Source organism: Eptatretus burgeri, chromosome 7, assembly GCF_056783735.1.
Source record: "Eptatretus burgeri isolate ZD-2024b chromosome 7, Ebu_testis_v1, whole genome shotgun sequence".
NCBI lineage: Eukaryota > Metazoa > Chordata > Myxini > Myxiniformes > Myxinidae > Eptatretus > Eptatretus burgeri.
This window is the reverse complement of record NC_140967.1, coordinates 35,525,680-35,597,768: the sequence shown is the minus strand read 5'-3', so window position 1 is coordinate 35,597,768 and position 72,089 is coordinate 35,525,680. Positions and strand designations below refer to the sequence as shown.

Sequence of the window (72,089 nt, the reverse complement as noted above, 5' to 3'; positions counted from 1 at the left end):
TGGCGAAAAGGAAGTGGGATAGTCAGAGAGATGAAGAAAGTAGGCAGGAGTACAAGGAGTGGCGTCGAAAGGCAAAAAGAGAGGTGGCAAAGGCCAAGGAAAAGGCATATGACGAGCTGTATGAGAAGTTGGATTCAAAAGAAGGGGAAAAGGATTTATACCGATTGGCAAGACAGAGGGACCGAGCTGGGAAGGATGTGCTGCAGGTTCGGGTGATAAAGGACGCAAATGGGAATGCGCTGACGAGCGAGGAGAGTGTGTTGAGAAGGTGGATGGAGTACTTTGAGGAGCTGTTGAATGAAGAAAATGAGAGAGAGAGAGAAGGTTGGAAGAGGTGAAGATAGTGAATCTGGAAGTGGGGTGGATCAGCAAGGATGAAGTGAGGACTGCTATGAAGAAGATGAACAGTGGAAAGGCGGTTGGCCCAGATGGTATACCAGTGGAGGCATGGAAGTGCTTAGGAGAGATGGCAATGGGGTTGTGAACCAGATTGTTTAATAAAGTCTTGGAAAGTGAGAGGATGCCGGAGGAGTGGAGATTAAGTGTACTGGTTCCGATTTTCAAGAATAAGGGTGATGTGCAGAGCTGTGGAAATTACAGAGGGATAAAGTTGTTAAGCCACACCATGAAGGTGTGGGAAAGAGTAGTGGAAGCTCGGTTGAGAGGAGAGGTGACGATCTGTGAGCAGCAATATGGGTTTATGCCAGGAAAGAGCACCACTGATGCAATGTTTGCTTTGAGAATGTTGATGGAGAAGTATAGGGAAGGCCAGAAAGAGTTACATTGTGTGTTTGTGGATTTAGAGAAAGCTTATGATAGGGTGCCAAGAGAGGAGTTGTGGCATTGTATGAGGAAGTCGGGAGTGGTGGAGAAGTATGTGAGGATTGCGCAGGATATGTATGAGGACAGTGTGACAGCGGTGAGGTGTGCGGTAGGAATGACGGACCGGTTTAAGGTTAAAGTGGGATTGCACCAAGGATCGACTCTGAGCCCTTTCCTGTTTGCAATGGTGATGAACAGGTTGACGGACGAGATCAGACTGGAGTCTCCATGGACGATGATGTTCGCGGATGACATCATGATCTGTAGGGAGAGTAGGGAGCAGGCTGAGGCGAGTCTCGAGAGGTGGAGGTACGCACTGGAGAGAAGGGGAATGATAGTCAGTCGGAGTAAGACGGAGTACATGTGCGTAAATGAGAGGGAGGGTGGTGGTATGGTGCAGTTACAAGGAGTTGAGGTGGGGAATGGTGGATGGGTTTAAATACTTGGGATCAACTGTCCAAAGTAATGGAGAGTGTGGGAGAGAAGTGAAAAAGAGAGTGCAGGCAGGATGGAGTGGTTGGAGAAGAGTTGCAGGAGTGATTTGTGACAGAAGGGTAGCTGCAAGAGTGAAGGGGAAAGTATACAAGACAGTAGTGAGACCAGCTATGTTGTATGGTTTGGAGGCGGTGGCACTAACAAAAAGACAGGAAGCGGAGCTGGAGGTGGCAGAGTTAAAGATGCTGCGATTCTCGTTGGGAGTGACGAGGATGGACAGGATAAAGGAATGAGTATATTAGAGGGACTGCGCAGGTAGGACGGTTTGGAGACAAAGTGAGAAAGGCGAGATTGAGATGGTTTGGACATGTGCACAGAAGGGAAGCGGAGTATATCGGGAGAAGGATGTTGATGATGGAGCCGCCAGGCAGGAGGAGAAGAGGAAGGCCAAAGAAGAGGTTCATGGATACGGTGAGGGCGGACATGCGGGTGGTTGGAGTGTCAATGGAAGATGTGGAGGATAGAGCGAAATGGAGACGGTTGATCCGCTGTGGCGTCCCCTTACAGGAGCCAGCCGAAAGAAGAAGAAGACGGACAGGATAGAGGATAAGATAGGGTAATAAAGGATAGAGTAGATAGGAAATGTGGCCCCCTTCGCTCTCCGTAGGCCGCTGGACCCACCTTGGTAGATTGCTGAAATCTGTGGGAGGCCATTCTGAGGCTTTGTTGGGCCTCGAGACAGGACGCTAGCCTCTTCCTTATTCCCCTTCAGAAAGGATTTTTGGGGTTGGGAGTAGGTTAAGTTGACAGGATAGGTTAGCCGGACAAAGACAGAAAGGGGGTTAGGGAGATGAAATTATAAGGAAAAAATATATCTATCTATAATTCCAGCTGTGTGTGTGTGTGTGTGTGTGTGTGTGTGTGTGTGTGTGTGTGTGTGTGTGTGTGTGTGTGTGTGTGTGTGTGTGTGTGTGTGTGTGTGTGTGACCGCTGTTTCTCGACAAACACTGGTCCGATCTAATTGAAACTTGACAGCTATATTGCTGGGGACCTGAGGATGTGCCTTTCAAGGTTTGATATTAATCGGACAAGTGCTTCCAAAGTTATGGCCATTTATTTACCAATCCAATGACAAGACACGGTGCTATGACGTCACAATTGACGTGACAATTCTTCTTCTTTTTTTTGCACGCACGGCCACGCACGTACAGGCACGCGAGAGCGAAGGAACGGCCTGTGTAGTTGTTTGAAAGTTTTTTTTTCGGTGGGGGGGGGGGGGGTTGCACGTTTTTTTTTTCTTCTTCTCTTCTCTTTGTGTTTTTCCTTGTGAAAAGGCAAAATACGTTTGCGCTAATTGAATAATTGGCCATTAAAACTAAATTGCGAATAATTGTAACTGCGATATGCAAACTTCCGAGCCATGCACGTTCGAGCACGCGAGAGCGAAGCAACGGCCTGAGTGGTTGTTTCTGGCTCGTGGTTTGAAAGTTTTTTTTTTTTTTTTGTTTTATGTACAGCCACGCAAATACAGGCACGTACTAGTCTATCTATAATTCCAGCAGTGTGTGTGTCTGTGACCGCTGTTTCTCGACAACCACTGGTCCGATCTAATTGAAACTTGCCAGCTATATTGCTGGGGCCCTGTGGATGTGCCTTTTCAAGGTTTGATATTAATCGGACAAGTGCTTCCCAAGTTATGGCCATTTATTTACCAACCAATGACAGGACACGTTGATGCATGGGGATGGCCGTTGGGGAAGAGAACCTCAGCGCGTTCCCCATTACGGGTTACAACGTACGGACTTCCGGATAGTGATGACAGTGTATTCTAATAATTTCTCGATTTCTTATGCGCATTTAAAGATAAACATAATGCCCCAATCCAGTCGTCGTTTACGAGAGCGAAGGAACGGCCTGTGTGGTTGTTGTTTCTGGCTCGGTTTGAAAAAAAATTTGTTTGTTTTTTTTGCTGCACGTACGGCCACGCACGTACAGGCACGTACTAGTACATATAATTCCAGCAATTTTCTGTGCGTCTGTCTGTGACCGCTGTTTCTCGACAACCACTGGTCTGATCAAATTGAAACTTGCCAGGTATATTGCTGGGGACCTGTGGATGTGCCTTTTCAAGGTTTGATGTTAATCGGACAAGTGCTTCCCAAGTTCTGGCCATTTATTTAGCAAACCAATGACAGGACACGGTGCTATGACATCACGATTGACGTCACAATTCTTTTTTTTCCCTTTTTTTGCACGTAGGGGCCCGCACTCGTCTATAATTCCAGCTGTGTGTGTGTGTGTGTGTGTGTGTGTGTGTGTGTGTGTGTGTGTGTGTGTGTGTGTGTGTGTGTGTGTGTGTGTGTGTGTGTGTGTGTGACCGCTGTTTCTCGACAACCACTGGTCTGATCTAAATGAAACTTGCCAGGTATATTGCTGGGGCCCTGTGGATTTGTCTTTTCAAGGTTTGATATGAATCGGACAAGTGTTTCCCAAGTTATGGCCATTTATTTACCAAACCAATGACAGTACACGGTGCTATGACGTCACAATTCTTTTTTTCTTTGTTTTGCATGTACGGGCACGCACGGACGGGCCCGCACTAGTATTTATGAACTCGGCTCGTGGCTGGGAGAAAGCTCGCGAGTATAACCCACTTATTAGTGATAAGAATCAGGAATATAGTTTGTATTCACCGTGTCGATTCAACAACAAATCAAGACATGATTAATTTACCGTTTGAGGGTTTTACCTCACCATTAGATCATCGGATGCGATGGAATCACGGATCATCTCCTCCATTTCCATCACACGAACTTTTACGTCAAAACAGCTTTCAAAAAATTCCTTCCTCACGCATTCGATCCTGAAAATGTTTTTTTCCACACGTCATTCCTATTGCGTTTTTTTTCACTAAAACAATCAGCATTCAGTGTGAAAACAAACAAAGAATCAATCAATACGTCTTACTTCCTCCATCATCTGAAAAACTCAACGAATGCAAAAAAATATTTTAAAAATTGGAACGTTACTAATACACCGCCTAATTATTTTTCTCTGCTGCACCGCTCTTATTATTTCGACGAAATCACAACAGGATATTTGGGGAAAATACAAAAACGTAAGATGTTGGAGTAATGATAAAACCGACTAGCGAATTGTTGTTAATTTTAAATGCCCTGAAGTAAATCGATGAGCGAGGGTTTCGAAGAACCACGAGGCTTGTGTCACACAACCAATCAGATTGGAAGTGCCTCGTCAGGATTCAACTTGAAGCGAGCACTCCAATGAAACAGTTGATAAGGAACGACTGGCTTGTCAAGTGATAGTAAGCTGATTGGTCACGGAACACGCCCCAAGAAGCGCGCAGAACGCCAACCTTGACAGCCCTGGATTTCCCTCACCGAGCTCGATTCCCCCGCCCTCATTCGTCATTGAATTCAAATCGAAATGTTGATTTAACGGTTCGCAGATGGGTGTTTCCGAAAACCGTTCATTTCAAACGGCACACGTGAGTCCTGCCATCCACATCGTCAATTCCGCGTTCAACAGAATGATTAAAAATATAATTAAAAAAAACATTCAAACAATGACTTTCACAACTCAAGAGTTTGAAAACGAAAAAGCACGCCGACTGCCGAGTCATGGAGTCCGCAATGCCGTGACTCGGATTCGAACCGAGGTTGCTGCGGCCACAACGCAGAGTACTAACCACTATACGATCACGGCGAGCTACGTGGCAATGCTGTGGTCAGATCCGCTTTTTAAGCCTCTTATTAGTAATTTCCGTTATATTAATTCCTTTTGATGGAGCAATTGATGCGAACAAATTTTAAAATACCAGTGCGTGCCCGTTCGTGCAAAAAAAAAAAGAATTGTGACGTCATAGCACTATGTCCTGTCATTGGTTTGGTAAATAAATGGCCATAACTTGGGAACCACTTGTCCGATTCATATCAAACCTTGAAAAGGCACATACTCAGGTCCCCAGCAATATACCTGGCAAGTTTCAATTAGATCGGACAAGTGTTTGTCGAGAAACAGCGGTCTCAGACAGACACACAGAGATTTCTCTAATTATAGATTGATAGATAATATACTGCATATGTAAGTCTGCCTTGATAACTGCCACGCTTATTCCTTTATGACGTCATGTCGGCTTTCATGTCAGGTTGAATTTTGATCCAATTTCCTCTTCAAAATGCAGGGATGTGGCCGGCGGGTTCTTGGAGGGGTGAGGGTGGCTGGGTCGTCCCAGGTTGTGTGAAGTTCATTTGTGAACACTCTTTGTACTTGGCCCACTTGGCGTGGACTTCCGGTTGGAGTCCCTGCATCGGAGGAATCCTGAGGTGGCGTCTTCCAGAAATTTTTGGTCACGTGAGTCATGGGCACCATTTTGTATCCACTGATGGCTTGTCTTTCTTTTTCAAATGACAGTGATTCAAATTCAAAAATAATTAATTCAAAAATAATTATCTATCTATAATTCCAGCAGTGTGTGTGTGTGTGTGTGTGTGTGTGTGTGTGTGTGTGTGTGTGTGTGTGTGTGTGTGTGTGTGTGTGTGTGTGTGTGTGTGTGTGTGTGTGTGTGTGTGTGTGTGTGTGTGTGTGTGTGTGTGTGTGTGTCTGTTTGTCTATTTGTCTGCGACCGCCATTTATCGACGACCGCCAGTCCGATCTGATTGAAACTTGCCAGGAATATTGCTGGGGACCCGCGGATGTGCCTTTTCGAGGTTTGATGTCAATCGGACGAGCGGTTCCCAAGTTACGGCCATTTATCTGTCGACCAATGACAAGGCACGGCGCTATGACATCACAAATGACGTCACAATTAATGCTTATTTATTTTAATTTTTTTTGCACGATTGACGGTCCGATCTGATTGAAACTTGCCAGGAATATTTCCGGGGACCCGCGGATGTGCCTTTTCAAAGTTTGATATTAATCGGACGAGCGGTTCCCAAGTTACGGCCATTTATCTGTCGACCAATGACAGGACACGGTGCTATGACGTCACTAATGACGTCACAATTGATATTAATTTTTTTATATTGTTTTTTTGCACGATTGACGTCACAATTCTTCTTCTTCTTCGTTTGGTATGACATCACAATCGACGCTGGGGACCTGAGTATGTGCCTTTTCAAGGTTTGATATCGTTCTTCATCCGTTTCAGCTGTTTCCCAAGGTTTGAAAGCTGTTTTTTCCCAAGGTTCGAATTAATTGTTCAAATTATTAATCAATCCAAAGGTTTGAATTTTCCCAAGGGAAACAGCTGTTTCCCAAGGGTTTGAAAGCTGTTTTTTTCCAAAGGTTTGAATTAATTGTTGTGCTTTGTAGACATTTGTGAATACATTTACAGAGAGAGGGGAGAGAGGGGGCGAGAGAGGGGGCGAGAGAGGGACTGAGAGAGAGAGCGGGCGTCACAATGCAAGAGAGGGGAGAGAGGGGAACGGGAGAGGGGGGATGAGAGTGGGGGCGAGAGAGAGAGAGGGGCGAGAGGGGAAGGGTGAGACTAGCGGGGAGAGAGGAGGCGAGAGAGGGGGACGAGAGAGGGGAGGGAGAGAGGGGGTTAGAGAGAGGGAGTGTCACAATGCAAGAGAGGGGGAGAGAGGGGAACGGGAGAGGGGGATGAGAGTGGGGGCGAGAGAGAGAGAGAGAGAGAGAGGGGCGAGAGGGGAAGGGTGAGACTAGCGGGGAGAGAGGGGGCGAGAGAGGGGGACGAGAGAGGGGAGGGAGAGAGGGGGTTAGAGAGAGGGGGTGTCACAATGCAAGAGAGGGGAGAGAGGGGAACGGGAGAGGGGGGATGAGAGTGGGGCGAGAGAGAGAGAGGGGCGAGAGAGAGGGAGCGAGAGAGGAGGTGGAAAGAGAGGAAGGGTGAGACTAGGAGGGAGAGAGAGGGAGCGAAAGAGAGGAGGCGTCACAATGCAAGAGAGGGGAGAGAGGAGGAGGAGAGGGAGGGGACGGGAGAGGGGGGATGAGAGAGAGGGGTGAGAGAGGAGGGGGGAGAGAGGAAGGGTGAGACTCGGGGGAGAGAGAGGGGCGAGAGAGGGATGCACATACTAGCACGCACCTACGGGCCCGTACTCGTAATAATAATTTATCTATAATTCCAGCAATGTGTGTGCATGCGTGCGTCCGTGCGTGTGTGTCTGTGACCGCTGTTTCTCGACAACCACTGGTCCGATCTAATTGAAACTTGCCAGCTATATTTCTGGGGACCTGAGTATGTGCCTTTTCAAGGTTTGATATTAATCGGACAAGTGCTTCCCAAGTTATGGCCATTTATTTACCAACCAATGACATGACACGTTGCTGCGTAGGCGTGGCCGTTGGGGAAGAGATCCTCAGCCGCGTTCCCCATTATGGGTTACAGCGTACGGACTTCCGGATAGTGATGACTTACTGTATTCTAATAATTTCTCGATTTCTTATGCGTATTTATAGATAAATACAATGCCCCAATTTAGTCGTCGTTTACGAGAGCGAAGGAACAGCCTGTGTAGTTGTTGTTTCTGGCATGCGGGTTGAAATTTTTTTTTTGCATGTACGGCCACGCACGTACGGCCACACACGTACGGGCACGCACGTACGGGCATGCACTAGTAATAATAATAATAATAATATTAATAATAATAATAATAATAATAAAGTGGAGGAATCAGAAGAGGGAGAGAAAAAAGGAGAAAACGAGAAGAGTGTGATCAAAATAAAGACCAATTACTGCACTGTTGTCCCAAGAAGAAAGCCAGATCTAACATCACGTACACACACACACACACACACACACACACACACACACACACACACACACGTTTTCAGCTCCTGGCCACCCACAGCACCTCAACAGCTTCCGGACTCCCCTGCCTATTGAAATAGTGTTCTTGCCACCCAATACAACTTCTCTTCTCCAACCCGTGGGCCAGGGAGGGAGACAATCACCAACTTCAAGACTTATTACCTTAGTCGCACATTCATACAGCTGTTACACGTAACTGATGGTCCGAATCAAGAGTCCAACAAGCAGTACTGGAGGAATTTCAACAGGAATGCAATTGAAGACATCGTCGGAGCTTGAGACGACGTCGCCAACATCTCCATGAACAGCACGTGGTGGACGGTATGCCCGGATGCTTGTCATGATTTCATGGGATTTGAGGTGAAGGAGTCCATCAATAGGGGGATTGCCCAGTTTGCCAACCAATCTGGGCTGAATGAAGTGGATGTCGAAGATGTGGAAGAGCTACTGGCCTCACACCGGAACTGCTTAACCAACGAGGGGATGCAGGAGCTGGATGAGCACTGCAAGAGGCAAGAGGACACTGCTATTGAGGAGACTGAACTTGAGAAATTCCTGAGCACCAAAACATTAACTGATGTCTTCCTAAAGTTGTCTGAAGTGCTTGACATCATCTCTGATAATGACTCAGACATAGAGCGCAAACAGGGAAAAATGTTTTTAATCCTCAATACCTTTTTATTTATTTTTTTAGGGCCACCGGAAGGGACCAAGTACAAAACAACTTAGATGATTCAGTATCCGAGCTTAGCAATCTTTACCAGGACCTAATGTCATGCTAATGAGGTAATTGGGCAACAAAACTATGTTGAAAAATGGTACTGAGGATTAAAAATGGATCCGGATGAAGATCTTCAAGAAAATTGAATCAATTACTCTTCGTCAGACATCCAACGTGACCACTAAGTTTCGGCCAAATCGGTCCATAACTTTTTGAGATATCCTCTACAATTTTTTTGGCTCTCGATGGTGAAGAATCACTTAAAATATTCCAGAATCTGGATCCTCACCAAGATTCATTCGTAGCTTGATGGAGTCCTGCTCTCTCCTTTTGGATGGCACTCCTGCCTCACACCTTCCCTTATTGATGCGATGGAAAGCAAGGTCCTCATTTCATTGGGATCTTCTGCAATGAAGCTGAGCGTCTAGACCTGTTACCTCTCTGTATTGTATCACCTCCTTTTTGGTCTTGCACCCTCGATCCTCTTGCGGCTCTGTCCATCCCAGGTTTCTGCAGAGTGTACATGGTCTGCCAGTAACCCTCTTCTTGTTAAACTCCCAAAATCCAGGCCCACTGGTCACCCTCCACTCATTTGTTCATCTTTTCTCTTGCCTGTGAAATCAACTTCCCTCGTTTGTTCAGTCCCATTCTTCCCTCCAGGACTTCAAAACAGTTGTTTACCACGACCTTAGGTCATCCACCATCGATACTCATGATATCTTCTACCCCAAATGACCCCTATTGTGATCCCCCCTCTTCTTCACCTCTTTTTGTTTGTTAGTTGTCGGTTGGTTTGCTCCTTTTTTGTTTCTCCCCACCTTCCCCTTCATCTTCTTGCTGTGATTCATTCAGCTTGTTCGCCCTCTATGTCCTTCTTTCCCCTTTTCCATTTTGTTTCAGCTCATGCACAAGCCTCGACCATGTAATACCAAAATTATTAGTAGTAGTTGTAGTTGTGGTAGGGCATAATTGCATCATATTGTTACGGCTGTGGAAATTCGCAAACCACCATTCAGGCCCCGTAGGTGAGGTATCTCTTAAGTACATGTGTAGTTAGCCCCAAACCTGTTGTTTAGAGGGAATAAATGTGATTCATTCAGGCTGCGACGCTTTGAGTCAGTCGTTTTTATTTTTCTATCTTTTATTTCAAACAAAAAACCAACAAGGGGCTCGGTGGGCTTTTCCCGCCTGGTTTTCGTGCCATTCTTCTCCGCGCTTGGTGTGAGGGTGGAGAAGCGAGGGGAGGGCAGCTGGTGCCCGATTGGTGGATGCGCGGTGTGACGCGGCCAGGGAGGAGGAACGCCCCTCTTCGAGACCTTTCTCAAAGCGCCTCGAAGGGGGGTGGAGCAAAGAACGGGGCGGAGCAACGGGGCGGAGCAACGGGGCGGAGCCCCGCAATATAAAAAGGGATGGTTCCGCGAAGAGGGGGGTTGTTGTTGTTCCTGCCGGCCTGTTGATCCCTGCGGAGCCCTTGCTCCTGATGAGCCTTGGACCTTTTGGCCAAACGACGGTGTGAAGAGAGAGAAAGAGAGAAAGCACCTGTTCGAGGGTTCTTGTCCGAGGGTTCGCCGGAGTCGGTGTGGTCCCGAGACCCCGCTGGTGGGACGGTCCGTCCGCCATTTCCTCTCCCTCTCGACCCCGAGTGTCGACGATTTCTCCCCCCCCCCCCAACGTCTGCACCGAGAGAGTGCTGAAAACCCCGTTGATTCCCCAAAACCCCGGTCTGTGGTGTCGAACGGCGACACGTGCCGGCGCGAAGCACGAGCTCGCCGACAACGCCGGAGGAGCGGGAGCTGAGGGCGCGGAGAAGGACTCGGTGCGCGCACAGGGAAGTGACCACTTCTATTTCTTTTCGGGGTTTTTTTGTATGGATCTTGTGGCGCCGTGTCTTGTGAAGTAGAACTGTATAAGTGTTGCCGTGTGTCGGTCTTAGTCGGTTGTAGCTCTGCGTCGTCGTTGCTTTTATTGTTTTCTTCTTGCATTTGCTTTATGTGCATTCTGATTCTGTTTGGCTGTATATGTGTGCTTTGTGTCTGTGTCTGTGTGAATAAAGTGCTTGTGTGAACTTGTTCCCCGTTTTGCTGCGTCCTTCCCTTTGTTGACTCCATCCTGCTTCACGTAAAGGGTTCGTAGTGGGCTCAATACGCCGGATAATTAATCTGAACCGTCGAGGCCGACGATAACACCACTCGGTTATCCCGATAGCACGGAACGGGCCGCCCAAGCGGCTCGTGTCCGGAGTCGACCTGCGGCGAGGTGCGATCACCTGGTTTACCATCCGCGTGGGTACTTAGGTAGGTCGAGTTTGGCGAACAACCCTATCCCACGCGGGTGGCCGATTGGCACGATCGTGGTGAGGCCGAAAGGCCCACCCGTGACTAGCTCCCGGCGTTAGTCCGAGAGGGTCACGACAGAATTGTCCGTCCGGTGGGCGACATGCCGCAATTTGAGTCACGTGGCTGTTCGCACGCCGGCGGGCGCGAATTCGCAACAATATCAACCTAGGGCCTAGGTTGTTGAGCAAAGACTTCTTCTTTCATATGCAGTACATGGCTTGAAGGTAGTACCATTTGCTAGGGGTGCAGCTGTGTTGGTGAAGCAGTGTCCCCTGTAAGTCAGAACAGGAATTTGGAAATTGGCCTGCACAGTGCCGTTGATCTCACCAACTCTATGCAAAGGACACCGCCAACTTTGCTTCTCTATTGGGGGGGGGGGGGAGTGTGATTATGCTCACATTATCCATGTTGGGCTGGCTGTTTCCATCATGCAGTCTTCATGCCCCGTTAGTGTGCTGAGCAACAGTGTACAATGTTGTAGCAAACTTTGCTTCTCCATAGGGAGGGTATCTCACCTGATCTCCTTCTTCACCAGCAAATTTAATGTCCACCAACTAATGCTAGCTGACGGGACACCCGATGTAACATACATCTGAGGGATGGCACAAACATCGATGCCTTGTCCTACCTGTGAAACACCCGGATGGTAGTTTCGAGTTGAGCCAAGATTCAAACGCAGTCAAGACAGCTCAGAGGTGAGTGTGCATTCCTCTAAGCTATCCTACCAACCTAGTTACATGCTGTCATTACATCATCAAAAGCCTGGATTTAAAAGTTATGGTTATGCTTTGTCTCCATGAGCACGTTTGTGCAGCTTCAAGCTGCCCTTGCAATATCTCGGATTTTGCTCCATGAACTTGTCCATAATGCAAAAATGCAGTGAAAAAAGTGGCATCAGCTGATATTCACAGCCCGTGCTATGTCAATACTGATGTGAGTACTATAAAACCAATGCCGTTAAAGAGCTATCGCCATCAGGTCGTCAGCTCATGGGTATACCTTTCCTCCTTTCTTTTTGGAATACAGAATCTCAGCTCATGGAAGAGTGAGGTGACAAACGGTAAAATGGCGATGTACTGACAATGAAAGTGACAGTCGGACAAAACGAGGAAGAGAATGACCAAACAGGAAAACACGATAGAGATTAGGGGGAGAAAGCACATGAACTTGCAATGTGGGTTATGTCGGTTTAATGGGAGTAAAAAAGACCATGGGTAGGGATGGGCGATGACATGAGATGGTGGCGACCATTTAAAGTCATGGAACGAAGAATGTGATTCAACAGCCTCTGGATGGCGGGGTTCCACAAACGAGGGAAAAGAGGAACAAATAAATGAATGTTGGTGGAAAGCCTGGATTTTTGGAGCGTACCAAAGAGGGGGTTACTGGATGATCGCGTTCATCCCGGTGAAGCTGGAGAGGGTTGGGGGGTTGAGAGGGCATAAGGAGTTATGTCAGAGAACTGGCTGTAATAAAAACAAGGGCAACCAACTTGTCTGCGAAGTGAGAGGAACAGACCTAGTGTTTTGGCCTCATTGTGGCGATGACAATAATGTTGAGAGTTTTATATTGCACACAATCCAGGAGAGACAGATGTGATGCTTGGGTGCTAGGCTGCCAGCCCATGTATATCGGAGAGCACTACTCCATTGAACTACAGACAAAAGCCTTGTCAGCTGTGAATCGTTCTGATTTTTTTTTTGAGGTTCCCATGAACAAGCAACTTAATTTGTCCTTTTTTGCCTCTGCCCTCGTCTTCCCTTGTGTTTTTATTTCCAATTTGGGTGAGAAAATATCTTGGCAGCCCAGTGAGGTGGAGTAGCCGTTTGCCATTTGGCCCAATATCACTATTCACTGCAAGCTGAAAGGCACACTGTCACCACAACTAAAGGGTGAAACAGCGATCAGGCTTGCCCTTATGACTAAGATTGCGAAATGTACTCCACCCATCATCAATCTCACATTAAAGACGTGTACAGAATATAGAACGGAGCTGGATAGTATGAAAAAATATATATACTTATTTATTCAACTAAAAACATACTTGTAAGATATATTCTCATTTAATGTCATTCAATTCATACATTACTCAAGGACTCATTCCAACTGATGTTAGTCATACCTTGGCTCTTGCAATCACATGTTATAATCCTTTTACTCTCATTTAGCTGATAATAATCAGAATGAGAAATGAATTCTTAGGCTTTGCACAAAGATGTAGAAACACTATTCTCAAAGTGCAGCATGTGTTTCACCACTCGAACATCAATGCATAACATGTATGCTAAACTTTGAGTCAGAACAAAAAACTGCGACTCATTGGGACTGACTCAATTGATCAACTTCCCGACCCGGATCTCAACCAATGGTACTCCATCTCTTCTGGATCTGATTTTGACAAATTTCCCTGACAATATCTGCTGCTCTTCCTTCGCTCCAATTGGTTCTTCTGACCACGTCCTTGTCAAAGTGGACATCTCTATGGCTGTTATCAGAGAACCACCTCACCGCCGTCGAGTCTGGCATTTCACTCAAGCCGACTGGCAGGGTCTCCGAGCAGCCATCAAACTTACAGACTGGTCTCCTATCACTACTTTCTCAAACATCAACTCATCCTGGGAATTCTTTCAAAGAAACTTGCTCTCCCTCATGCACAGATTTATCCCATCTCGTGTTCAGTTGTCTTACCCTTCCTCCCGCCCTTGGTTTACTGAAGCTTGTGGCGAGGCAGTTGTCCTGAAACAACTTGCCTTTGTCTCATGGAAAGCAAACCCAACTGAGGGCAATCTCAGTTATTTCCACAAAGCTCGGAACAAGTGTGTATCTACCCTCAGGAGAGCCAGAAAACAACATCTTTCTCATCTCAAGTCTGAACTCTCAAACCTCTCTCCCTCCTCAAAATCCTGGTGGCGTTCAATCAAATCTGTTTCTGGTGTATGTTCCCCCTCCATCCCCTCCCTTACCTCAAATGGCCGCACTGCTGATACCGCACGTGATAAAGCTGAATGTCTAAATTCGGTGTTTGCAGCTAAATCTTGTGTCCAAAACCCATCACTATCTCTACCCACTTTACCCAGTCGCACCCAACTGTCCCTGGACTCTGTATCCTTTTCTCCTGACAAGGTGGAGAGCTTGCTTTCAAACCTCGAGTCAGATTCTGCAACCGGTCCAGACGGCATCAGCCCACGTGTCCTCAAAGCCTGCACTTCTGCTCTTGCTCACCCTCTCTGTTCTATTCACCCTCTCATTTGCCCAAGGTCATCTGCCATCTGCTTGGAAATCTGCTAACATCACTGCCCTGCATAAAAAAGGTGCAAAAACAGATCCATGTAACTACAGACCAATCAGCCTTCTCCCAATCATCAGCAAGGTTATGGAATCCATCATCGCTTCAGACATGAAATCCTTCCTCTTCTCCAATGGCTTGATTTCCAATCATCACTTTGGTTTCAGACCAGGTCACTCTACCCTGGATATGCTGCTTCTGCTCTCCCATCAATGGATGGAGGTCCTCAATGCCAGACAGGAAATCCGAGCCGTATCCCTGGACATATCACGTGCTTTTGACACAGTCTGGCACCTTGCACTACTCACCAAACTCTCTTCCCATGGTATTCAAGGCCATCTCCACTCATGGCTCGCAGACTTCCTCTCCTGTCGCAGTCAACGTGTGGCCCTAAATGGAGTTCTTTCATCCCCTCTTCCTGTGCAGGCTGGAGTTCCTCAAGGTAGTGTTCTGGGCCCTGTTCTTTTTCTGGTTTTCATCAATGATCTCTCGGACTTTCTGGAAAATCCTCGATTTCTCTTTGCCGACGACTCCACCCTCTGCCGTACCATCTGTCATCCCTCAGACCGGCAAGCAGCAGCTTCTTCGCTCAGTGCAGATCTGGATAAAATCACAAACTGGTCCAACACGTGGAACATGTCTTTCAATCCGGACAAATCTCACACTCTCACGATGTCTCTTCGAAAGGACCGTTTACAAAACCCCCCCATCCACTTTCTCAACAATCCTCTGGAAGAAGTCTTTTCTTTCAAGCTTCTGGGTCTCACTATCTGCCATGACCTTTCCTGGGCAAGTCACATTTCCAACCTCGCCTCAAAAGCCAGTCGCCGACTGGGAATCCTCCGTCGTGCAAAGTCCTTCCTCGGCCCTCTTGAGCTCCTGACCACTTTCAAAGCTTTTGTCCGTAGCCTGATGGAGTACTGCTCTCCCCTCTGGGCTGGTGCTCCTGCCTCCCACCTTTCTCAGCTTCACGCTGTCGAAACCAGGGCATTTAAGATCATCGGCATCTCCCGCAATGAAGCTGAGTCTTTGGGCCTCTCACTCATTCACCGCAGGTTGGTCGGTGGTCTTTCTGTCTTCTACCGACTCCTCTCCAGCCTTGCCCCCCCTGCTCTCTCCGCGATTTGTCCCCACCACATTTCCACAGGGCGCTCAAGGTCCGCCAACAACCCCCTTCTGGTAAAACTACCAAAATCACGAATCACTGCTCATCTTCACTCTTTCATTCCTCTTTTTTCCCGCCTTTGGAATAAACTCCCTCACTCTATTCTTTCCCATTCTTCCCTCCAGGCTTTCAAAACAGCTGTTCACCACCACCTCTTATCTTCCCCCATCCAAATCCTCGATCTTTTCTACCCCCGATAATCCACCCAAGCCCACTTCCTTCAATTCCCCTGCTTTCCTTCCTGAAAGTCCCTGTAATGTCCATCTTCTCTTCGCCGTGTTCCCCGTCCCATCCCCATCCCTCTCCCTTCCACTGTTCACCTAATGTGTCTGTTCCCCACGGTTTTGTCCCTTCCACTCCGGCCCCTCTTGTCTCATGCCTCCTTGCTGGGAGTTGTGTGTTAGCTCTCATACGAGCCTCGACCAAGGTATACAAAAAAAAAATAAAACAAGTGCTACACTTTGAGATGTAATGCATGCTCTATTTACCTCTGCCACCGAAGGTGGTCACTTCCGATCACTTCCGGTTCTGGGTTTGGAGCATTGGCAGGTCTCCTTGGGGGCTCCCTGCTGACGATCTCAAAGTTAAGTTTCCGGTCGTTATCTGTCCCGTTTTAACTGTATATTTTCTCACCTACATGTTACTATGTGTTCCCAGTTCGGTTTTGTTTCAAAAATCGTGCTATTTTGTGAGATTTCGTCGAACTTGTATTGTGAGTGCTTGAGGCCTATCCTTGAGGCTTGAGGCCTACCCTTTGTTCCCCTCGGTGTACGATCGTGTTTATTTGTTTTTTTTCTCCCCATTGTCTTCAATTTCTATCTGTCCCACTTTCTTAGCATCCCCCATCCCAACAAATCACTCTATTTCTTATCTTAAAAAAAAAAACTGCTACCTTTCCACGATTCTTCTTCTTCTTCTTCTTCTTCTTCTTCTTCTTCTTCTTCTTCTTCATCTCCTCTTCTTATTCCTCTTCTTCTTCCTCTTTTTTTTCTGCAACACTTCCATGACCTAATCTGTTGAAAACTCAAACATTAATAATAATAACAAAAACAATCTCTTATAATGCTTCATCTTCCTCTTTCACACTGGTGGTACTCTTTACTGTATCATAATGCACAACTCTTCTGCTATTTAAACAAACTGCTCTCATTTCGACCTTTCCTTCATACCTTGCCGAAAAAAATGCAACTGTTGCAGCGTTTCTTCTCTCCATTCTCTGAATTCGCCTTTATTGCATCCATCAAGAAATGTGTTTAATCGCATAACTGACCTAAAACTTTTTAAAACCCCAGTTTGCTTTGAATATTTGCTTTCCATCAACCATTCTTTTTTTCCAACTTCAGTGCTAACTCACTCCTCTCACCCCTCAATCTCACTCTCAAAGCAACCATCCCACTCTTCTCCCTCCAAGCCTCCCTCTCACCTCTCTCAAAAACTCCCCCTCACCTTTCTCCCACCATTCATCCCCCTCACTCATCCTTCCCAAAGTTTCCCCCCCTCCCATCCACAAAGCTGCCTCCTTCCACTGCCCTCTATCCTCCATCTCTTCACTCCACCTCCTCAAATGCTCAGCTGCCTTCTTCCCCCTCTCTTGTCCCCCCTCTCCCCCAGCACCACAGAGCCTTTTCTCCTCCTCATTCGGCCCCTCCCCTAGCTATTCTGCAATCCCCCACACTCTTTCAACAACACTCCTTACCTCCACCCCCTCGTCCCTTGTCCTACCCTCCCCCTCTCCCCCACCCCCTGCACCCAAAGCCTCCTCCCCTACCTCTTCAGTAAAAGTATGGACCTCAAATATCCGGGGCCTTCGCTCAAACCTTTCAGATCTTTCCATACAGGTTGCCACTGACAAACCAGACATAATCTGCCCAACAGAAACTTTCCTCCCCCAAGACATGTCTGACTCCCAAGTATCTCTCCCTGGTTACTCCCTCCTCCGGTATGACAGACCTGAGCCACACCCTGGTGGAGGAGTTGCTCTATTCCTCACTCTCCATGCACTGCTCTCACTCCCCCAAACCCCCAGGAATACCTCTGGCTACGGCTTCCCCTCCACTCCCACCTCATGTTTATATGTGTACTGTACCGTCCACCTAACAGTGATGACTCCATCTACACCTCACTATCTGAAAACATGGACCAACTTCTATCTTCTCATCCAAACTCTCTCTTCCTCATATGTGGCGACTTCAATTGTCATCATGCCAGTTGGCTCGGTGTGGGTACCTCTCTCACCTGTCATGGCACCTCAGCAAAAGGTTTCTGTGACTCATTGGGACTGACTCAATTGGTGAACTTCCCTACCCGGATCTCAACTAATAGTTCTCCATCTCTTCTGGATCTGATTTTGACAAATTTCCCTGACAATATCTGCTGCTCTTTTTTCCGCTCCAATCGGTTCTTCTGACCACGTCCTTGTCAAAGTGGACATCTCTCTGGCTATTATCAGAGAACCACCTCACCGCCATCGAGTCTGGCATTTCACTCAAGCCGACTGGCAGGGTCTCCAAGCAGCCATCAAACTTATAGACTGGTGTCCCATCGCTACTTTCTCCAACATTAACTCATCCTGGGAATTCTTTCAAAGAAACTTGCTCTCCCTCATGCACAGATTTATCCCCTCTCATCTTCAGTTGTCCTACCCTTCCTCCCACCATTGGTTTACTGAAGCTTGTGGTCAGGCAGTTGTCCTGAAACAACTTGCCTTTGCCTCATGGAAAGCAAACCCAACTGAGAGCAATCTCAGTTCCTTCCATAAAGCTCAGAACAAGTGTGTATCTACCCTCAAGAGAGCCAGAAAAGAACATCTTTCTCATCTCAAGTCTGAACTCTCAAACCTCTTTTCCTCCTCAAAATTCTGGTGGCATCTAATCAAATCTGTTTCTGGTGTATGTTCCCCCTCCATCCCTCCATTACCTCAAATTGCAGCACTGCTGATACCGCATGTGAAAAAGCTGAATGCCGAAACTCGGTGTTTGATGCTCAATCTTGTGTCCAAAACCCATCACTTTCTCTACCCACCTTACCCAGTCGCACCCAAATGTCCCTGGACTCTGTGTCCTTTTCTCCTGACAAGGTGGAGAGCATGCTTTCAAACCTCGACTCAGATTCTGCAACCCGTCCAGACGGCATCAGCCCACGTGTCCTCAACGCCTGCACTTCTGCTCTTGCTCACCCTCTCTCTGTTCTAGTCACCCTCTCATTTGCTCAAGGCCATCTGCCATCTGCTTGGAAATCAGCAAACATCACTGCCCTGCACAAAAAAGGTGCAAAAACAGATCCCTGCAACTACAGACCAATCAGCCTTCTCCCAATCATCAGCAAGGTTATGGAATCCATCATCGCTTCAGACATCAAATCCTTCCTCTTCTCCAATGGCTTGATTTCTGATCATCAATTTGGTTTCAGACCAAGTCACTCTACCATGGATATGCTGCTTCTGCTCTCCCAACAATGGATGGAGGTCCTCAATGCCAGACAGGAAATCCGAGCCGGATCCCTGGATATATCACGTGCTTTTGACACAGTCTGGTACCCTGCCCTACTCACCAAACTCTCTTCCTATGGTATCCAAGGCCATCTCCACTCATGGCTCGCAGACTTCCTCTCCTGTCGCAGTCAACGTGTGACCCTAAATGGACTTCTTTCATCCCCCCTTCCTGTCTAGGCTGGAGTTCCTCAAGGTGGCATTCTGGGCCCCGTTCTTTTTCTGGTTTTCATTAATGATCTCTCCGACTCGCTGGAAAATCCTCTATATCTCTTTGCTGATGATTCCACCCTCTGCTGTACCATCGGTCATCCCTCAGACCGGCAAGCAGCAGCTTCTTCGCTCACTGCAGATCTGGATAAAATCACAAACTGGTCCAACACATTGAACATGTCTTTCAATCCGGACAAATCTCACACTCCTGCTATGTCTCTTCGAAAGGACCGTTTAGAACCCCCCCCCCCCCCATTCACTTTCTCAACAATCCTCTGGAAGAAGTCCTTTCTTTCAAGCTTCTGGGTCTCACTATCTGCCATGACCTTTCATGGGAAAGTCACATTTCAAACCTCGCCTCCAAAGCCAGTCGCCGACTGGGAATCCTCCATCGTGCAAGGTCCTTCCTCGGCCCACCTGAGCTCCTGACCACTTACAAAGCTTTTGTCCACATCCTGATGGAGTACTGCTCTCCCCTCTGGGCTGGTGCTCCTGCCTCCCACCTTTCTCGGCTTCACCCTGTAGAAACCAACGCATTTTGGATCATTGGCATCTCCCGCAATGAGGCTGAGTCTTTGGGCCTCTCACTCAATTACCGCAGGTTGGTCGGTGGTCTTTCTGTCTTCTACCGTCTCCTCTCCAGCCTTGCCCCCCCTGCTCTCTCTGCGATTTGTCCCCACCACATTTCGGCAGGGCGCTCAAGGTCCGCCAACAACCCCCTTCTGGTAAAACTACCACAATTACGAATCACTGCTCACCTTCACTCTTTCATTCCTCTTTTTTCCCGCCTTTGGAATAAACTCCCTCACTCTATTCTTTCCCATTCTTCCCCCCTGGCTTTCAAAACAGCTGTTCACCACCACCTCTTATCATCCCCCATCCAAATCCTCGATCTTTTCTACCCCCGATAAGCCACCCAAGCCCACCTCCTTCAAATTCCCTGCTTTCCTTCCTGAAAGTCCCTGTAATGTCCATCTTCTATTCCCCCATGTTCCCTGTCCCATCCCTCTCCCTTCCATAGATCTCCAAATGTCTCTGTTCCCCAGTATTTTGTCCTTCCCACTCCCTCCCCTCCTGTCTCATGCCCCCCCCCCTTTGATGTGCGTTCTGTGTTAGCTCTCATACGAGCCTCGACAAGGACATGTTGGCTGTGTGGCAAGGACGAATTGATACGATTTTGGTGAAGATCCGAATCCGGATCTGGATAGGAGAATTATTTAATGTCCAGTGATTCTTCATCACTGAGAGATTGGGCTATAAACGACATCCAGGATGTGATCCAGGATGTGATATGTTCTTTACTCCGTAACATGTCATTGTTGGGGTGGGTGAGGGGAAGGGCCTGAGAAAAGGTGTTATCTTGGTTCATACTAGTGATACCGAGAGCTTTTTATTCCACTGCATTTAAGAAAAGTGATGGAGACTATTCCATGAAGCATCTCATGCCATTTGCAGTTATGGAGAAAGTTGGGCAACCATGGTTGAAGGGGCCCGTAGTGCCCGTCAGCAGAGAGTCTATATAATAATACGCTAAGGTCGGGGGAGGGGAGGGTCCATCCTTCTGAAGCTAAAGGCTTTTTTCCCCAACAGCTCCCCATCCCCTGCTGACGCGGGATGTCGTCAAATGGTGCAAACCACTCATCCATTTTCCCGTCGCCCTCAGTGTCCACGTCGCTAGGATCGCCAACTTTGCTTCTCTGGGGGGGGGGGGGGGGAAGGAGTGTGATTATGCTCACAGTACCCGTGCTGGGCCTGTTTCCATCATGTAGTCTTCATGCCCCGTTAGTGTGCTGAGCAACAGTGTACAATGTCATCGCAAACTTTGCTTCTCCATGGGGAGGGTATATCATCTGATCTGATCTTCTCCTCTTCTCTTCTCCTTCTTTCTGTGTAATAATACACTAACACTTTTCTGTCATGGTATTTTTACAGGTAAAATCACTGCACTGTCAAATGATCCAAATGTGGGAAAGTATGGCAGTTGATGATGTTCTGGAACGCTTCTGCTTGTTTTTCATGATGTTCAATGCTGGACAACATCAAAGGCCCATAATATGTTCAGTCAGACTCACCTGACTTCTTGCTTTAGATACTGCACATCCTCCATTGCTTAAGAGAATAGGAGCTTGTCCAAAATGGATTAGGTATGACAGAAACCGAATTGGTTCTGCAAACAAGGAGTTTGAGATTAGGTTCTGAGCTCTTTGAATATGATACTTTCCATCATCTTACTTACATTGTGCTTACCGGTCTATCATTTAGGGGATCTGTTTTCCCTTTTTGTGAATTGAAGTGATAATGGGAAACTTCATAGAGGTACTGAATCTAGAAATTCCTCAGGACAGAAATACATTTGTTCTGGCCTCTCTGGAAGGCTTGTAGATTGTCAGCTGTGGAGTCAGCCTTCCATGAGGATTGAGCAGGTTAGCTATTTAGTGCTATCGGTCTTCTCAAATGCCTTCTTCTTCTTTTGTATGCATCATTGGATGAGGGAGCAGCTGTGCTGCTGATGCAATGCCCTCTATAGGTTAGAGTAGGAATTTGGAATTTGTTCAGGGTGCTGACAATAGCTTGTCTCCTCTTCGCGAAGGACACCATGGGATCTTTAATGTCCAACAACTACACACGCCTTCCCCAGACGTGCCTCAAAGAGTCGGAATGGTGAACTATCTGAGGAAAGAGAACAGATGCTTGTCGAATCGGTTCCAAAATCTGTTATATTTGACGAGTCAGTTGTGATGAGAGAGGACTGCAAACCAGTCCAGTTAGCACACTTTTACTGCTACACATTTTGGCCTCTTGCCTCTTTTATGAAGGTGCTAAGCATATTTGAGGCTTTAATCACTGCACCGTCAGTTGATGCAAATTGGATATGTTGTTAGTTCGTACTTTGCCAGTTTCCCACCAGCTGGCATGTTGGCAATTGAAACCATCACAACATGTAGGAAGGGATAGTGGGAATTGGAGATTATGAATGAATCCATATCTGTGGAAAGAGTCATTATGGGGTTATCATTGGCGGGACAGTTGCCGACCAAATGGAGGAAGCATATGTTGTCACAGAGAGGGACATAAAGTCAGATGTACAAACATTGGTCCAGGTGGATTTAAAAGGGGATGTGAATTGTTTGGGACAGAGCTGTTGACAAACATAGCCACACCACCACCAACTGTTGATAGAAGGTCTGTCAGTCCAGAGGAGTTTGAGGCCAGAAAGCAAGACTGTGGAGTTGGGGACCAAAGGGGAGACAAGAAACCCCTTAATAGGAAACAACGGTGAGGTAATTGAGCAAACGCCTTTAATATTTGTGAGCCACACAATAAGGAATGGTGAAGTCGTGTGTTTATGAGCAAGAAGAAAAGGCACTTCCTGATACTCAATAAGATTATTCCACAAGCGTTTTGTCTCATCAGGGTAGAGGTCACACGAATTTCGTTTTTTCACAGGAAGATAGCTTTACGAAACATAATTTTGGTGTAATATTGAATAAAAATAGCACATGTAAATTGAAATAAACTTTTATCATTGGGCAAGACCGTTCATTTCATTTTTAAAAGTCACTGCAGACATAATTGTGCATGCTCTACCCAAGCTCAACAAGCTCAGATGAAAAATTTAGAAAATATACGATTGAGTTTATTCCCAAGCACTTGCTGCTGAGAACGTTCCATGTCACACATTGACTATACTCCGTGGATAATGCATTTTCTCTGCTAGTTACTCTATTCACACGACCTTCAATGGTGGATCCAAATATATCTGTGAACCAGTAGTTTCCAATGGATGCCCGTTCCCTCGTCCTTTATCAAGTTCTCTGTGATATTGATTTTTATTTATTCATTGAATCACTCAGAACTGCCCCCATTTATCCACCTCTGACTGCTCTAGATGGTGTTGACATAACTTTTACCAGTTCATGTGGATTTGTAGTGTAGAAGCTAAGGTAATGGTAAGTAGAGATCGTTTACGTCATTCCTCTAATGGTAATATTAATAGCCGGTTTGTCGTTAATGTTAGTGTGACTTTAACTATAATTTCTCTTTCTCTCACTTATATTCTGTTCGCTCTCCTCGTCCAGGATGACACAGGACTCCTTGTTTTCCAGCTCATTTCCTTCATACGTGTTATTCTCTCTTCCCTCCGTACCATGCAGGACTCCCTTACAGCAACGGATAGCGCAAGTGAGAGGTCCCTGGTTCAATTCTTGGAAAAGGTGAAATCCAAAGCAAGTTACCTTACTTCAAAAATTCCTCTTTTTACTGAACAGTACTTAAGAATTTGATTGTTCCTCAATTGACGGGTCCATTTCTGGGGTCACGATTCAACCTGTGTGAGTTGGAAGTTGTCCGGTCTTCCCGGATATTCTTTCCACCCGGTTACACTGTTTTCTATCTCATGGTGTGATTGATGTTTTGGCAGCAGATCCGACACTATAAACAAATTCACCCATCCAGGTATTTGCATATCACAGGTGAACGGCTATCCTCATCTCCATGGGCAACATTCTTTGCTCCCTTCTGCAGAAATTTATCATCAGCTGTCTATTAAATCTCATAATAGATCGTACATTTATTTGAGGACTATGCTATACTAGAGTACTTTCTTCTTTGAATATGATACTGCACCACATTTTACTCTCAATTCGATATTATCCAAAAGTACAACAAATAGCAGTGGTAAATAATAATATGCTATAGTCATGTATAAAGCACAATGTGGCAGTAAATTCCATCAGACAGACTATATAAGAAGTGAGTTGAAGGTGTGTGTGCACATTTAAATGTTTTAATGAACACGGGGGAGATTTGTGCCTCTCGAAACGAACACCCGTTCAATAAGCGGACTGGCAAGCGCTTTGTGACGGACAAACGCGCACAGACCCGTAAGGTCGTTAAAGCGACAATTAAATGCTCCATTGTGAACGTGACGCATTTGAAAACGCGAGGGAGAGATGAAAAAAGCAAGAGTGGGCGTTTCACGGGTCACTTCCCACGAACCGGGTCGCCTTTTATAAGGTTTTGCACCGTAGAGGCGTTTACTTCACGCAATCAACGGTGCGACGGAGGGCCCATTGTACAGAGCAGAGGCGAGGAAATTAACATGATAATTCCAAATGCTTCGTTAACATTTCTGACAGCGATCCACTTCCCAATGCTGCCATCCAAATCTAGGGCATTGCAGTGTGCGTGTGTTCTGCAAAGACCGTTCGCAGCATTCATACATCTACCTTCACACTATCTCGCGCAATATGTGATGTTGATCGCTTTGAACGAGATAAGACCAAAATAATGCAGAAATTTTTGCTTTGTGCGTCTTCCTATAACTGATTGATACCTCCTTCATTCCACATTGAGTCACTCCGACTCACCCGGATGAAGTCGAGACGGTTATGGTATTTATAAGAAATTTCCTCTGAAACCATTTTAACACTTGCAAAACGTTATAATATCCGTACTAGACAATCTGCGTTAATGCACAATTATTTTGAGTTGAAAGAAATGTAATAATTTCTGTTTAAGAGGAAATAGTCAATTGTTTTCATTCCAAAAATTAAACGGCAGGAAATAACGTATTCACAATCCTGAAACATAATACTTTCGTTTCATACTATCTAGTCTATATCTACACACGAGGAAGTACAACGCAGACTAGTTAGTACGATGTGGACCATGCTTCCATGCATACTAGTTTGCAATACTTTTTTTGGGGGGGAGGAGGGGGATTTGATGTACCATTCTTCTGACGGAGCATTTCCCAACGTTGTTTGTCTGTGCTCTATCCTTTTAAATGCTGAGTATCAAGTAACAAATCAGCACGTACCATTTTTAAAGTCTCCAGTCTGACTTGGCCAGGTTTTGAACCACCAAGATATGAAGTGGCTTGTGAAAGAGCTATATATATATATATATATATATATATATATATATATATATATATATATATATATATATATATATATATATATATATATATATATATATGAAGTGCATTGTGCTTGTATTATGCAAGCAGCTTAATAAATTAAATAAATCAAGAATGAGTGATCAGAATGAGCTCTTTAGTTAACAGTTTCAAAGGTACATAATTTTTATGTAAAAAAAGAAAAAAATTCAAATATTAAAGAACAAAACAATTGTTCACATTTTATTGGGTTGCTAGGCAATGCTCAAGACAGAGTTTGTGATTCTAAGTTAAAGACAAACGTTAAGGCATGGAACTGGAACTTATAAACAAAAGTTGAAAAAAAACCGCAATTGTGATATTCTTGTCACTTTTCCCACATCGCATGTTGTTGGCAACAGAGCCAATGCGAGTTATCATCATGTTAAGTTAACATCCTTCCATTTCGATAAACTGATTGGTTTTAGATTAGTAACAATTGTTTTAATAGACTGCTGGAGATAGTGATTCTTTGTCTGATCTGGGTTCAATAGGTGACTTTCGAAAAGACATAATTTGCCCCCATCATGCTGGGTGCACATGCGTAGAAACATGTAGCAATGAAGTCCATTGGGCGGCCAAACTTTTCTCTTGCATGCCAGATAAGGACTGCAACATTAAAATGGCTCACAAAGCTGTGGAAAGAAGCCGAAAATACTTGGAAACGTACCTGCAAGAAAGGGGTGTGCTTCTGCACAATAAAAGATGTGGAGATCTTTCTGATAAACTCGCCTTAAAGGCTGATATTTTGCAGCCCGTACTGAAAAATGTCTGGACGATATGGGTCCATGCAAGGCCTATGGACTGCGGCATTCTACCCAACTTCCCTGATCATCCCTGTCAGTGAGTGCAGTTTGAAGCTTGTGAGATTACCTTGGGTGAATTACCTTGGGTGCCGATGCCATGATTACCAACATTCAGGGAGACTTCCCAGAGGAAGACACCGTGTATGGTTGAGTTGCTTCTTAATACTGATGTGAAGGTCATATCTCAGGCTGGTCTATGCACAGGGTAAGTTCATAAATGATATTTACTATTAATCATGTTTGGTGGGAGTGGGAGGTCAATGTGAATGTGCTACAAGTGCCATTATAAATACTAGTACGTGCCCGTAAAAAAATAAAAAGGATAAATAAATATTCCAACCGCGAGCAAGAAACAACAACCACACAAGTCGTTTCTTCGCTCTCGCATGCCCGTACGTGCGTGGCCCGGAAGTTCGCATATCACAGTTACGATTATTCGCAATTTAGGTTTTAATGGCCAATTAGTCAATTAGCGCCAACGTATTTTACCTTTTCGCAATGTCGTGGCAAGGAAAAACAAAAAGAGAAGAGAAAAAAATTTTGCTTCCTGGTTTGGAGCATATCAGCACTCTGTTACCGAAATTTATGCACTGTCTAATATGAAAACGATCATAACTTGGGGCATTGTGTTTATCTATAAATGCGCATATGAAATCGAGAAATTATTAGACTATACGAAGTCATCACTCTCCGGAAGTCCGTACGTTGTAACCCGTAATGGGGAATACGGCTGAGCTTCCCTTCCCCCATCGGCCACGCCCATGCAATAACGTGTCTTGTCATTGGTTTGGTAAATAAATGGCCATAACTTCGGAAGCACTTGTCCGATTAATATTAAACCTTGAAAAGGCACATCTTCAGGTCTCCAGCAATATATCTGGCAAGTTTCAATTAGATCGGACCAGTGGTTGTCGAGAAACAGCGGTCACAGACACACACACACACACACACACACACACACACACACACAGACACACACACACACACAGACACACACACACAGACAGACACACACACACAGACAGACAGACACACACACACACACACACAGACACACACACACACAGACAGACAGACATTGCTGGAATTATAGATAGATATATTTTTGTTTGATTCTGGGGCCGCAAGAGAAATCATCCGAGATCATTTTTGTATCGATTGGTAAAAGGAGCATCTTTCCGTCCATTGTATGTACTGTACGTGTGTTATATCCATTGCCTCTACTCGTTTGTATTTACAGGAAATGGTAACAATTTGGCACCTCTCATTCACTGCTGCTATTTTTTTTGGATACCTTGCAGGGGTGCAAATTAACGGCCGCCCCGTCGCCAATGGCGCCTAACTTTTGTGCTGGGCGGGTACACAATACTGCCTGACCTGCTCGGCTGGCGAATCACCGGTGATTCCTGTTATTTTGTACAATTTGTACTAGCTTCTCTACTAGTTTTCTCAACTAGAACTACTGTTTTTGTCCGCAGAAATCACCGGTAATTCTGCGGCGGTCATTTTGTCTGTTTTCATCTCGTTCCAAATCACGTGAGATTTGCCGGTTTGGCGCGGTTCGGACGCATTTTCTCATTCCCAGGTTGCAGTGTTGGGCACAAAAGCGATAATCCGATAACAGATAATTATCGAAGTTAACTTTTTTAAATCGGACTATTATCGGAAGTTAACTTCCATTTATCGTTATCGGACCAGTTAACTTCCGATAACTCGATTTTTTTTTCCGTCCGATAATGTCCGTTAATTTTTTGTCCGATAACATTTTAATCGTTTCTGGGTCGTATTTCGCCCAACTAATTATCAAGGAGAAAAATGTCCATGATTTTTGATTACTTGTTTAACAAGACTAGTACGGGCCCGTAGGGGCCAGTAGGGCCAGGTGAGTGCCAGTATGTGCAGCCCTCTCTCGCCCCCTCTCTCGCCCCCCCCTCTCGCCCCCCCTCTCGCCCCCCTCTCTCGCCCCCCTCTCTCGCTCCCCTCTCTCTCGCCCCCTCTCTCTCGCCCCCTCTCTCTCGCCCCCTCTCTCTCGGCCCCCTCTCTCTCGGCCCCCTCTCTCTCGGCCCCCTCTCTCTCGCCCCCTCTCTCTCGCCCCCCTCTCTCTCGCCCCCTCTCTCTCGCCCCCTCTCTCTCGCCCCCTCTCTCTCGCCCCCTCTCTCTCGCCCCCCTCTCTCTCGCCCCCTCTCTCTCTCTCGCCCTCCTCTCTCTCTCGCCCTCCTCTCTCTCTCGCCCCTCTCTCGCCCTCTCTCTCGCCCCCTCTCTCTCTCGCCCCCTCTCTCTCGCCCCCTCTCTCTCGCCTCTCTCTCTCTCTCTCTCGCCCCTCTCTCTCTTGCCCCCTCTCTCTCTCTCGCCCCTCTCTCTCTCTCGCCCCCTCTCTCTCTCTCGCCCCCTCTCTCTCTCGCCCCCTCTCTCTTGCCCCCCTCTCTCTCGCCCCCTCTCTCGCCCCCTCTCTTGCCCGCTCTATCCCCCTCCCTCTCTCGCCCCCTCTCTCTCGCCCCCTCTCTCTCGCCCTCTCTCTCGCCCCTCTCTCTCGCCCCTCTCTTTTTCCCCCTCTCTCTCGCCCCCTCTCTCTCGCCCCCTCTCTCTCGCCCCCTCTCTCTCGCCCCTCTCTCTCTCGCCCCCTCTCTCTCTCACCAACCTCTCTCGCCCCCTCTCTCTCGCCCCTCTCTCTCTCTCCCCCTCTCTCTCACCCCTCTCTCTCTCCTCCTCTCTTGCCCCCTCTATCCCCCCTCCTCTCTCGCCCTCACTCTCATCCCGTCCCCCTCTCTCGCAGATATTGGTTGACAGATAAATGGCCGTAACTTGAGAACTGCTCGTCCGATTAATATCAAACCTCGAAAAGGCACATCTGCGGGTCCCCAGCAATATTCCTGGCAAGTTTCAATCAGATCGGACCGTCAATCGTGCAAAAAAAAACAAAAAAAACCCTTAAGTGTGACGTCATTCGTGATGTCATAGCACCGTGTCTTGTCATTAGTTGATAGATAAATGGCGTAACTTGGGAACCGCTTGTCCGATTAATATCAAACCTTGAAAAGGCACATCAGCAGGTCCTCAGAATTATTCCTGGCAAGTTTCAATCAGATTGGACCGTCAATCGTGCAAATAAAAATAATAATTAAAAATAAATAAATAAACCTTAATTGTGACGTCATTCGTGATGTCATAGCACTGTGTCTTGTCATTGGTCGATAGATCAATGGCCGTAACTTGGGAACCGCTTCTCCGATTAATATCAAACCTTGAAAAGGCACATCAGCGGGTCCCCAGAATTATTCCTGGCAAGTTTCAATCAGATCGGACCGTCATTCGTGCAAAAAAAAAACAAACAAAAAAAATTGTGACGTCATAGATCCGTGTCCTGTCATTGGTCGACAGATAAATGGCTGTAACTTGGGAACCGCTCGTCCGATCGATATCAAACCTCGAAAAGGCACATCCGCGGGTCCCCGGAAATATTCCTGGCAAGTTTCAATCAGATCGGACCGGCGGTCGTCGAGAAACGGCGGTCGCAGACAAACACACAGAGATTGCTGGAATTATAGATAGATAATGCTGAATCAGGCCGCTGCGTGAAGAAAAATGGAAGAAGAAGACGAAGAAGAAGAGGAGGAGGAAGAAGTAGAAGAAGAAGCCTTGCAATGGCAACTTCCTCAGCCATGCGGCTCCCAGGCTCTGCAGGTACTGGGCTCGGTCAAGGTTGGGAAACGTTCAGATCGGTTAATTCAAACACATGGACGGTCTAACCTTTGGCAGAGCGACGGACAATCGGACATGAGTGTTGAGGCGTGGAGATACCGTCGCGCCATGTTTGTAGCTGTTCTCGGTGTGTTTGTGAGGTCGGGCCTCTCATGTTTGAATTAACGGAGCCTTCCTGTTTGTGTGCGCAGCGTTCCCCGGACCTGTTCCCGTTGCTCTTTCGGTAAGAAATGGACATTAATTTGTTTGTTCGATTCACATTGTGTCCTTGACCCATCCCGTTAACCTCCCAATGCATGTTGGACTCCGTCCGGTTAAACGTGCTGTGTGCGTGCGTGTGCGTGTGCGTGTGCGTGTGCGTGTGTGCGTGCGCGTGTGCGTGTGTGCGTGTGCGTGTGTGTGTGTGCGTGTGCGTGTGTGTGTGTGCGTGTGCGTGTGCGTGTGCGTGTGCGTGTGTGACGACTCGTAGACTCTAAGAAGACGCAAAATGCTTATTTTATTCTTGGGTTTAGCATCAATAAGCCTTTTCTATGGGTTTTGAAGCTTTTTCCTTGTTTTTTTGAATTTTTGTTAAAAAGTAGTTATCGTTATCGGATTATCGTTATCGAAGTTAACTTGTTGGTTATCTGTGCCCAACACTGCCAGGTTGGTTGAATGAGTGAATTTGGGTGAACGAGTGAGTTTGATGGGTGAGGTTAGGTGAATGAGTGAGTTTGGGTGAGGTTAGGTGAATGAGTGAGTTTGGGTGAGGTTAGGTGAATGAGTGAGTTTGGGTGAGGTTAGGTGAATGAGTGAGTTTGGGTGAGGTTAGGTGAATGAGTGAGTTTGATGGGTGAGGTTAGGTGAATGAGTGAGTGATTGCTGAGGTTAGGTGAATGAGTGAGTTTGATGGGTGAGGTTAGATGGATGAGTGAGTTTGATGGGTGAGGTTCGGTGAATGAGTGAGTTTCATGGGTGAGGTTAGGTGAATGAGTGAGTTTGATGGGTGAGGTTAGGTGAATGAGTGAGTTTGGGTGAGGTCCGGTAGATGAGTGAGTTTATATGTGATGTTGGGTGGATGAGTAGTACCCCCACCATTGTCCATCACCCACAAAAATGCCCCCCCCAGCACTACTCACAACCCCCCTGCCCTCCCCCCATCACCCACACAAAAGGTCCCCCCCCGCATCACCCACAACCTCCTTCTCCGTGCATCATCCCTCCACCCCACCCCACTCATCAAACTCACTCATCCATCCTTCCAACTCACTCATCCACCCAACCTCCTCCATCAAACTCACTCATTCTGCATACCTCCTCCATCCAACTCACTCATCCAACCAACCTCCTCCATTAAACTCACTCATCCAACCAACCTCACTCATCAAACTCACTCATCCAACCAACCTCACTCATCAAACTCACTCATCCAACCAACCTCACTCATCAAATTCACTCATCCAATCAAACTCACTCATCCAACCAACCTCACTCATCAAACTCACTCATACAACCAACCTCACTCATCAAACTCACTCATTCAACCAACCTCACTCATCAAACTCACTCATCAAACTCACTCATCAAACTCACTCATCAAACTCACTCATCCAACCAACCTCACTCATCAAACTCACTCATCCAACCAACCTCACTCATCAAACTCACTCATCCAACCAAATTCACTCATCCAACCAAATTCACTCATCCAACCAACCTCACTCATCAAACTCACTCATCCAACCAACCTCACTCATCCAACCAAACTCACTCATCCAACCAACCTCACTCATCAAACTCACTCATCCAACCAACCTCACTCATGTGAGTATATTAAAAGTGTTTGATATCAATTTTGTGACTTTTGTCTTTATTTTATCGGGCCGGTAGAAATTCTGCTGAGCCGGTAACTTTTTCTAGTCACCGGCCCTGCTGGCCGGTGGATAAAAATGTTAATTTGCACCCATAGCCTTGTCGAGGCTCATATGAGAGCGAACACACAACACTCAGCAAGGGGGGGCATGAGACAAGAGGGGCGGGAGGGGGAGGACAAAACGATGGGGAACAGAAACATTAGGAGATCTGTGGAAGGGAGAGGAATGGAGCGGGGAACACAGAGTACAAGATGGACATTGCAGGGACTTTCATGAAGGAAAGCAGGGAAATTGAAGGAGGTGCGTTTGGGTGGATTAACGGGGGTAGAAAAGATCGAGGTTTTGGATGAGGGATGATAGGTGGTGGTGAACAGCTGTTTTGAAGGCCTGGAGGGAAGAATGATATTCAACAGAGTCAGGGAGTTTATTCCAAAGGTGGGAAAAAGAGGAATAAAAGAGTGAAGGTGAGCAGTGATTTGTGATTTTGGTAGTTTTACCCAAAAGGGGCTGTTGAGGGACCTTCAGCGCTCTGCGGAAATATGGTGGGGACAAATCGCAGACACAGCAGGAGGGGCGAGACCGCAGAGGAAATGGTAGAAGACAGAAAGACCTCCGACCTGCCTGTGGTGAGAGAGTGAGAGACCCAAGGACTCAGCCTCATCACCGGAGATGCCAATGATACCAAATGCCTTTGTTTCCACAGCGTGAAGCCCGAAAAGGTTGGAGGCAGGAGCACCAGCCCAGAGGGGAGAGCAGTACTCCATCGGGCTGTGGAGAAAAGCTTTGTATGTGGTCAGGAGCTCAGGTGGGCCGAGGAAGGACTTTGCATGATGGAGGATTCCCAGTCGGCGACTGGCTTTGGAGGCCAGTTTGGAAATGTGGCTTTCCCAGGAAAGATCATGGCAGATAGTGAGACCCAGAAGCTAAAATGAAGGGATTTCTTCCAGAGGATTGTTGAGAAAGTAGATGGGGGGTGGGGGGGGGTTCCAAACAGTCCTTTCGGAGAGACTTAGTGAGAGTGTGAGATTTGTCAGGATTGAAAGACATGTTCCACGTGTTGGCCCAGTTTGTGATTTTACTCAGATCTGCAGTGAGCGAAGAAGCTGCTTCTTGCCAGTCTGAATGATGACAGATGGTACGGCAGAGGGTGGAGTCATCAGCAAACAAAGAGGATTTTCCAGAGAGTCAGCGAGATCATTGATGAAAACCAGAAAAAGAACAGGGCCAAGAACGCTGCCTTGAGAAACTCCAGCCTGGACAGGAAGGGGGGATGAAAGAACTCCATTTCGGGCCACACGTTGACTGCGACAGGAGAGGAAGTCTGCGAGCCATAAGTGGAAATGGCTTTGGATACCATAGGAAGAGCATTTGGTGTGTAGGGCAGGGTACCAGACTGAGTCAAAAGCATGCGATATGTCTAGGGATATGGCTCTGATTTCATGTCTGGCATTGAGGACCTCCATCCATTGTTGGGAGAGCAAAAGCAGCATATCCAGGGTAAAGTGACCTGGTCTGAAACCAAATTGATGATCGGAAATCAAGCCATTGGAGAAGAGCGAGGATTTAATGTATGAAGTGATGATGGATTCCATAACCTTGCTGATGATTGGGAGAAGGCTGATTGGTCTGTAGTTTCAGGGATCTGTTTTTGCACCTTTTTATGCAGGGAGGAAATGTTTGCTGATTTCCAAGCAGATGGAAGATGACTGAGCAAATGAGAGGGTGACCAGAACAGAGAGAAGGTGAGCAAGAGCAGAGGAGCAGGTTTTTAGGACATGTGGGCTGATGCCATCTGGACCTGTTGCAGAATCTGAGGTGAGGTTTGACAGCAAGCTCTCCACTTTGTCAGGAGAAATGGACACAGAGTCCAGGGACAGTTGGGTCTGACTAGGTAAGATGGGTCAGAAAGCGATGGGTTTCGGACAAGATTTCGATGCAAACACCGAGTTTAGGCATTCAGCCTTTTTATGTGCGGCAATTTTAGGTAAGGGAGGGGATGGAGGGGGAACATCCACCAGAAACAGACTTGATTAGATGCCACCAGGATTTGGAGGAGAGAGAGAAGATTGAGAGTTCAGACTTGAGATTAGAAAGATGTTGTTTTCTGGCTCTTCTGAGGGTAGATACACACTTGTTCTGAGCCTTATGGAAGGAATTGAGATTATCCTCAGTTGGGTTTGCTTTCCATGAGGCAAAGGCAAGTTGTTTCAGGACAACTGCCTCACCACAAGCTTCAATGATACATGAGCGGGAAGAAGGGTAGGACAACTGAAGACGAGAGGGAATAAATCTGTGCATGAGGGAGAGCATGTTTCTGTGAAAGAATTCCCAGGATGAGTTGATGTTGGAGAAAGTAGCGATAGGAGACCAGTCTAGAAGTTTGATGGCTGCTTGAAGACCCTGCCAGTCAGCCTGAGTGAAATGCCAGACTTGACGGTGCTGAGGTGGTTCTCTGATAACCGCCAGAGAGATGTCCACTTTGACAAGCACGTGGTCAGAAGAACTGATTGGATCGGAGGAAGAACAGCAGATGTTTTCAGGGAAATTTGTCAAAATCAGATCCAGAAGAGATGGAGTGCCATTGGTTGAGATCTGCGTCAGGAATTTGACCGATTGAGTCGCAGAAGTCTTTTGCTGAGGTGCCATCACAGGTGAGAGAGGTACTCACACCGAGCCAACTGGCATGATTACAATTGAAGTCACTCCATTTGAGAAAGAAAGAGTTGGGATTAGTGTATAGAAGTTGGTCCATGTTTTTGAAAAGTGAGGTGTAAATGGAGTCATCACTGTTTGGTGGACGGTACAGTACACATATAAACATGAGGTGGGAGTGGAGGGGAAGCCGTGGCTGGAGGTATTCCTGGGGGTGTGGGGGAGTGAGGGCAGTGCATGGAGCGTGAGGAATAGTCTTTGATGAAGAGAGCAACTCCTCCACCAGGACGAGGCTCAGATCTGTCATACCGGAGGAGGGAGTAACTCGGAAATCAGAGACTTCTTGAGGGAGGAAAGTTTCTGTTGGACAGATTATGTTTGGTTTGTCAGTGGCAACCTGTATGGAAAGATCTGTAAGGTTTGAGCGAAGGCCCTGGATATTTGAGGTCCACACTGTTCATGAAGAGGTAGGGGAGGAGGCTTTTGGTGCAGGGAATGGGAGGGGAAGGGGAGGGTAGGACAAGGGAGGAGGGGCTGAGGTAAGGAGAGTTGTTGAAACGGTATGGGGGATTGCAGAAGAGCTCGGGGGGGGGGCAGATGAGGAGGAGAAAAGGCTCTGTGGTGCTGGATTGAGGTGCAGTGGGGAGTAATCAGAGAGGGGGCAGAAGGCAGTTGAGGATTTGAGGAGGTGGAGTGATGAGATGGAGGTGAGAGGGCAGGGGAAGGAGGCAGCTTTGTGGATGTGAGGGGGGGGGGAACTTTGAGTTGGGTGAGTGAGGCGGTGAATGTTGGGAGAAGGGTGAGTGGGGAGAGTTGAGAGAGAAAGGTGAGGGAGGAGTTTTTGAGAAAGGTGAGAGGGAAGCTTGGAGGGGAAAGAGTGTGACGGTTACTTTGAGAGGGAGGGGTGAGAGGGGTGAATTGGCACTGAAGTTGGAAAAAAAAAATGACGATTGAAGGAGGTTGAACATGTATAGCAAACTGGGGTTTTAAATTTTTTTTAGGTCAGAAATGCGATTAAAGGCATTTCTTGAGGGATGCAATGAAGGCGAATTAAGAGAATAGAGAGAAGAAATGCTGTAACAGTGGGATATTTTAGACAAGGTATGAAGGAAAGGTCGAATTGAGAGCAATCTTTTGAAGTAGAAAAACAGGAGTGAATTATGATACAGTTATGAGAACCACATGTGTGAAAGAGAAAGATGAAGCATTATAAGAGATCGTTTTTATTGCTATTATTATCATTACTATTATTATTTAATTTTTTTTGAGAGAGATTTTTCATCAGATTAGGTAAAGGAAAGGTTGAAGAAAAGATAACAGCGTCTCTGAGCAGTGTATTTTACCACCAGGGTGATGCAAAAATGCAAGGAATGTTAAAATGATTGTTTTTGGATAATTAATTTTGGCAATCTCATATGTACTGTATTTAGATGATATTTGAACATAGGGCCTTGTGTTTGTTTTCAGATTTTAGGGGCAAAGCCATCTTTATATTCAGGTATTCCATCAATGTGGATCTTGATAACAGGTTAAATCAGTGAGTCAGTGGTTAGAAAGAACTTTATATATTAGATAGAGGACTTCTCTTATAAACAACTTCAATCTCGGAGGAGGCCATTCAGCCCATGAAATGGTTGCCAACTTCTAGTTGTTTGTCAATGCTCTATCTTTTCTAATCCTGAGCAGCATGTTCCATTTTTAAAGTTTTTGGTATGACTCAACCAGGGTTCGAACTACCAACCTCCCAGGTTTCGTGTAGATACTAACCATTATGCCACTGAGTCTGGTATACAGTACTAGCTATTCCATATCGTACATATTCGTCTATCATATTTACTAGTCCATATCATACTAACATGTCGGTATCGTACAACTGAGTCCGTATCGTATTAACTAGTCCACATCAACTCTCTATCGTTGAAGGAATGCGATTGCCATTTGTCACATAAACACACAAGATTGGTGGTTGGTGCCTGTTGTGCCTCTCACAATGTGTGTCAACAACAAGGGGACTTTTGTCAAACGATTGGTTTAAATGTCTGAATAGATAGACATTGGCCATGCCAATCATCCCACACGCACTCCGTGCCATGCATTTAACGCAATCTTTTTCCAACACGATTTGAATTTCAAAATAAATCTTCATCATTTTGCTTGTCTTCGATTTTTCTTTGTAAATCTGGAAAATTCGTTAATGTGGATATGAGTTGCCATTTTTCCCCCCGTCATTTTATTTTTCTGTTTTTTTTTTTCCCAATGAATTGACATTTGGTAATGTCTATTCTGCCCTTTCTTCCACTGAAAGACATTTAAATAAAAGACAAACAAATAATCTTTCTCTTTGGACATCAAATATTGTACAGATCCTTTCCAATTCCATATGCAGGAAATGTATGATGTCAAGGAGGTTATGTTTTCACCCCTTTCAATCTGTCTGTTTGTTTGTCTGTCTGTCTGTGTTTGTCTGTCTCAATAAGTTGTGGACGGATCCGAATGAAATTTGGTGGACAGGTTGGGTGTGTGACCACGACGAATTGATTTGATTCTGGTGAAGATCCGGAACTGGATCCAGATCCTGATACAATAATTATTTAATTTCCAATGTGATTCTTCACCATTGAGAGATAGGGCCAAAAACGATACAGTACTGCATAACATGATGTTTCAAAAATGTAATGGGTCCGATATGTTCTTGTGGATCAGGCATGACGTGGCAGAGACATACGCTCCACCGAGTACCCTTCTAGTTTATTTATTTGGCATGGGGGCGGTGTACTTTGAATGTACCTCAACTTGTCAAGAAACTGTATCTGCATGTTGATATTGCAGATTCAAAAAAAAAAAAATGCATCCCAGGATTTGTGGAGAAAGGAGACGCAAATGGATTTGCTTTGAAAAAACAATAAATTTCCAATAACCATTTATAAACAAGTTGTAAAAGTCTTGGTGTGTGATCAACTATTCTTTCGCTGGGTTGACGTGTTCTTCCTTTCCCTTTAATATCGAAGGTTCTTTCAGGACAAAATGCACAGCAATCACAGCCATATTGATCTCTCCCCTCTCCCCTTCACTCTGCTCTCCCATTCCCTCTTCTCTTCTCACCTTCCTTCCTTCTCCTATCCCTTCCTCTCCTCCCTCTCTTCTCCTATCCTCACCTCTCATTGCCTCCCCTCCCTTCCTTCCTCCCCCCTATCCTCCTGTCTTTTCCCCTTCCACCTCTCCTCTCCCTCCTCCCAATTAATTGTCACCTTTTTAAGTTGTGCAGCCATCAATATGATATCCTCACATTGCGACGTACCTTTCTGGCTTCGGGATTCCAACCTTATTCACGACTTGTCGGCTAAAATCAGTTGATTGTTCTAACAAGTTTGACTTTCCAATGGAAGGGTAACTGCAGCGTTCACTCACAAGGTCCAATGTGTGTATTTAACGTGATCGTTTGCACCTCCAACACTCGGGTCAATTACGCAGGTGCAGAGTGTGAACACTCGCGTTCTCATAATTCGACACCAAGTTCAGAGCGGACTGAAAATTATTACAACAGCGAAGCTTTGAACTCGACGAGTGACGCAACGGCGCTGAGTGTTTGAAATGAGCGAGCAAAGGGCATAAAAGCGGTAATTAGTGTGTTGAGAGCTGCTCGGCACAAAGCGTAACGTTTCATAACCCAAGGTGAGCTTCATTCCGCTATCTTTGTGATGTTTTCAATCAATCTGTACAATGACTGGGTCGTTCAGGAAGTTCGAGGGTCGAGATCTTAAAGACTTGGCTAAAATATTATTTTTCAATATACACACACATATATATATATATATATATATATATATATATATATATATATATATATATATATATATATATATATATATATATATATATTTTTTTTTTGCACAGGGAATATAATTCTTTGTTAAAGTCCTGACGGTTCAGAAGAGTAACTATCTTCTGCCCTCAGAGGTAACGAGGCACCAGGTATACGGTCTATTTTTAGTCATTTACCTTTATACATATGAGGCCTGGCGAGGAGGAGTGATGTAAGCGACATTTTTTTTAATGAAATGATGATGATAGGCTCGGATGACAGGGCAAGGGTTAAAATAGTGCTCTATGGCATTAACTCCAAAATGGCCGATGTATCCCTTACATCACTCCTCCTCACGGCCCCTCGTTTTTTTTTGTTTTTTTTTGAAAGCAAGTACTTTTTTTCTTTTTTTTGTATACCTTGTCGAGGCTCGTGTGAGAGCTAACGCACAACACACATCATGGGGGGACATGAGACAAGAGGGGCGAGAGTCGGAAGGACAAAACAGTGGGGAACATAGACATTAGGAGATCTGTGGAACCGAGAGGGATGGGATGGGGAACATGGAGAATAGAAGATGGACATTACAGGAACTTTGAGGAAGGAAAGCAGGGAATTTGAAGGATGTGGGCTTGGGTGGATTATCGGGGGTAGAAAAGATCGAGGATTTGGATGGGGGGATGATAAGAGGTGGTGGTGAACAGCTGTTTTGAATGCCTGGAGGGAAGAATGGGAATGAATAGAGTGATGGAGTTTATTCCAAAGGCGAGAAAAAAGAGGAATGAGAGAGTGAAAGTGAGCAGGGGAATCCTCCGTCGTGCAAAGTCCTTCCTCGGCCGTCCTGAGTTCCTAACCACATACAAAGCTGTTGTCCGCAGCCTGATGGGGTACTGCTCTCCCCTCTGGGCTGGTGCTCCTTCCTCTCACCTTTCTCGGCTTCACGCTCTGGAAACCAAGGCATTTCGGATCATTGGCATCTCCCGTGTTGAGGCTGAGTCTTTGGGCCTCTCACTCTCTCACCGTAGGCTGGTCAGTGGTCTTTCTGTCTTCTACCATCTCCTCTCTGGTCTTGCCCCCCCCCTGCTCTGTCTGCGATTTGTCCTCACCATATTTCCGCAGGGTGCTCAAGGTCTGCCAACAAACCCCTTCTGGTAAAACTACCAAAATCAGGAATCACTGCTCACCTTCACTCTTTCATTCCTCTTTTTTCCCCCTCTTTGGAATAAACTCCCTCACTCTGTTCAATCCCATTCTTCCCTCCAGGCCTTCAAAACAGCTGCTCACCACCACCTCTTATCGTCCCCTATCCAAATCCTCGATCCTTTCTACCCCCATTAATCCATCCCAAACCCACCTCCTTCAAATTCCCTGCTTTCCTTCCTGAAAGTCCCTGTATATCCATCTTGTATACCCCATGTTCCCTGCCCCATCCCTCTCCCTTCCATCGATCTCCTAATGTTGCTGTTCCCGAATGTTTTGTCCTTTCCTCTCCCACCCTTCTTATCTCATACCCCCCTTGATGTGCGCTGTGTGTTAGCTCTCATACGAGCCTCGACAAGGTATACAAAAAATAAAAGCCATTGCCAGTCACTCAGCCCGAGCCGAGTGAGGAGTCACATGACCGAGCCGAGCGAGCAGTCACCGAGTCATTGACGGGTCATCACTGGGTCATCGGCGCTCAGCTTCTGCTGCGTTCCACAGCCAAGCCTCATTACCATTCACATTTACATATTTTCTCACACGTCACATTATGCTGTCCTCTCACATGTTCTGTCTGTAGATGAAAATTACTAAAAGAGCAATTGCAGACATGTACTACTTCACTCTTCCACTTCTGCATCACATTTACACCTCATTTGCCCCTCACTTGCACCTCCCACTCACACACCACAGACACCCCCAGTTTTTTTTCACTCCCCCTTCCTAAGCGACTGGGAAGCGTAGGTCCGTCCGCCATGCCAGGTATTGAAAGAGGTCAAAAACACCTCAACTGCCTCTCATCTTTCTTGCCCTAATTTCCTCGGGTGTGGGTCTGATGGTGTCTGTGTTGTTTGCATAAGTGAAGATCATGGAAGTTTTATATCGGTTTAGTTATGCCCTGTGTTTTCTCTGTTGTAAATAACTGCATTTATTTTTCCACACCTCATGAATCCTTGCTTTCTGTAGCTTGTACATGTTGCTGTGTTTGAGCCTGGGGAGTAACTGCTGAAATCTATATCTCCGGGTTCTTCCTGATATCTTTGTTCTTTGTTCCTTGCACACATTTTTCAATTTCTTTTTTCATAAATCTCTCTATTCAATCGAATTCTTGCTTTTTCTTCTCTTTCATCTCTTTTACTCTCTATTCCTCTCTTTCGTTATCTATCTCTCGAAGGAGAAGTGAATTATTGCAGAAATTTTTCTCAGGCTCACTTGGCTGTGCCGGGATGGGTTTGAGGATCGAGGAGTAGCAGTTGAAACGCGAATCGTATCCAGGTTCCTCCTGATGACGCCATTATTGCTCTTTACTTCTTCGGGTTCCTTGATGTTCCATTTCAGTACATATTGCTGAATAAAACCTTTTATTATTGGACCACATACTTTTCCATGCCCTTGCTTTAGAAATAATTTGCCCTCATTGTAAATGTACCCAGTTCGTTCTGTCTTTTCCTCCTTTGGTCCAGCGTAGTCCACACATTAGGTTAGCTGGGAAATTATACCCCATTAATTGGCTATTATCAGCCGGTGTCTACTTGGCAGCTCTGCTCAGCTGCACCTGATATGGTAAGTTCCACGTAAGTACGCATCGATCAAGGGCACGTGATCCTCCCCCCCCCCCCACTTGGTAACGCCGTCCACAGGTAAGGTATCACATGGAGTAGTGTAACCCTGCCAGGATTGGCAATGCCAATTGGCGTTCATGGACGCAAGTGCTCCCCCTCATGGCAAGCCTCAAGCCGCGGGTCTGCAACTATGTATGTATATATATTAATGAAAGACCCACCCACATATCTCACCTGTAAAATGGAGGGAATAGGCAATCAGCTCTCACCTAATCAAGTAAACCCAGGTGGCTCGGATTATATAAACAATTGACACCTCACACTCTCCTCGACCTGAAGAAGCTGCATAAAGCAACCCAAGAAGGCCGACACAAGGTAAGTGCTTTGCTGTTTCAAACCCCTCCCAGGAGTTCCTCCACAGCTAAAAAGATGTTCACACATAGTACACACATGAGAATCCAAACGCTATTCGCCCCCTCAGCTACCGGACTGGTTTCATCACTTATTGGTGAATCATCAGCGATAGCGCAGACAGCAATGCAGAGCAATGAGGCTCTCAAGCATGTACCACGGACAAACGTCAAAAGCAGTCAATATTGACCTTCAAACACCGTGGCCTACGAACATCATGCCCAATTGTTATGCGTATATTTAAAACCATCTCATTGGCAAAAGGGTTTCATTGGTATTACTAAAACAGCACTCAGTAGAGCGCATACCTCCACCAGGCTGAACAGTTTACTTTTTGTATCCCACGAATATGCCGGATCTGCATCGGACCTGACTAAAAATCTAATCGGCTTGTTCTTATCATCTACCCAATTCATCCACTTAGTTTTGTCCGAATCCATCGACAACCTTTTGAAATATCATGTTGTATGTTGTTTTTGGCCCAAACTCTCAATGGTGAAAAATCACTTTAAAGGTTAAAAAAATTCTCGTATCTGGATCCGAATCTTCACCAAAATAGAATCAATTCATCCTCGTCACAGACACCTAACCTGTCCATCAAGTTTTGTCCATGTCCGTCCATAACTTTTTGAGATATCGTGCTCACAGACAAACAAACAAACGGTGGAGAATCCATAACCTGGCCACCTTCGGTGATGGAGATGATTTTACATCGGATTCTACTGTATTCCATGAAATCGTGCAGAAGAATGAGAACCTGATCATTGTATCACGCTATACGGTATAATGTTGCTGGGTATAATGACTTCATTCTTGATAAATCGTTTTCGTCGGAACTAAGGCTGATACATCCCACGCTATTGTGTACACCTTTACAGGCAATGTGTCCATAATTCTGCAATGCAGAATGGCACATGCATGGCCTGACGTTCCGATGTGGTTTGCAACCAATTTTGCCGCATCCCTTCGCAAAAAGTCCCACCAAGTGGTGTCAGACGAGAAAACAATATAGCCTCCAACGTGTTGCGATCTTTTGATCGATTGCACAGGCCGAAAATGAAAGACCCTGGCTCGCAGAGAAAAGACATGCGTCATGTGGCCTACAACGCAGACTCCCCACCATCCTCCTCCTGCACCCTCCGCAACTCCACTCCTGCCCTGAAACGAGCAAGCGCTGCGGCCTGTGTTCCCCTAGATAATTATTCGTCTCCGGCGCTCGCTTCGCCTTTTTCATGGAAATATGCGACACGGCACTGTTAATAGTGCCCAGCGCGAGCGGCCAAGGCCGGGCGGGCGTGCGCCGAGCAGATACGGAGGAGCCTTTCACGGCGCGCTCCGTGCGCGCTCCGTGCGCGCTCCTGATAGCGCGAACACGCAGCTGCCCCAAACGGACTGGCGCCCAAAAACGCGTTTACTTTCGCATTTTCTGTCCAACAAAAGAAAGCCTTCTGCTTTCTCCCTCTGGACCTATTTATTTCTCTGCCATTTTTCATGCTGACGGTCTGTCGTGCCGAGCGTCCAACTCCCGTTCGTAGAGGTACGACAGCCAAATGGCAAGAATACACCTGACTCGTTGGTCCTTTTGCGCGTTTATATTTGCTCATTTGGTTCCATTTGTTTCGTCCAAGAAAATCGCAGCTAGTGCAATGGAGAGAACACTTGTTGCCCTTTCTGGAGAAATTGTGCAAGCAGAGAAGTGGCGCACACGCATTGTCTGGCAACCCATGGGTCACCTACATTGTACTCTGTGGGTTTGTCTCTTTCTGTCTTTCTAACCGCACATTTCTTCTTTCTTCCCCCTTCTTCCTACCCCTCTCGAGGCTCACTCAGTTAACCCTCGCAGTTGTTCTCTTCCTGGGGCCGTGATGGGACAATGACATTGCAAGACCTGCCCGACACATCCTCACCCACATGCATCAGCTGCCGGGATGCCGAGCGAAAGGCTTGGCTCCCATGGGCTTCCGCGGGCTTCCTCCCAGCACTCCCACTACAATTTCCCTCACATTTCCATGGTAATGAGAAGGTCTGATGAAAACATCTAGGACAACCCACACAGGTCCAGTCCGCTCGTTTCCTTTTTTTCTGAGCCGATGCAAAACATGCACAAGTACAATATAATTGTATTGAAATAACAAAAAATATACACAGAAACACTTCGATCACTCAAGCACAATGTGGCTCACAAATTTTGATATAACGGTGATTTCTAACAGGTTCTTAATTTATTCTTGTACGCTGAAACTATTACATGATACCGTAATTCAAAATAAAGGTGAAAATGTTGCGTACAATGTTCCGTTATGTCGTATCGAAGAGCCTTCCATTTGTTATAATCATTTCACCCTATTTTCATCCTGACATCATGAATGTGGTTTCCTAATGTTGTTTCGCACATGTCCGTACATAACTTCTCACAGACTCTCTATTTTACCTTTTACTCTATATTTAGAAATATCTTCTTCTGGAAAATTTGTCTTCCACCTGTTCTTGGAGACAATGGCTGAATCGATCAGTATACGTATCATCATGGTGGAAACGCCTCCCAACTTGTATGATCCATCTGCAGTATGCAGGCAGTTATAAGAAAACTTGAAATGCATTTCCTTAAAGGAAATATTTCTTTCGCCACCCCCAGGTGCTGCCATCACCAAGATGAGAAATGATGTCTCACACTCATCGACTAATCCGAATTGTTCTACATACCGTTACATTTGATCGCGTGATGGTTTCTCCTTTGTGGGCTAATCAACTTTTGAATCGGTAAAACATCTCGGAAGAGGTTCTTAATTGTTGAACGAACACCTCAACTTCATGCACGGTGGCCAAGGCAGCTCTTTAGCCAAGCATGCAGTGCTTCCCTTGGGTAGTTAAAATCTCAGCAAGAATATTTACCTTCCACAGCGACCCGAGGAAGACGAATGACTTGTTCAAACGGATCTTGTTTTTGACGTTTGTCAGCTTGTATGACTAGAGTTGACCTATCCTGGTACTGCATCTTAGAAAGCTTGTCTACAAGGCATCTGAGAAAACTTCTGGAAACAAGGTGTCTGCGAAAGCTTGTTCACACGGCGTGGAAGCGATATGGTGTCATACCCAGAATTTTGTTTGACTTTGAATAATATTTTACATGCGGAGTTCCATAAATACTGGAAACGCGATACGCACAACAGCACAAGAAACTCCAACTTTTTGTTTTAAACTATATGTATATAGGATTAATAAGAAAGTTGTTACCTCTGCCACCAAGGGTGAAGGAGATGATGCTTTCACCCCTCTCTTTCTGTTTGCTTGTTACTTGCAAAATCGAAGATTTTTCAAGTACACTGGTTAGTCGATTTTGTTATTGGGTAGTCGATCTTGTCGAAAAAAAAAATCTCAAAAAAAATATTTTTGTGATTTTTTTTTCTACCATTATTATCAGTATTTAAAATGGCGATTTCAGTTAATACAATGGCGATTTCGATGAAACTTGTTGGTAGGTTCATACCATGACCTAGTTGTGTGCAAATGAGAACCGTTGCTATGGACCCATGCGTTGCCTAGCAACGGGACTTTGAAATTTTTGAAAAATCATAAATTTATTTTTTCGAAAATCAAAAATCGGGCCACGAGCCACTGTGGGCAGTACATTCAGCCATATTGTCAAAAATTTCCAGCCAGATCCTATGAAAACTGTCAGAGAAGATAGACTTTGAATGAACCCTGGTCGAAAACGATAAAAAAACGAAGTTCATTATATCTCAGAGACTATGAATCAGATATACATGAAATTGGAATGGTAGGTTCATGGTATGTCCTAGTTTTGTGTGAGAAAGAACCGTTGCTATGGACCCCTCCGTTGCCTAGCAATGGCCGAAAAACCTCTAAATGTGGGGGTATTTTAACGAAAAAACAAATTGCAGCATTAACCCTTGAAGCTCGAATCATGAATTTTCTGGTGCTTAATCCTCAGGTCATTCCCCATCGAACGGACCCATCACGTCAGGTTCTATTGGGTAGTCGACTACCCATGTCCGCCTACCGGCTTGTTCTGTCTGTTTGTCTGTCTGTCGCCTACAGATCACAATTTCAAACCGATCTTCACGAAACTTCACCACATGGTTGAGTTTGTCATAAGGAAGAAGCCTATTGTTTTTGAGGTCAAAAAATCATAAGGTCAACAACTTTGGTGATATTTCTAAAATCCTCAATTTTCATCCAATTGACTTGAAATTTGAAGAGGATATATATTTCAGGTCACTGAATTCAACCACCAATTATTTTGGAGGTCAACGTCGGCCAAAAGGTCAACATAGGCCAGGTTTCTAAAATTGTCAATTTTCATCCGATTCACTTTAAATTTGAAGAGGATTTGCATATTGAATTAAACCAGCAATGATTTTTGAGGTCAAATTTGTTTTATGGATTTTGCAAGTATTGTGCTCTGCATGACGTCTTCTTCTTGTTTGTCTGTTTGTCTGTCTGTGTGCAGGATATCTCAAAAAGTTGTGGACAGATCCAGATGAAATTTGGTGGGCAGGTTGGGTGTGTGACAAGGACGAACTGATGAGATTTTGTTGAAGATCCGGATCTAACTACTAGAATTATTTTGAACGAATTCTTCACCATTGAGATATAGGGCTAAACTAATTCATAGTACGATATCTCAAAAACGTTGTGGACGGATTCGGATGAAACTGGGTGGACAAGTTCGGTGTGTGACCACGACAAATTGATTCGATTTTGGTGAAGATTCAAATCCTGATCTGGATACGAGAATTATTTAATTTTTAAAGTGATTCTTCACCATTGAGAGTTGGGGCCAAAATGATATTGTACTGTATAGCATGATATTTCAAAAATGTATTGGGCCCGATATGTTCTCGTGGATCAGGCATTACGTGGTGGAGGTATGTGCTCTATCTCGTGCCCTTCTAGTTTAATTATGTTTCAATATACTTAGGTGTTTAAAAAAAAAATTGGCATTTCCTTCTCCGAGATGTGAATAGGTACTTTATTGCTATGTCATTGTACATTCACCGATACACCAATGGACTTCAAGCACCCTGTTGTGTCGATGTGTGTCATCTTCATTATCATACATATGAAGCTCTTTCTTACCACTCTCACTCACTCACATAAATGTTTATATTTGGTACTCCATTGGGGGGGTGGGGGGGCTAGAAAGCTGAAAGTTTGCATACAGATGTAACTCGAGGCCATTATTCCAGGAAAAAAAAAACACAAAACTGTCCATAAATGTCTACATGAAAATACCTGGAAATAAAAGTCATCTGATGCAGCTTCACTCCTGCTCATGGAGGGTCACACGACCGACCACAGTGGCATGCCACGTGATCTTGCCCTGGAACGATTGCTCCCCAAGGGAGCTGGTGTTTCTCCGTTTTATGGCAGTATGATTAGATAGGTGTCTATGGGTTTTATCGTTTACGGATTATTTGCAGTGGTAGGAAACATTTACGTAACCATTTATCATTTAGAGGTGGTGTACATCAGCAGGTTTTACTGTGCATATTTGAAGTACAGTATTGCATGGTTACATATACAGACTAACCTCTGTATCATGTACCCAGCTGGTTATAACAAACATTCTGAACATATTTCATGTTTTAACCAATGCATATTCTCCCTGTATTAATGATTGACACTGCTAGAAAATGTAGAGCAAAAAAGATCGCTTTGTCCTGGCAATATGAACACAGACGCAAGTTCCTATGTTCCAAAATCATTGATATGTGGAAGGGGTTGCCAAAATTGATTATCAAAAACATCAAAATAAACAATCATTTTATTATTCCCTGCATTTTTGCACCACTCCGGTGGTGAAATACATCACCCAGGGACTCTGAGTAGGACGAGGCTTACATGGAAGAGTCAGGGGAAGAAGCTCGGAGAGACGGAATTTAGGTTTTTTGGAAACAACATTTATGCTTCCCAGTAGCATTTTGTCTACCCAGTGAGGTATGCCTTATTAATCATCAATTAAAAACATGCAATATGACTGTTACACTGTACTGTGTTTATCGTCGGGTTGGGAATTGAACCCAGATCAGACATAAAATCGCTCGCTATCTCTCTTGCAACCTTTTACATTGGCTGATAGGATGACTGAGAGGTACGCACACTCACCTCTCGGCTGTCGAGCCTGGGTTTGAATCCCGGCTCAACTATAAACTGTCATCCAGTGTTTCACAGGCAGGGTGATTCATAAATGTGCATGCCGTCCCTTGGATGGAGGATAAACGGATGTCCCGTTTGCCGCCATTCGTTGGTAGACGTGAAAGATCCCACTGTGTCCTTCGAGAAGTGTCAGCGAGCTGTCGCCGGCATCATGGCCAAATTACTCATTCCTGCCATAGCCAGCAGAGGGCATCAGCGGCACAGCTGCACCCTCAGCCAATGATGCTACCCTGTAACCCCGTGCTGGTTCCGGAATAAAAAAGAAGTCCATGACGTTAATTGTTAGTGATTTAAATTCAACAATCAACGTATGAAAAGGGAAAGATGCCAGCTCAACACAATAACTCAAATTGCCTCTGTTGTTAATGATGTCCAATGCAGGAGCAGCTACAATATCTGACAATTATTGTTTGTTTTCCACTTCGGTGTATAAGTACCAGATCCACCCGGTAAGATTTGGTTTTTTTTAATTTAGAGTCATGAACTCTTGCCTTTTATCATTGCCTAACAACCAATTAGAACGTAAAGAATAGTTTTATGTTATAATTTTTGAGGTACTTACATCAAAATATTTTGACTTGTCAACTATTGTGAATGCAAGCACAATCCACCGCATCAAATAGATTATGTTCTTTCACAACACACTTCATCAAATATACAAAGCTTGTATTTATTATGTCTGCACGGAGGATGCGCCCCAGCTTATTCCTGCAGTCTGCAAGCATTATCGGCATGATAATGAAGCTAAGTGTTTGTTATCTCCTCCTAGACGAAGCATCAACGGTCCACAAAACTCTGCTATATTGTACTTGGTATAGATGACGATGGATCACTATCACGAGCGAATGAGAAAAAGTTAGGGGGGGTTAAAAAGTGAACCCGAGGCCACCGAGTACGAGCAATGCAGCCCGAGGTACATCACCAAACATGGTTTGACGGCAAAAACCAATGACGGCAGGTTTACTATATCTATCAATCACATACACTTGCTCCATTGTTTATATTGATAATATATGAGAGACATGGCAGAAGTAAATAGACACCATGATTTTTAAAATAATTTATTTATTGAACATTTGAAGTATATTTGATCCATTTTAATACATACACTAGTATTTTGTAGACTTGCCACTTGCTGATTTCATTGCTTTTACTCTTTCAGACATAGAACTAACGAGTTCTGAAATTTTCTCTTGTGGGATTTCTGCCCAGGCTTCACGCAAAGGGGTTAGCAATTCTGCCCCTGATGTTGGTTTCCTGAACTTTTTCCGCACAGCTCGATCCAATATGGACCAGAGGTGTTCAATGTGATTCATGTCAGGAGACTGACTTGACCGTGGAAGTCGCTTGATCCCATTTCTGTCCCGCCATTCTTTGGTCTTTTTTGCAGTGTGGTATGGAGCTCCTTCTTTCATGAACAAAGTGTTGTTTTTAACAATCTGACCAGTGGAGAAGACAGGGAGACGTCCATCCTCAATGATAGAAATGTGTATCGTAGAGTTGATGTTGCCAACACACTCCACAAGCTCTGACCGACCAGTGCTCCAGACTGCTCCCCACACCATCACTGAAAAACCACCTTGTTTGAAAGTAGGCTGCAATCGGTTCAAAGAAAACTCTTGATTGGGAAGTCTCCAGACCCATACATGTCTACTTTCAGAAAATTGAGCAAATTGGGACTCATCTGAAAAAAAATCACAGTTTGCCAAAACTTCAAGGGTCTGTTGGTCATCTTGTCAGCCCACTTCTTTCTCCTTTGAATGTTGGCTGGTCTAAGAAGAGGTTTTATCCAAGCTGCTCTCCCATATTAGCCCGGTTGATGAAAGTACCACACGGCAGTTCTTGAGCTAACTTGGACCTCCTCTGCAACGTCTGCTGCCTTGCAACGGGGAGTTTTCTCAATGGACCGCTTGACAGCTCGAAGACACCTTTCTGAGGGCCCAGGTCGACCAGAATGGGAAGCTGTGGATTCATTGCCTTTGCTGGTGAATTGCACAATCACCCGATTGACCGTATACAGCAGAATGCCAAGGTTCTGAGCTATCTGATGCTGGCTGACTCCACCTTCTGAATGGCCAACAATTTGTCCTCTTTGAAAATAGGAAAAAAATACCCCAAAAATACAAAAGACCCTAAAGACCCCGGGAAACCAAAACACCCAAAAGACCCCAAGTACCAAAAAGACCCTGAAGACCCAGAGGACGCAAAAGACCTCGAGGTCTCAAAAGACCCAGGGGATCCAAATGACCGAGACACAAAAGACCCAACGGGACTATCTGGGACCCATGGAAATGAATCACCCTTTCTTCAAATATTCAAATCCCCTCCAAACTTTCGGTTTCACGCTGTGGAAACCAAGGCATTTAGGACCATTGGCATCTCCCCTGGTGAGGCTGAGTCTTTGGGTCTCTCACTCTCTCACCGCAGGCAGGTCGGTGGTCTTTCTGTCTTCTACCGTCTCCTCTGGTCTCACTCCTACCCCCCTTTGCTCTCTCTGCAATATGGGGGGCTCTTCCCCCCCCTCATATTACCGCAGGGTGCTCAAGTTCCGCCAGCAGCCCCCTTCTGGTAAAACTACCAAAATCAAGAACTACTGCTCACCTTCACTCTTTCATTCCTGTTGTTTCCCACCTTTGGAACAAACTCCCACACTCTCTTCAATCCCAATGTTCCCTCCAGGTCTTCAAAACAGCTGTTCACCACCACCTCTTACCACCCCCCCCCCCCAATCCAAATCCTCGATCTTTTCTATCCCCGCTAATGCACCTCAAACTCACCTCCTTCAAATTCCCTGCTTTGCTTCCTCAAAGTCCCTGTAGTGTCCACCTTGTTTACCCTGTGTACCCTACCCCATCCCTCTCCCTTCCACAGATCTCTCATACGAGCGTCACCAGGCACCCTGTTTATAACAAACATTCAGAACATGTTTTCGCCAATGCATATTTACACTGCATTCAGGATCTGTTTAGCTGGAAAACCAGGGTGTAAAGAAAATTTGCTTTGTCCCTGGAAAATGAATGCAGACACAAGGCCGTACATTGGAAGATGAGACAGTTGGAAGATGGAAGTTCCGTACATGGAACAGATGAGATTGCCAAAATAATTATCCAAAACATCAAAATAAACCATCGTTTTATTATTCCCTGCACTTTTGCATCGCTCTGGTGACGAAATACACCACCAATTGCAAATGCATCTGTGCAGTTGAGGAAAAGTCACCTTCGCAACCCATTTGAGTGTAAATTATAGTTTCATTGCAACGTTTGACCTTTTCACATAAAAAAAAATTATGAGACCTGTAAAACTAGAACGGTACTGAGTAGACTGCGTACCTCCACGAGACTAAACATTTCACGTTTTGTATCCTACTGATAGGCTGGATCATATGTTCACCAAAATCGAATCAATTCGGCCTTGTCACACAACAAACATGTCCACCGCGCTAAGTACGAATCAGTCCACAGCTTTTTGAAAATGCACTCACCTTGCTGGATCACCTGTTCTGCATCCAATGCATCACTCACCTCACTTCACCGTTTGCCCCGTGGCCTGTGTTCCACCCCACCTGTTCTGTTGACTGCCACTCGCTGCAGCCTCTTACCAGGTGACACCGTTCCAATTATCATGGTGGTTTTCTTTTCTTTTCTTTTGTTTGAACTGCAGCAGCATGTGACCACACTTATGGACTGCCCCTTTGTTGCAGCCTCATACCAGCTTCATACCAGCCACATACCAGTCTCATGTCAGTTTGCTTCACTTCTTTTGCCACAAATTACCATGACCATGAACTGCACAAACGCAGCTCAGTGGAGGAAGTGGCTTGGTTCTTGTTGCTGCTTCCTTTGATCATTTTTATTTAGAAGGCCACAACATTTATAGCCTGGATGCCGATCACTGGCCTGCCCGTTTGTTTTATTAGGTGGGTGGTTGGTGAAGAGCATGAAGGTGGCAAGAAGTCAACAGGTGCCCCCCCTCCACAATTTTCCATTTGAATTTCTGTAGGTCCTGGGTCAGAAATTGTATATAGTTTTATAGTTGTGTCGATTATTAAACCCCACCAGTTATAAGTTCTCGTTTCAAAAATTCCGGCAATTTTGGTGGAGCATAAGGTTGTTTGTGTGAGTCAGTTAGGTAGTTCCCAATGCATCAGGTGGGACATATCTAGTTTAAATTGTCGCACACACTCAAGGGTAGGGTTAAAATGTACAAGGTAGTGGGTAACTTCACCTGCATGTCAAACAGTAATGCCAACTTTTAATGGCAATGATGTAACTTTTAACCGATGTCTCCAGCTGTTGGATAACTCGGGGCGAGTCTCGGAGAGGGAAAGGGGTAGTGTTATGGATTTCAGAAACGGATCCGACAAATGCATGCAAACATTTAGGTCCTCAGACAGCTATTTCCCAAAATGCATGTCCAGGATAGACCCATCCCCATGTCTGGTGGGATTCTAACTTTTATGCGTTGAGAAGGTTAAAGAATAGATTCCCTTTCTTATGAGATGGCATTTTTCTCTTTATGACAAACACATTCATGCACATAAGATATCCGTTAACCCAACGGAGGCTCACCCACCTTTCACCGACGTTGACACCCACCTTTTTCCATCGACGTTTGACATCCCGTTCAGCAGCTCTGTGGATGCTAACTAGTTCTTTTTCGTATCGGGCTGAACATTGAGGTGATAATTGTTGCTGATGTTTTATGAGCGCTTCACGTTTTTGCTCAGTAAATCTGACAAATGGATGCTTTCTGCCATTCAACAAGCACCACAAACATGACATCATAGGCCAGGAAAGATCGCCGGACAGTACATTCCGGGTGATGAAGAAAGTTGAAATTTTGCGTGCCAATGGACATCGAAGCCGAAGTTTCGTTCAAATCGGGCAACAAAAAAAAAATTCAAAAATCATTTCCCGATTCAGTCAAGTACTTTTTGGGAGTATTTGAACAATGCAAACAACCTCAGCGGTATAGTTTGTTGGAGCTATCTTTTTTTTCTTAAAATGATTTTTTTTCATCAACCGCTGTCACAACGGGAACCCAATGGGTTCACGGGTCATTGAGGATACATGTATATGTGTATATATATATATATATATATATATATATATATATATATATATATATATATATATATATATATATATTATATATATATATATATATTGTTGTGGTTACCAAATTCGCAAACCACCATTCAGGTCCCTTAGGTGAGGTATCTCGGCAAGTATATGTGTAGTTAGGCCCAAACCCGTTGTCTAGTGGGAATACATGTCATTTATGCGAGCTGCGACTCTTCAGGATAGCCGTTTTTCTTTTACTATCTTTATTTTGGACCAACCGCCATGATTACAACCACAACCACCGCTTCACCACAACCGCCACGACCTTCACGTCACACCTCGCAACCGTAGCATCGCCACCGTTCTTGCCCCGCTGTGGGTACCGGTGTTGGACTCGTGCAGGGCGCGCGTCGAACAGCGTGTACAAAATCACGGATTTTGTGCTTCAAAAACGGATCAAAAACGACACACGCCCACTTTTGCCGTCCAATCGGTGAGCGAGGGGCGATTTGGCCCCGCCTCCAGGACGATCGATATATGCAAATTTGTGGATCAAAAAGCCTTCACGCCCACTTTTTCTCGGGCCAATGGGGAGCGAGGTGAAAGGTCAAAGGGAGGGGGTCAAAGGCGAAGCTACGGGGGGATAAAAGGACCGTGTTCGTCAGTCAGGAGAGTCGAGAGTCGGAGAGTCCAGAGGCGGAGAGTAGGAGAGTCGGAAGCAGAGGGTCAAGACTTCGCGGGCGGTGGAGCTGCTCGTCGTGTGCGTTGGAGTCGGAACGGAGGGGACGAGCTGTGGAAAGGCGGCGACACCAGACGAGGGGTGCTCGCGTCGTGCAGGGAGCTGCACCCGAGGGAGGCCGACAGCGCGACCTGGCCGAGGTGGAGACGCACACCAGGGATAATAAAGATCCTCTATACCCCGAGCATCAGCAACCCCCTCCTGTTTCCCCCGCGCTGAGATAGTGCGACCAAGGGGGCCCCTTTCCCACCCCCTACCAGACACTGCCCGCGAGGCCCGCGGGGTTGGGGCGCCATCGCCGCTCCGCGTCTCATCACCAGACGGGTAGGCGCGACCCGGTCTCGGCCTCAGGCCCGCCTCATCCTTGAGGGTATTCTTTCCTTGGTTTTGGGTATGTGTTGTCGGCGCCGTCTGTGAAGTAGAATTGTATAAGTGTTGCCGTGTGCTCGGTAGTCGGTATTAGCTCTGCATTGTGTTTCTCTTTTGCTTTTTGTGTAAATTGCATTGTGTCTTTTCTGTGTGCTTTTGGTGGAATTGAATATGTGTGCTTCCCGTGTGCCGCGAATAAATGTGCTTTTGTGTTGAACTGTTTCCCGCTTCGCTTCGTCATTTCTCCCATTGAATCCTCATCTTGCTTCACGTAAAGGGTTGGTAGTGGGCTGAATACGCCCGATAATTAATCGAACCGTCGAGGTCGACGATAACACCGCTCGGTTATTCTGATAGTACGGAACGGGTCGCTTAAGTGGCCCGTGTCCGAAGTCGACCTGCGGCGAGGTGCGATCGCCCGGTCTACCCTCCGCGTGGGTACTTAGGTAGGTCGAATTTGGCGAGCAACCCTATCCCACGCGGGGGCTGATTGGCTCGATCGCGGTGAGACCGAAAGGTCCACCCGTGACTGGTTCCCGGCGTTAGTCCGAGAGGGTCACGACTGGATTGTCCGTCCGGTGGGCGACGTGCCGCGATTCGAGTTACGTGGCCGTCAGCACGCCGGCGGGCGCGAATCCGCAACAATATATATATATATATATATATATATATATATATACACATATATGCATATCATCTAAAACATACCGAGGTCCGTCTAAAAAGTAACGGGACCGAGCCTGCTGTGTGCTCCACTTACACAACTTGAATGAACAGGTTGCGTCACAGTCTTTCGCAACATTCCAGCAATATATATGATTGGTGATGGTTGACTGCGCTCATTGTGTGATTTCTTTTACAGATCGTGCTTTACACATTGTCTAGTCTGAGTCATCACGCGATGAGTCGTGAGCAGAGAGCCAATCTGAATTTTCTTGCCAAGCTTGGCAAAACACCTCCCAAATCCTTTGCAATGCTGCAGCAAGTCTACGGGGAAGAAACGATGTCACGTACACATGCATTTGAATGGAACAAGAGCTTCAAAGAGGGACGGGAGGATGTTGAAGATGATCCACGGTCTGGAAGACCTTCAACGAGCAGAATGGCGGACAACATCGAGCGTGTGAAGCAGGTGGTGCACACACGTCGTCGACTCATGGTGCGGATGATTGCTGAGGAACTTTCCATCAACAAGGACACTGTCTGGAGCATCATCACTGAAAATCTCAAAATGCGCAATGTATGCGCAAATATGGTACCCAAGCTGTTGTCCAAGGACCAGAAACAGCAAAGATTCACTGTCTGTCAAGACATTATCGAGCGCCTCGAGGACGATCCAGACCTACTCGGGAGAGTCATTACTGGTGATGAAGCATGGATATTCGAATACGATCCCGAGACCAAATGGCAGAGTCGTTAATGGAAAAGTCCGGCATCACCAAGACCAAAGAAAGCAAGGATGTCGAAGTCGAAGGTCAAGGCGATGCTCATCGCGTTTTTTGACATCAAGGGCATCCTCCACTTCGAGTTTCTACCACAGGGTCAAACAGTGAATCACTACGTGTACAAGGACATCCTCCGGCACCTCATGAGATCGGTCCAGGACAAGAGGATTAATCTGTGGGAGAACAACGCCTGGGTGCTCCACCATGACAACGCCCCTGCTCACAGTTTCTGGCAGAGAGGAACGTGCCAACTCTGGAGCAACCCCGTATTTGCCAGACATGGCCCCTTGTGATTTTTTTCCTATTCCCCAAGCTCAAGGGGGTAATCACGGTGACCCGGTTTCCTGATGTGGAGGCCATCAAAAGGGCCGTGATGACGGAGCTCCAGAGGATTCTAGAAGAAGCCTTCCGGGGATGCATCAAAGCGTGGAAGAAGAGGATGGACAAGTGTGTGAGACAGGAGGGAAACTATTTTGAAGGGGACAAGCTGTGATTTCAATATTTTTTTTTTGGAATAAAATTTCTGTGAATTCAGTCCTGTTACTTTTTAGAAGGACCTCGTATATGTATATTCATATATAATTTACATACATATATATATATATATATATATATATATATATATATATATATATATATATATATATATATATATATAATCCCATGCCTGGTTGAAAGGAAATCAAAACCATACAAAGAAAATGGGTGGGGAGGGATGTTGAGAAATGGAAAGATATTATGCTCTACCAGAGAGTCAGCACAAATGCAGGATGGATGTGAACAAGTCCAAATTATCTCCCTGCATTCCTTTACGCCATCACACACCTCAAAACACGATTTAATCTTTGGATGTTTTCGTCATTTATTTGATTAATCGACAATTTGAAATAATTTCAACCAAAATTACTTTGTATGATAGTAGAACCAATCTAAAAAAAAGAGGAATGGAGAAAAAAATACTTTGATAAACTACAAAACAAACAGATAGTCATTGGCTCTCTTTTTGAGTTCAATGACCACAGCCCATTAGTCTTTATAATTAATTAATTAATTAATGAATTAATATCAAGTTATGCAAGCATGTCATTATGTCAATATACCAATATAATCAATGTGTGGGTGGGTAATAGGGTGTTTCATATTGCAACTTTTTTGTGCTCGTCAAGTTGGCTACCCGTCGTAGCTTTCCAATATGGATAAAAACCCCACTCGCCGATTTTTACAATATTCCTCCAAAAAATGGCCGCCGGCGTCCGTTTTTTCCCAAATGGCGGCCTTTATTCACGTTTTGACACAGAAATCGACTCCTACACCTGCTAAAATACGTTAATGTGACTTGATATGTGTATGTTTGTAGATGATTATGATTGCTATTTCTCCTAGCAGTCGGGGACTAGACATTAGGCATCCAATATGGTGTAAAAATCCAAAATGGCGTCCAAGATGGCCGATTTTTGGCCACTGGAAAGTTGTTCCCTCCGATGTGGGTTCCAATATGTCTAGTTATAGGTTTTTGGGTGTGCTGAATTCGTTTTTATGCTCTAAAATGCAGTATATCTGTCACAGAGACATCTGCGGGGGTCATGCTCTCACGTTAAGAATTAGTTTTTGCAAATCCGAAGAAGAATTTTGAATATTCTCGCCCTCATTGATATCAGAAAATAATTAAATATTCGAAGGTCAAACATGTATTTATTTAACATGTACAGTATATACACGAATTACGAGTATACTAATGTCATAATGAATATTCCAATATGAATTCATGTATGCGTGCCTATCGGCCTCGATAATCAATAATATTGGCCATGGCATGGCATCATGGCTGTCGCGGCATTTCAAATTAAAATTTCCATAGTTCAAAAACATCAATGTTCACACTTCGCTTCATATAGTTATCTTCATTTTTGCGTATATATGAAGGAGTGATTGACACCTATGGTATTTCACACCGCAATTGGTAATTTTCGCTCTTGCCGATTCCAACGTGCCCACAGATGAGCGAGAAACGATGGCAAAACTGTTGCATCAGACACCTAGACTACCTCATGATCAACTCGGCTCAGGAAAGCCAATATTTCCGGCCGTGCATGAGAATGAGAGTCGTGACCTGTGTCTCAGCAGTTTCATAGATGACGACTCGTGGCGGTTATTCAATCTTCTTGAACTATATGATGTACTTGATGTAGAATGGATGTGTGAGCCTGCAAGCACATGGCCAGAAAGTGATGGTTACCAAAAATTCACAAACTATGTGCACAATGTTCACGTAGTTAACGACCTTGCAAGCGTGGAATGAAGTTGATTTCGGATTTTATAGACAAAACAAGGGATGAACAGCAAAAACAAGCTTTGCTTCAAGTGGTTGAGTGGCACAGGCAGAATTATTCTGGATACACGAAATCCACTCTTCAGAAAATGTAGATAACTATATGAAGCGAAGTGTGAACATTGATGTTTTTGAACTATGGAAATTTTAATTTGAAATGTCGCTACATCCATGTATGCCATGCCATGGCCAATATTATTGATTATAATCAATAATATTATCGATAATTATCGAGGCTGATAGGCACGCATACATGAATTCATATTGGAATATTCATTATGGCATTCGTATACTAGTAATTTGTGTATATACTGTACATGTTAAATAAATACATGTTTGACCTTCGAATATTTAATTGTTATTTTCTGATATCAATGAGGGCGAGAATATTCAAAATTCTTCTTTGGACTTGCAAGAACTACTTAACGCGAGAGCATGACCCCCGCAGACGTCTTTGTGACAGATATACTGCATTTTAGAGCATAAAAACGAATTCAGCACACCCAAAAACCTATAACTAGACATATTAGAACCCACATCGGAGGGAACAACCTTCCAGTGGCCAAAAATCGGCCATCTTGGACGCCATTTTGGATTTTTCCGCCATATTGGATGTCTAATGTCTAGTCCCCTACTGCTAGTAGACATAGTAATGATAATCATCTTCAAACATACACATATCAAGTAACATTAACGTATTTTAGCAGGTGTAGGAGTCGATTTCTGTGTCAAAACGTGAAAAAGGCCGCCATTTTGGAAAAAATGGCCGCCGGCGGCCATTTTTGGGAGGGAAATTCCAAAAATCAGCGAGTGGGGTTTGTTATCCACATTGGAAAGCTACGACGGGTAGCCAACTTGACTAGCGCAAAAAAGTTGCAATATGAAACACCCTAGTGTGGAAGGAGAGGGAGGAATGTTCAAGTGTGAGGATTGGGAGTAGATTTTTTTTAGGAAGATTGTCAGGATGGTCTGAAAGTTTTCCCCTTTTCTCCCATTCACTTGAATATCAAAATTGAACTGCACTGAAACTCTCATTCTTCCCCTACTTTAATACAACTCCCTATATAACATGTCTAAGTTCTGCAAAATTGTTTTTTTGGAAATAATAAGAAGGTGATTTGTGTTGTAGATTGTTCAGATACATAATTAAATTTAAATAAAATAAAGACTGTGAAGGTCGTATAAATAAATTAATTCCATAGGTTTACCACCATTTTACCCAGTGTCCATTACACCACCCTACCATGTTACATTAGTCTTCATACCTGTTGTATGAATCTGTACATGTGGAGCTTAAATAGTTCCAAGATGATTGTTTCAATACTGCTTTTTTTTTTCCAGTGTGAGAAATGTATTAGCGATTATATTGAGGTTATTTCTCCGAAATATGCTCATAGAGTGGGTCCCTGTGTCCGGTCATCTGTCCGTATGTACGTACTGTTGCTGTTCAGTGAAACCGCATGCCTCTAAGGCAATGGCACACAATATACAGCGATCCCAAGAGTTATTTCAATAGTATATGTCTTTGATAGTCCCTTCCATATGTCTATAGGGGGTAAAAAAGGGAAAGATGTATTGAGTGGGACTCTTGGAGTTGGGTCTTTTTTTCCTCACTTTAACCTTTAACCTTTTCCCTCCTGAAATATGAACCATGCAAGCAAGCACGCACGCCACGCAAATAATAATTAGCGCACGCTACGAGCATTTCCAGCATGTTTGCGCTGCGGGCACGAACATACAGCGCACCGGTACATCTTTTTGTTGGAGTTTGCGTGCCCATTTTTCAAATGTGCATGCCAATTCCCAACCGTTACCTTACCTCAGACTTTACTCGACGCACCAGACCTCACCATGTTAACTGCAATCGCTTCTGACAACAGGGAACAATATCCCCGCCACAACCCACGCTAAATCTTGACTTTTATTCACCATCTCAGGACGAGCGCAACGTGGCACTCGGCCCTCACCATGAACGCCACATGGCAACCACCACTTACAGACACCGTATTGACACCACCACTTATATACGCCATATTGACACCACCACTCACGAAGAATGTAAAGACAAGAGCGCCCTGCTCTATGACTGCCGTAACTGCCCCATGGTCATCAAATGCACACCAAAACCTCAAGCGACACAGGTCGAGCTGTTCCAGGTCATACTGTGAAGTGCGGACGAGCGCTGCGGCTTGTGGAGGGACTTGTGGGTAGCGCAAGGATTTCATATGATTCCATATTAGAATGAAGTGCAGCACATGTTTGGGGCTGGAACATGCATCCGTAGACCGCGGCCCCATGCAAAGCTCGGAGCTCTGATCCGTGCCAAGGTCGGCGAGTGACTGAGCTTGTTTTCGGCTCCGAGGCTTGGTGGGGCATGGCTACGGCCGCTGTGGGCCAATCGAGGAGCGGGATTTTGCCTGCGGCTCGTCGCGATCCAGTCCTTGGCCCCTTTCTTTGCCCGGGCTCGTAAAACAAGACATAGCGGTGTCAGTTCGTTTTCTTTTTTGGGGTCAGTGGCTCTTCCAGTCAGTCTGCTCATGGGTCATTCAGTCAGCCTACTCACCTGCATGAGTCCATCCTGTTCGCCCTGCTTGCTGGTCACTGCTGCTGCTCTCCTTCGTGTTCAGGGCTGTCGGTGCTGCTACCAAAGGAACACAGAGCCAGACAGGATTGATAAGCAGGCAGTCGGCGAGCTGGTAGGCATGGCGTGAAAGGTGCCGTGAGTCCCTGTAACCAAGCAGGGAAGGGGGATCGCACACTACTGCCGTGAGGTGGGCCCTTTGTTCGAGCGATCCCCAGTAAGTCGACATTTACACTTACAGACATTTACATAGATAGGACAGGGACATTCTCCTTATGCATCTGCTTCTTCCAATCTTTATTTTCATCTACCTCGTCTAATAGGCCAGGCAATAAAGTGCCGAGGTTGGACAAAAATGTTAACAAAGCAATTTCACCTGAAATGGGTTCTTTGGAGGTATCTCGAACCACACAAAAAAGTCCACTCGAATCCATCCATGGCAAATACTCGTTTTCACTGAAAATCCATGATGGCCGCCGCCGCGGAGCGTAAAATATTGAAATAGGCATAACCTTGCTGGAAATCAACATAGAAACAAAAATAGTGTCTAATCCTACTATTTTTGAGGTGCTCTTCCATTTAAAGTTACTTTGGAGGAGATTGGAAGATGTGTTCACATTGAAATCCTCTAAAAATCCAAATTTTGGCCTAAAATTACCCCTAAATGAGCGAAATTAATTGTCTGAACAACCGGCTGCAATCTTTGACATATGTATGCAAACACTAATTTATTTTATGCACATATTTGATTATTTTATAGACATTATATACATATATATATATATATATATATATATATATATATATATATATATATATATATATATATACATATATATATAGTAAACACACCTTAATTTATGGATAGTCCTGTTTCATCATCATCGTTTTCCACCTCATTTTCTTCAATGTCCACAGGTGGACCGTTCAAACAGGTAATGCCCTTGCATTGACCACAAGATGGAGTGCAATGGAGCCAATTTTTGCGGCATGTACACGTTCTTGTGTTGCAATTTCCAGCACAATTGCATCGCATTGTGTTAAGTAGCCGATCAGGTGCCAGCGGCTGAGACATTTTGACGGGATATAAGCCAGAAGGAGAAATCGTCCAGCCCCATTCTTTTGCAGGAAGATCATTACCACACCATGCCTGAACCTGATGGTATGCGCGATGACTATGGAAAATGGCTGCATCAGATGTTGGCGGAAGCTTCTCTGGCGACACATACTGCGTGGCAGCAGCCACTTTCTGCTGAAACTTGTCCACTCTTGCCGAGTCAACGGTCAGAGATGTTGTGCAGCCATAGATGATCAACAAGGCATCTTCTCCAGCTCTTTCTATTTCTGCTTTAGATGAAGATGGAGACATGAATATTGAACTACACCGCTCTAGTTCTGCATATTTCTTGAGTACTGAAACTTTGCCAATCCCATAAGGTCTAGACGTAGTGTCACACTCACTGAAAGCGTGCAGAAAGAGCAGGGCGCCAGAGAGTAATGGGTCAAGCTTCTTTGCCAAAGTTGTCAACACACTGTTTGTTTGGACGTCACCATGTATAAGTCTTTGTCAGCAATATTGGCATGATGCGTTAGCAGCTGGAACACATCAGAATCCTCGGCGACGACAGCTGTTGGCTTCGCTTTGGCATGAAGACATGCTGACATACATATCTTGTAATCAGCATTACCTGTTGCATGTTCAACGGCGATATCCGCTTTGGTCATTTGCTCTGCAAGTAGATTGATGAATGCTTGCTTGTTGGAAGGATTGGCAAGGAAGCTCTTCTTGGTCATGGTTACATGCACTTCTGGTGAAACCAAAACTGCAGCACCTATATCATTCCCCATCCTGCGACAATGTGCTTCATCCTTTGTGCTCGATCCATGATACCCATCAAACACAACCAAAGCATGACGGTATGATTGCTTGATGTGTCGGATGTACATTTCACAGATCTCTGAGTAGCTGGCATTTTTAGGCCATGAGAATTTATGAGGCTGGCTACCACCATCAATGATGTACTGCATACTCATGTCACAGAACTTTACACTACTGCTCTTTGGAACAACCTTGAGGAGATGGTGAATGATTTCCGATTTATCCCCAATCCTCATGCACACATGGTTGTTAAAGAGAGATGGTGGGAAAGAGCACATCTCATATCGGAAGAGATCTGGAAGTGGTATGTCACCATTGAAACCTGAAAGAAGAAGATGCTGAAAGAGACGCTTTGAATCCATCTCAATTTGTTCACCAGAAGATGTTTTCACATGAGTGGCTGATGCCAGGGTCTTAACTTGATTCCTCTGAGAAAACTTGTATTCTGCGACAGATTGTCCGACCATGGAATCAAGGATCTTCTTTCCAACACTTTGAGCCTCATCTGCATTCACAGAATCATTTGCCACCAAGCCAGTTGATAGACACAATTTTCAATGATGGTTTGTTGAATACGCTGTGGGGGAAAAATTTATATTAATGTATTTTAAATTGTAACAAATGGAGTTTCAGAAATGTAACTTCTATGCTGCAAATTGAATTGGCTGTCATTTCTGGCCAAAAGACTTTTGCCCTAAATGATAAGAAATGTGTTGTTCTGGAGCAGAGTGACCGAGCTGATAAATGAACTTTTGCTTAGAAAATGTACGAAGTGGCTTTTGTCTAAAGGACACGTCTACAGTCTGGGTGAATATCCCCCAACCTCTCTCTCATGGAAGTATAAATATTTTGAAAGGCACATTGTTCTCAGTACGAGCACGTGAGGAAGTATAGTTTCTCAGTGGCTCGTACTCCTTGGAACTGACCAAGTACCAAGTTAGAATAAAACTCTCTGATGTAATGTAGAAGTGAATTGAATCGGGTTGGTCTAACTGTTAACTAAAGTAAGAATAAATGAAATAGAACCAAATAATATTGCAATCAAATGGGGATTCTTAAGTTCATTGTACAAAGGTGAGAAGTGTATGGTGTATAATTAGGAAATAAATTGTTTCACAAGGAAGGACTTGTGTGGACATCAGTTTTATCAGTGTCGATAGGGTTTTTTTGTAGGGTTTTATAATCAAATCGGACAAACGTTAAACTCTGTCTGAAGTCAAATAGGATTCCACAATCGACCAGTTAGAATCCTTCAGGAGGACAACGATCACAACAAAGTGGGTTTAAAAAATCCACATCAGTTGGTGCCGTGACTCGGATTCGAACCGACGTTGGTGCGGTGCTCGTGACCGGAGGTGCTTAATCTGCCGGAGGCAGTGCCTGGAGGAACGACAAGTGCTTGAGCGAAGGTAAAGGAGAGTGCTCTCAGCAGGTAACGCATTTCGAACATAGAAAAGTTCATTGTCAGATAATTTTATTGAGAGAAAGAAGAGGATCCGGCGGAGGGAGTCCGTTTTAAAGTAAACGATAAGTACTGTAGTTGTTTTAGAAAAGTGCTGGAGAAGAAGAGGAGTCAGATGACAAGAAGAGGCTCGTTAAGGAGCCATATGCGTAATTAAATGGGCATGATGAAGAGACATGCCACATGTTTGCATTGATACGGACCGGCTATGAGAGAGATGGCCGAGGACATGGCTGAGACGCCGAGATAGGGTTAAAATAGATAAATATTATAAGTTACCTGTTTGTAAGAGTTTTAAGAGTTACTTTTTGTTCATTGAACTCACTGGAAGTTTGTTGGCAGTGAGGTTGATATATTATATTGTGTGGAGGTTTTACAGATTTGTAAATGCAATGATTTGCACGAAACGTTTTGTAGAGTGCAGGAGATGATTAACCAGCTGGGAGCATGGTTGGTGATTTGCATTGAGATGCGATGTGTTACTGAGAGTAAAAAATGAAACTTGTGCGATTCCAATATTCACTGCAATGAAACGTGTTCTGTTGGGATTTTGACGATATTTTAACTCGTGCTGAGTTGAGCTGTGGGTCTGTTTGAAATGGCATGTTATACATTCTTTGCGTTGTATTTCCACGCGAAGGTCGCACACTACACTGTGTGAGACCCCCTCCACTCGATCTGTGGGGGGTGGCATATATCTTTACACTGAGTCTTTGTTCGAGCCTTTGCTTTAGGTGTGAAATTTGATTCATATGCAGATTCAAGAGGATGAGATAGAAATGTGATTGGTATTTGTCACGTGATCACACGCGAGTCTATGAGATGCAACGCTGTTTAGTGTATGTGTTGAAGCCATGACAGAGTAATGCTAAACTGTGGGTTTTGCCTGTCAGAGTTTTTTTTCCTTTTTCTTCCCACTGGATGTGGAGAGAACTTCCTGTTCCTCGTTCCTTGGTGTTTGTGGCGCACCCTCTCGACTGAATCTGTTTAAAGTGAAGTCCATTTAGGAAAAAGTGTTGAAGTTTTATTTTACAACCATCGGGATTTTGAATAAATTGTGAACTAACAATTGTGAATGTGGATATACTGTATGTGATTTAAATGTAGAAACGTGATTTGGAATGATTTTAATGATTTGATGATGTTTAGCACGTGGGGAAATTCACAGATAATAGATGATTCCCTCGGATGGACGTTGAAATATTGTTTTATTCGTCTGCGAATGTTGAGGTTACCTGAACTTGTGCTGGGAAGGCAATGGCAAACAACCCAGTGTAACCCTTTGATCGATTCAGTCAAGGTAAATTCATGATTTAATTGTATAGATGCTGAAGATTTAATTTTTCATTTATGGATTTTAAAAGGAAATATTTTATTGTTTTGACCAAAAGTTGTTTAAGAGAGTTTGGATGTTTATTAGTCTGAAGTTTAAGATGCTTTTCTAAGACTGGGATAAAGATTGTGGAGGGTGAAGCTGCATGTGTAGACAGAGTGTTTGAGCTGCAATTTAAATGATATTTGACAAGTGATTTGACAATTTTTGTAAAACTGTTTAAAATGATTTATTTGTTTTGATAAAAGAAAATGGATTCGTAATTGAGAAGGTTTGAGGAAGTGATAGATGGTTTGTGTATGTGAGTTGGAAAAATGGCAGCATGTTTGCTGTTTTGGTGAGAGAGAAGTGGACAGATGGAGAAATGTCAGAGATTTAAAATGTCGATGGAAATAGCAAATGAGATGGATGTTTTGAGTATATGTACAACTGGGATTTCTGTATATTTTAGCAATGTGTTTTGGGAAATAACAAGGAAAGGGATTAAAATATTGATATGACATATAATGCAAGTTAAATGCTTCCATAAGAATCTTTGTTAGTCTTGTAGAACTACATGTGCCCATGACGTTTATTGATTGGTGTTTAATTGATGCTTTGTTTGTTTCGGAGTGTTGAAAGCAGTCTTTGAAGCAATGTACGATTTCATCTAAATGAAGCTTCCACACAAAGATTGGACGATGGGAGAACCCAGATTTGGGTGATTGAGCATTCAACACATGATTGTCCCTCCCCTTCCTGAGGAGATAAGATGGAGCAATGTGGGAAAAGAAAGAAAAAACCCACTGAGGAGAAGGTTGAGCAAAGTCTTAACGTCGGCGTTGTGTGGTGCCTGCGTGGAGGAATGTTCTCAGCCACACTCTCGATTGCCGCTCTGCAAATACATCATGAACTTGCTGTGGTCACTTCAATGTACGACAGGTCTGGAGTTCCACACTGCGCTCCTTCAACCCAGTGTCCGGCCCAAACTTGTACTTGCCCACATCTACCTTCTCCTCAGCTCAAGGAGTGCTTCGATTGTGTTTCCCGTTGGGTGCCACTTTATCCACACCCTGACCTGTTTATCTTCTGACTTAGGGTAGCATGTTTCCAATGTGTGACACATGCTGATGAACAGGCCATAAATTAAATGGAAACACACTCATTTTCTGATATGAGCACACGCTGCCATTGTTGATTGAACTTGAATAATGGAAATCTTTTCTCCTTCAGGAATGGGACATGGTAATCATGTGTAAGAAAAATTATTCAAATTTTCCTTAAAAAAAAAAACGGGGGAGTGTGGGGGAAAAATTTATATTAATGTATTTTAAATTGTAACAAATGGAGTTTCAGAAATGTAACTTCTATGCTGCAAATTGAATTGGCTGTCATTTCTGGCCAAAAGACTTTTGCCCTAAATGATAAGAAATGTGTTGTTCTGGAGCAGAGTGACCGAGCTGATAAATTAACTTTTGCTTAGAAAATGTACGAAGTGGCTTTTGTCTAAAGGACACGTCTACAGTCTGGGTGAATATCCCCCAACCTCTCTCTCATGGAAGTATAAATATTTTGAAAGGCACATTGTTCTCAGTACGAGCACATGAGGAAGTATAGTTTCTCAGTGGCTCGTACTCCTTGGAACTGACCAAGTACCAAGTTAGAATAAAACTCTCTGATGTAATGTAGAAGTGAATTGAATCGGGTTGGTCTAACTGTTAACTAAAGTAAGAATAAATGAAATAGAACCAAATAATATTGCAATCAAATGGGGATTCTTAAGTTCATTGTACAAAGGTGAGAAGTGTATGGTGTATAATTAGGAAATAAATTGTTTCACAAGGAAGGACTTGTGTGGACATCAGTTTTATCAGTGTCGATAGGGTTTTTTGTAGGGTTTTATAATCAAATCGGACAAACGTTAAACTCTGTCTGAAGTCAAATAGGATTCCACAATCGACCAGTTAGAATCCTTCAGGAGGACAACGATCACAACAAAGTGGGTTTAAAAAATCCACATCACATCACATGAGTAGCTGATGCCAGGGTCTTAACTTGATTCCTCTGAGAAAACTTGTATTCTGCGACAGATTGTCCGACCATGGAATCAAGGATCTTCTTTCCAACACTTTGAGCCTCATCTGCATTCACAGAATCATTTGCCACCAAGCCAGTTGACAGACACAATTTTCAATGATGGTTTGTTGAATACGCCATGCTCAAGGAACACTTGGAGATTCTTCTGTATATCACTCATGTCACGACATATCCGGGCTGCTGCTAACTCACGATGTCCATCAGGTGTATCCATAGTTAAACCAGCTATCGCGAAAATGGACTGGCTTATATTGGCACACACAGGTCTTGAGAGCAGGAAGAGAAGTCGAGTGCTGTCACTGAATCCACGCCCTTGGGTTAAGCCGCCAGTTGATTTGATGCTGGCCATCAGAACTTGCTCTATGAAGAGGTCTGTGAAAATGCCTGACCATGCACCGTCACTTCTTCTGACTGGAAAGAGACCATTCATAAATGCCCTATATACATCTGGATGGGTTTGTTCCAGGTCAATCATTCTTGGGATGAACAAAGCCAAAGACTTCGTATAGTTGTTGTGACCGGCAGCAGCAAGAAAAGGGTGCATTTCACACAGTGACTGCAAATACAGAGGCCAGCAACCTATACGAGCAGAACGAATGAAGGACCTAAGAATGGATACCATATTTTGGTATTGTATCCACAATCTTGCAGTGCCATAGCTTTGCATTGATGCACGCCAATCTTCAAAAGCAGTGCGGATGTTGCTCAATGCATCGCTCTGTAGTGCATCACCAGAGTCATGCTTCTGTCTTGTACGTCTTTGACAAGCTGAGAGATATCGTTGGGGCTGCTGGGGTGTTTGGAGTTTGAAGGTTGGTTTTCGCTGCTTGTCTCGAGCATGGGTGTCGACGTAGAGGAGTCCGCACCTTTCAAATCCGGAATAGGCAGGTGAAGGGCTTCTGATGTAGTTATTATATTCAGGGCACTGTCAATGAGAAGATGACCTTGCACTGCACAGGCCACTGCCTTTCCACTTAACATCTTGTCAACTGAACCCTCGGCATAGACCTGTGCTAGCATTTCCTTCAAACCAGAACCTACCATGATAACTCCAATTGCTCCAAGCATGCTCATCTCTGTGTGGAATCCGCCAAGTAACAGGACAATCTTTCGCAAACGACTTGATTTGGGTTGATCCTCGAAAACCATCAGAGCTATCCAGTATAATTGCTGATCGAAGGTGATGACGACCCAGCTGCTGCTGGACTCGGTACGACCCAGCTGCTGCTGGTGCTGGTGCTGGTGCTGGTGCTGCTGTTGCTGCTGTTGTTCATATAATTTTCACATTTGCCCTCAATACTATACCAAAAATGACGTTTATTTTGACATTTGAACATGAATGCCACCTTATATGACCTTGAAAATATTTCAAGTGAAAGAGCACATCAAAATTAGTTGGATTAGACACTTTATTTGTGTTTCTATGTTGATTTTCAGCAAAGTTATGCCTATTTCAATATTTTATGCTCCGTGGAGGCAGCCATCTTGGATTTTCAGTGAAAACGGGTATTTTCCATGGATGGATTCGAGTGGACTTTTTTGTGTGGTTGGAGATACCTCCAAAGAACCCATTTCAGGTGAAATGGCTTTGTTAACATTTTTGTCCAATCTCGGCACTTTTTTTGGTGCTTATTTAGGCCTAGGTCACATTTGCTCTACGGCGAGGATACGGCGGCCGTACGCCCTCTGAATTAACAGAAACGTGCGGTGGCTGCAGAGAAACTGAGGTGGCCTCGGGGTGGCCCTACGCCGTTTGGCTATATTTTACAGGCCGTAAGGTCGCCGTGGAATTATAGCGCGGAGTAAAAACTTTTTTTCATTTCAACGTTGGCCGGAGCAATTCGACAAGCCAAGCTATGACGCAGATGTGTTCCACTTCGACCATACGTAGGGCGTACGGTGGGCTTCCATTATTCGTGCGGCTGCCGTAAGCTCTTCTCAATGAAAAATGAATTTTCCCAACCCCCAAAAAATTACGGCGGCCGCACTATTTCCATGGTCACCGTACGGTGGCCTTGCGGTCTGTGTGACTACCTGCGGGCAATGCAGGGTCAACGCACGGTTCCCCTATGCCCGCCGTGCACCTACGTATGGCCTCCGTGGCAGTCTGCGTCGACCGTGCGCTACCGCTAGAGATCGGAGTATAGGTGTTTGCCTATACACAGTGGTGCCCCCAGAATCCCAATTTAATTCGTTCCAGGAGGCTGTTCGGATTGCAAAAAGTTCGGATTCCAAAAACATTTTCCCAATAAGAAATAATGGAGTGAATTAATGCGTTCGTGGACCCAAAGAAAACCCACTTTCAAGACACTTTAAACTGAAATTCCCCATGTTTAAGGTAAAATAAGATGAGTAAATGACCTTCCTTTGGTGGCGGTGTATTGTATGTAAACTGGTACAATCACCACATCCAAAGGCCCACACAGGCTCGAGCAAAGTCCTGGGTTCCGATCGCTCGTGCACTCTGCGAGAGCACTGCCCCCAGGGCAGCTCATCAAACATGATGCCCGCAGAACCACAATTACTTTCATCAAACGCATCGGACTGACGTAATCATGGATATTCCAAATTACAACTGGTTTTGCTGTGAAATTCATTCCTTGCCCGACAGTCCGTCACACCACATGATCGGATTGCTTTTTTGTTACTAATTAAAACACAAGATGATTAAAAAACAGAAACATCACAAATGAAGGTGAAAACACGAGGTAAGGCTGAAGTCACATTTGGCTCGGCGGCCGGAGGGTCTACAAAATGTACGGGCACTAGCAATTATAAAGCGGCCGCAGTATTTCCACGGTTACACAATGTAGCAGTCACACATGTTTTTATTTTTTGGGTAAACGCACGGGGTATTTATAAATTGTGGAGACCGAAAACGTGGGGGTGCCGTACGGTCTTTTATTTGATGTCGCTCGGTGACCTTAGGGCGTTCCTGCGGCGGCCATAGAATTTTCAACGCAGACGCAAGATGCCCGCAAGGCGACCGCAGGGGGGCCCTAAGCCGAAAGTGCGGCCAGACGGACGGTAATGAATGGGTTAATTATTATTATTATTTTTTTTTTTTTTACCAGTTCTTTTGTTTCGGCTTGTCGAATTTCTACGGCGAACGTAGAAATGAAAAAAGTTGTAACTCCGCGTTATAATCCCACGGCGACCTTACGACCTGTAAAATATAGCCATACGGCGTCGGGCCACCCTGAGGCAACCTCAGTTTCTCTGCGGCCGCTGCATGTTTCTGTCAATTCAGAGGGCGTACGGCTGCCGTATCCTCGCCGTAGAGCAAATGTGACCTAGGCCTAGTATCGATCGACACACGAGATAGCCTTTCACGAGTACTTCCACCAACGAACTGAATGAACAAAGCGCGAAGATGCGGCTCGAACAGGTGGGGGAGACACGTGAACAAACATGAACGCCACGTTGTGTTCGGTTTTTTAAAATGTATTAGGTTTTTAGGGCAAAATTTTCTCGAAAAAAATTGTTCGGATTCCAATTTGTTCAAACAATGGGGCGTTCGGATTCTGGGGGCACCACGGTATATTATAGTTATAGTATATTCAGTTATATATACTGGTAAATTTTTATTTCAGTAAAAAAAAAGAACTGGCATATATACCCACTCGTTACCGTCCGTCTGGCCGCACGTTCGCCTTAGGGTCCCCCTGCGGTCGCCTTGCGGGCAACTTGCGTCTGCCTTGAAAATTCTATGGCCGCCGCAGCGACGCCCTAAGGTCACTGTGCGATATCAAATCAAAGACCGTACGGCACACCCACGTTTTCGGTCTCCACGATTTCTAAATAAGCCGTGCGGCTACCCGAAAAATAATAACATATGTGACTGCTACATTGTGTGACCGTGTAAATACTGCGGCCGCCGTATAATTGCGAGTGGCCGCAGATTTTGCAACCCCACGGCCGCCGTGGCAAATGTGACCTCGGCCTTACTGGCCTATAATGTGGATGCATAAAAGAGCATTAACATGGGCGAAACCCGACTGTTCTTTTACAAGCCGAACCGAAGGAGCGAACCTACTGACTCGCATTCACATTTTCCTCTTGCACGATGCTGCACCCCCCACATCGCATTACACCACACCTCCCACTCCCACATAATCCATATTCCTCCCACCTACCTCTCCCTAAGCGTTTTGGGTTGCGTTGGTCTACCGACCACACTAGATATTGAGAGGATGCTTACCCTCACCTGCTTTCTTTCTCTCTGGGCTATATCTAATCTTCTGTGTGTGTGTGTGTGTGTGTGTGTGTGTGTGTGTGTGTGTGTGTGTGTGTGTGTGTGTGTGTGTGTGTGTGTGTGTGTGTGTGTGTGTGTGTGTGTGTGTGTGTGTGTGTGTGTTTGTGTGTGTGTGTGTGATGGCGATGGCACCTGTCCTAGCATAAATTAAGATTGTAGAAGGTGTAGGGATAACTCTGCTCTGTGTCTGCTTTTGTAAGATTGGTTGTCTTTTGCCGCACCCCACAAATTCCTTGCTTTCCCTGCTGGACAGACCAATAAATCCCATTCACTGTACCACATACCTTTCCTCGCTTTGGTTGTAAATAAATGCCCTGTGTAGAAATGTTCCCAGCTCGTTTTTGTGTTTTCCCTTATTGGTCCAGCATGGTTCGCACCCTAGCTTAGCCAGGACGTTATTCCCTAAAGATTCGCTTCGTAGCTGGTACATACTTGGCAGCTCCGCTTGGCTGCACCTGATCCGGTAGGCAATCTGGTTAACGCAAGTACGTATCGAGGGCGCATTCCCCAATGGGGGACGATAAAAGGTGCTGGTGAACAGCTGTTTTGAAGGCCTGGAGAGAAGAATGGGATTGAACAAAGTGAGGGAGTTTATTCCAACAGTGGGGAAAAAGAGGAATTAAGGTGAGCAATGATTTTTCATTTTGGTAGTTTTACCAGAAGGGGGTTGTTGGTAGACTGTGAACGCCCTACGGAAATATGGTGGGGACAAATGACAGACAGAGCAGGGGGTGGGGCGAGACCGCAGAGGAGACGGTAGAAGACAGAAAGACCACCGACCAGCCTGCGGTGAGAGAGTGAGAGGCCCAAAGACTCAGCCTCATCGCAAGAGATACCTATGATCTGAAATGCCTTGGTTTCCACAGCGTAAAGCCGAGAAAGGTGGGAGGCAGGAGCACCAGCCCAGAGGGAAGAGCAATACTCCATCAGGCTGTGGACGAAAGCTTTGTATGTGGTCAGGATCTCAGGTGGGCTGTGGAAGGACTTTGCACGATGGAGGATTCCCAGTTGGCGACTGGCTTTGTCGGCAAGGTTGGAAAAGTGACTTTCCCAGGAAAGATCATGGCAGATAGTGCGACCCAGAAGCTTGAGAGTCAAAGAGATCCTTGATGAAAACCAGAAAAATAACAGGGCACAGAATACTGTCTTGAGAAACTCCAGCCTGGACAGGAAGAGAGGATGAAAGAA

General features: G+C 45.1%; 1 protein-coding gene, 1 long non-coding RNA gene and 1 other non-coding gene across 5 annotated transcripts in view; 1 reads left to right on the top strand and 2 right to left on the bottom strand.

Annotated features, from left to right (window-relative positions):
• The window catches only part of LOC147023038 (mitochondrial fission 1 protein-like), a 43,660-nt gene extending 39,491 nt beyond the window's left edge, over positions 1–4,169 (bottom strand). For all 3 annotated transcript variants that reach the window (XR_015059996.1, XR_015059997.1, XM_085888038.1), the window contains exon 1: positions 4,012–4,169. Coding sequence is in view for 1 of the 3 variants with exons in the window: in XM_085888038.1 (XP_085744164.1) it covers positions 4,012–4,062 (51 nt within the window). In the remaining 2 variants the exon portion in view is untranslated. The remainder of the gene's footprint in view (positions 1–4,011) is intronic.
• Positions 4,170–4,911: 742 nt separating this feature from the next.
• Positions 4,912–4,983, bottom strand: TRNAH-GUG (transfer RNA histidin (anticodon GUG)). The gene has a single exon. It is a non-coding gene; the product is annotated as a tRNA-His (tRNA).
• A 24,407-nt stretch (positions 4,984–29,390) lies between these two features.
• LOC147023036 (uncharacterized) lies at positions 29,391–43,466 on the top strand. Its single transcript, XR_015059995.1, has 3 exons — positions 29,391–29,689; positions 29,899–29,930; positions 43,008–43,466. It is a non-coding gene; the product is annotated as an uncharacterized LOC147023036 (long non-coding RNA).
• Positions 43,467–72,089: the final 28,623 nt, after the last annotated feature.